This window comes from Chanos chanos, chromosome 4 (genome assembly GCF_902362185.1).
Source record: "Chanos chanos chromosome 4, fChaCha1.1, whole genome shotgun sequence".
Lineage (NCBI taxonomy): Eukaryota > Metazoa > Chordata > Actinopteri > Gonorynchiformes > Chanidae > Chanos > Chanos chanos.
In genome coordinates, this window is record NC_044498.1 from 17,204,812 (window position 1) to 17,266,515 (window position 61,704).

Below are 61,704 nucleotides of genomic sequence, written 5' to 3' on the forward strand. Positions count from 1 at the left end.
TTATTGACTGAAATAGGATATAATCTCAATAGCTCGTGGTTCATATCAAGAAGTTCCGAACAATATTAAGGCTTAACCTAAAACGTTGTATACTAGCGTTCAGTTAATATCGCTTTTGAAAAATCTTCTGGTAATGTTGCCACAATGATGAATAAACATGCAGATCCTGAGGATGTAGACACACTCAAGAGCATGTGAGATTACAAGCGTTGACTGGTGAGAGAGAGTTAGCGTAACATTTCTGGGTCATGTGCGCACGCACACGCACACGCACACGCACACACACACACACACATACACACACACACACACACACACAAAATAAGGAGAGAATGTCACAGATTTTATATTAAATATATTACATTACAAATGTCCAAATAAATAACTGAATAAGACAATAACATTTCTCCACTTCATTTGTGATTCACCTCCATTACTGTCTGATTTGTTCTCTCCATTGTTGACTGAAGCATCAGGAGAGTATAATTAACCGCAGCCATGGTGATAACACAAAACACAATTTCATCTCAGCCAATGAAACAGGAAATGAAGAGGAAAATGAAACGACAAACAAATCGGTGTGAAAACAGAGACATTAAACAAACAATCTGCTGAGATTGTGTAATTTGTAGAATTTGTCAGACCTAATGTGTTGAATGGTGAAAATAGCAAATGATATTGTGGGAACATGTGGGAACACATTTTGTTAAATTTGTTCTTAAATGTACTCTTGATTAAGATAAACAGCAAAGTGCGTACAAAACCCAACGGGGGATTCATGAAACATACCAACAAACCCAACTCTGTCAGTCGCCTGGCCAAGAACATCTAATGATAAATACCACCTGTTCATATACTGAACACATTCTTCTGAATTAGACTATGTAAACACCCGAACAGGCACAAGCAACACACAATAAGATGACATGCCACCAAATGGATCCAAGGGGAAAAGGCAACTATGGACTTGGACCAAAAGAAATAGAATATTTACAATTTCTAAGTTCGAGTATGGCTGTCCGAGGGAATTGCTAGAAAAATGTCAAATGTGAAGTGGTATATATATATATATGTGAACACACACACACACATGCACACATATATATATATATATATATATATATATATATATATATGTATATGTAACATTACGTCTTATCATGTTAAAGAACCTGAGACACTTTTACATATAACATAAGCTGACCATAACTAAGCCATAAGTGTGCCCTTGCTTCGGTTAATAGTGAAATGTTGAATAGGCCTGTGTGGCCAGTTAATCTAATAATATTACTCTTTTGATTCCACACATCACTGGGCGGGGCCTATCTCTGTCACACCTCTATGGCGTTTGCTCTACATTCTAGACGACCAAATAAGATATAGTCATACAACTGAGTATGTCATTTTTCAAATGATGCAGGATTTTTACTCTAACATGTGTACAAAGCGTGCAATAAGCACAGCAATTGCAGACAGGCCTACATATTGTCTTTAGTACTGTCAGATTTAGTTCTTACCAAAGAACAAATGTTGGTTAAGAAAATACAGTTGAATTCGAGTTGTTTCAAATTGCCACTTTACTCCCCACAGTGCCAATGTGCGTGACATACTGCAGACATTTTGTTCCACCTCTCATATTTTTGATGAAGTTGTATGAATAATAAACAACTTCATTTTAAAAAAAAAATGAGAGGATCTTTAATTAAAACTGTTCCTGTGAATGTAATGTGATAAAACACAAAATTTACTCAAACTGAAAACTCCAGCTATTTTGAGCAAATTGCTGTTCTATACTGTCTCAGTGCTGTTCCCGTTTTTACAGGGTTCCTCAGAGAGCTGAAAGCCTTACAGCTTAGAGAAAAAAACACATCTTCCCAAAACAGGTGTGCGGCTGATGATCAAGCATGTCCCGAGGCTCAGAGATGACTTTCTCACTCACTGTTATTTGTGGGCGTCTGAGAATGTTAGGGCATGTTATTTAGACGTCAGCCGCTCTGAATTTGGGAGCGCAGATTTAGTTCCTATATAAAATGGTGGTGACAGCTGTACACCTGTTGCTGACAGACAACTAACAGATCCAATGAGGAAATGGCTCCGGTGTGAAAATCCAACCCACTTCAGGTACCCAAAATAGAGAAGGACAGCTGATTTCAGATCAGCCATCCAAGAGGTTGAAAGCAATATTTAATCTGAGTATACAGAACATGTATGATCAAATCCACAAGACAAACACAGACATCCAGCTTTTCAATCATTTCTTAATCAAAATGTACTCCTCTTTATTTATCATTATAAAGATACATTATGCATCCAATAAAAGAACAACAGTGCCTGGAAATTATTTTTGAACCATACTTTTACATTTATTTTCTTACATCCTTTTTTACAACCCAATACAACACTGACAATCAGACATTACACAGCAAAGCTGCTACCATGGCATCGTCAAATTTCATCATATTATTGCATCATGCCTCTTGAGCAACTGCATAAAGCATTCACAGATCATTCCTTAATGAACTGTGACAGTCAAACCACTCATTACAAAAATCGCCTCGCAACAATCTGCATGAAATATAAACTCTCATGCATGTAATACATATGCTCTATGCTTTATACATACATAATGGGTTAACTTGACATGAGCAAACCGTCCCTGTTCACGCTGCTCTCGCTCAGTCTTCTGCTCTGGAGGTGAACCCTGGCAAATCTGCAAAGCTTTACTTTTAACTTTAAACAGTAGAAAATGTGAAAAGAGGTGCAGCTTACAGGTTTTTTTTTTGAACAAGCTCTGTAAAAGTTTATCCATGAAAAAGTATTAAAAAAAAAAGAGGTTTTGCGTGGCTTCTATAGAGTTGAACTTGGTATACTGGTATTAGACTGGTTTGCTGCCTACAGCCAAGTGAGGCCTGTCTCGTGTTGAGTGAGCACCTGACACTGGGAGTGAGTTGACCTCTGACCTGACCCAACCAGAGCCTTAAAAGGTTGTTGCCATGGCTTCAGCTGTTAGTAAATTCTATAGTGAGACTAACTCTCATCAACAGCATTTGACAATTAAAGACAGAACCTCCTTTTCCAGATTAGACTTTGGTTAAATATTACTCCTGAAAACACTTTCACGAGCACATATTTTTACCAGGTAGTGCTTGAGTCACTCAACGCGTACCAAGGAAGAACAGAAACAGTCATCTGTGAACAAAAAACTCTCCATGCAAGAGTACCTAAGGCCCTTCTTACTCCCCCAACAAAGCCCCCACCCCAGACCTGCGTACAAACATGTGTTACACGTAGTGCATCATGGGAAGACGTCAGTCTGCCAGCAGATTGTCAGAAGCTGCCAGCGGCATGGATGAATAACCCTTATTCATCATTATCTGAGAGAGAGAGAGAGAGAGAGAGAGAGCGAGAAATCAGAAAAGGAAAGAAAAACAGAAGAGAGCACAAGAGAGAGAACTGTGTCAAGAAGCAGCCTTTTAACTTCATTAAGTCAGATGTAATCTAAAGAGAAGTTGCAAAGTGGACTGGGTTAGATTAAGAATGGGGTGCCACCTGGCCGTGAGCCAATGACAGACTATCCTCAACTAAATGAAGACCTGCAATATGATCAGTTGCAGTAATACAACAGCAAAGCTCTGCACAACTTATACTAGTCTAAATTAGCAGAACTATTAATATTAACCCAAATACCAATAAATTCAAAGGACACATTTTTACTAACTCAGAAGACAAAAGTACAGACTGTTTACTTCTGCAACTGATCAACAGAGTATTACACATCACCCAAAGAACCACAGAAACACAGTTAAGTTTTATGACCTGATTTCACTAGTTGACACAAGAACGTGTGTATAATGGGGTGTGTGTGTTTATATGCATTCATTTGGTTATTATATACCTTCCTGGTAAGCTCCATCTGCCATCACAAGGTGAAGGATGTTGGGATAGAGGTGCTGGTGCTCAGTACCCAGAATGCTTCGCACCATCCCAGAGCCCATGTCAATGTTCTCATCCTCATCTTCATGAATAGCCTATTATAGATGACAAACACTACTATTTATAAGCCTAACGGGCAATTACTCAATACTTCGGGCTCAGATGGTCCAAAATTCAACAGAACAAAGATTCTATAGACGGATTTAAAACTCTACTTTAAGTTGATTGAGGAAGAAAACACAATGACAGAGGAAGTAGTTTGTGCTCCGTAATGGTCAGTTATAAAGGGATCACTACAAGAGGGTGAAATGTCTGATGAAAACTGACTTCAGATCAGTTGATATGGAGCTAAACTGGCAGATGTGCTTCAGGGATCTAAAACGTCATGACTCAGACCTTGATCTTATTATAGGCCTCAATGAACTTCTCAAAGCCCATGGCCTGCTCCAGCTGGAAGCGTAACTCTTCCAAACGGCTGAAAATGCTGTCCTGCTGCTCCTCATCGTCCTCCTCCTCATCCTCACCATCATCTTTTCACACAAACGCACATACACAATATATACATAGAACTACATCCAAATACATAAATATGTGCATACAAGAGTCAAGACAAAAAATGTATTACATAGTTGTGTGTTGTGATGAATTGTATTACCAGAATGCCATTCCTCATTGAGGTGGCTCTCATAGCTTCGCTGGTCTTCATCCTCTTCCTCCTCCATTCCATTGGTGAGAGGTCCGCCTGCCTCGTCCTCGGGGCTACCGTCATCATCATCATCATCATCATCCTCACCAGCTATGTCATTCAAGCCCTCAGCTTCCCCGTCTTCGTCCTCTGGGCTGGCCCCACAGGCGGGTCTGTGTTTTTTAATATCGTCCAGTCCGTTCAGATCCCTCGAGTGTTCATCACCAGGGCTGCCATTAGAGTCACCATCATCTTCTTCACTACGCTGCTCCTGCAGGAGTCTCTCCATGGATGCCCTGAGCTCCCGCAGGTCTTCATCCTCATACACACTGAAGGACAGAGGGATGAGCAGGGAGAGAGAGAGGCACATACGGCAGTTCAACTCTACACAGATAAACAGATTTGTGTGTGTTTTCCTATTTGTGTGTGTGTGTGTGTGTGTCTGTATGTGTGTGTGGGTGTATGGATGTATGTGTGTATATGTGTGTGTTTCCTATTTGTGTATGTACGTGTGTGTGTGTGTGTGTTTGTGTGTGTAAAAGCATCTCTTACTCCTCTGCCTCAGACTGCTCATCTCCTTTGCCATCCTCCTCCAGGTCCTCTATGTTCATGTGGTTGTCCGGGGCAACAGCGCTGCTGGCCTCTGTACTGCTGAACAATTTGCTTAGATCCGGCAAAGAGCAGGTGCGCAGCATCTGTTACCAGAGCACCAGAACACAGCCGAAACGTAAATCAGATAACTAAACCAAATCATCCTACCAGTTAGAAAAAAAAACATTGAATCACCTAACTGAACCACATCATCCTACCAATTAGAAAAAAAACATAAATCAGCTGACTGAACCAAATCATCCTACCAGTTAGAAAAAAAAACATAAATCAGCTGACTGAACCAAATCATTCTACCAGTTAGAAAAAAAAAAACATTAAATCAGATAACTAAACCAAATCATTCTACCAGTAAGAAAAAAAAAACAGACAGCTTTCTAAGATAAGTAGTCTTGGTAGGTCTGCATGTTTGATGGCTGAGAAGATTTGCTCTGCTATCTAGGGATGGATGAATGCCTTCAGTGTGTGTGTGCATGCGTGTGTGTGTGAGTGTGTGTGAGAATGGGCTGACCTCTGATATGGCAACACTTAAGGGATGTGGAAGAATCATATAAATAATGCTACAGTCGAGTCCACAATCCTGCACAGCAAAGCCTCTGAGCAAATCAACTCTGTCCACCTTTTTCACTCTCTCTCCCACACGGACTCATAAACACACACACACACACACACGTGGGTCATTTAGGCCCTGGGGCTGTCAGTCAGATATAAATTTCAATTTCAGTTCCCAAAATATTTTTCGGTGCAAACAAGTTTGAATGTTTACTGTTAAATGTGTTAGAGACATGTGAAAGAGAACTACAGACAGCACAACTCCATAGGCACCATGTCCACAATCAGCAAAGCCTGAAGCTGCATGGCAGAATGCAATTTCATTTACATAAAGAACATTATTTCTGCGTTCAGACGCTTCCATGGCATTTGGAATTTCATTTATTTCTCTGCTCTTAGTGACACTAAGATGAAGGACAAAATAAAAGTAATTTGTAGACTTCATGAAGCGAGTCATTTTCATATGGTAACACAAATAGTAACGTGACAGTCATTTCCACGAGATGTTGCCCCAAGTAACTTATCAAAGTAACGTCTATGTATCGACGTTGTCAGGGAGACGACGTTAGAAAGAGTTATGCTGAAATTTACACTGACGTCGCCACTACACATTCACAAACCTCTCTCTCCTTGCTTCAGTGAGCTCTCTCTCTCTTTCTCTAGAAGTTTCCTTTCACTTTCTTCTCATCATGCTGTGCTGACAAGTTCCCCCCCTCTCTCTTTCTCCCTCAGGTAAATATTCGAGCAAAACTCCCATTTGATGAATGCAACTGATTTGCTCATCAGAAAAAAACAAAACAAAACAAACAAAACAACCCCTCCCAAAACTTGAAAACTTGAATCTATAAATACACCAGGACCGCTCATTAATTTAATATTTATGTTAAGTCGTGCTTAATTCACTCATATGAAAGCATCTGTCACTATGCTGCTCTCCACATCGCTAACCGTGCTAGAGCATGCATTTCTAGATTAGCTGTCAGGTAACAGCCTCTGTAATTTATAAGTCAGTCATTCAACCAATCAGCATATTAACTGAGCCTCCAGCACGCCACCCGTTATTACCAATGCCAAAATCTTTCGTCAGTTGTCAGGATGTCAGGATCCCTTCCATATTATTCAAACTTTGATCTTCATGGATAATGAAAGGAAGAAAGTAAATGCACACTGTTTTTGCAAGACATTACTGAGATATAAACTATTCACAGCAATATTCGTTTTTGTTCATTCACACCCTAACGAACGATAGAAAAATCTAAGATTACACCAGACAGTCTTCTCTGTGCCTGTGTAACTCGCTGGCTTTTCTCCTGATTGAATTTACCTTAGGGTTGTTGGCATCAAATAGGCCAGTGGAGAGGCCAATGAGGAGCGTGTTCTGCTGTTTGGATCGGAGCGGTGAGATGGAGCGGGAGCGAGAAGCCACAGAAGATGAGGAGTCCTCCACAGAGGACTGGGCAGAGAGGAGCGACAGAGCCACCGTGCGGCGGTGAGCAGGACTGCAGATTTTAACAAACAGAGGTTCCTCATCCTGACCTGCGGCCAACCGGACAGAGAAATAGAGATCAGCGCATTTGTCTCTGACTAAAGACAGGAGACCGCGTGGCTGCATAAAGGTAATCGTTAGTAAGTCTGTCTAAGCACTGTATTTTTCCCTTTCTTACCTGAGGGTACAGCCTGTTTCTCCTCCCTCTGGGTCTCTTCTCTACTTTCTGATGGTGCTGTACTGCCCTCTGCAGGCCTAAAAGGGAAATAACACAATCACCGTTTCACAGTACTTTAGCCTAAAACGCTAAGTTTATAACAATACAGAGTTACAACGACCTCAGACTGGTCCATATTCCGAAACAAATAACTTAATTAGTCTTGTTCAGCACTACACACAGACTCTGCAGGTTATGTTAATGTCCCTGGAGGCTGTAATTAACCCTGCCATCAGTAATGCAACTGGAGGAGTGCAAACCTAGTTTGTTCAAAATTTACATCCTAATGCTGCCATCACTACAAACGATTAGGAAATGCGCTATGTATCTGAGTTGAAGTGAATAGGGTGCCGTTGTTCAGTGGCCTTCACACATAGTCTTACCCCAGCGGGGGGGCCTCCTGTCCCCACGCCTCCACCACTCCACCCGAGGGTTTTAACATCGGCTGGGGCTTTTCCTCAAGTACTTCAGCCTCCAGGTCCTCTGTTACTGGAGAGAGGAAGGAGAGAGAGAGAGAGAGAGAAGGTAAAAAGAGAGACAGTCAGCAAGAGAGAAAGAGAAAAGGCAAGGGGTTTAATAAAAGTACAGAAATGAAAAAAAAAACAAAAAAGAAACAAGCAAGACAAGATGACAGGAGAGTGGAAATTAAAGACAAGCAGTTCATTACACATACAAGAGTGCTGACAAGCGACGTATGAGGGGCTCTAGGGCATTTATGATTGTTAGCATATTCATAACAGATTGTGTTTTATAAGGTTTGCATAAATGTTGTATTGTGTAGCACACACTGACCATCAATCTGACTCTCCGTGGGCACATGCGTCTTAAGGGTTTCTTCTGCCGAATCTAGTCTGATTTCTTGACTTTTGACCTCTGAATCAATTGACCTCTCCTCTTGACCTTTAGCGCCTTCATTTTGCACGACATCAGGCAGACGTGGCTGTGAATTTGTGACTAATTTGACTCCATCCGCATCATCTGAAGGCCCCACTGAAGATTTAAGGCCATCTGAAAATCCAGTCAGACACATGACTGCTGAGGTATTCACATCTTATCAGTCTGTTTGTAAACACTGAGCTCATTTTCAATAATGAAAGCAATAACGTTGTTGACACAAAAGCTGAGATGAATTTCAAACAAAGATTACTAATGAGTGTATGAATAATGAATAATGGAAATGATGACAAAATAACCATCGCTGCCACTTTGTTGAATGTTACTTCACTACTGGATGTCTCACCAGTGATAGTGTTGTCGCAAATGCTGGTGTTACCCAGGTGCTGGGTGAGTGGCTGGAGCTCTGCCTCCTCCAGAACTTTAAGCACCTCTGAGTCTGGACTCCGCCCCCATGTTCTCCTCAGACCCTGCCCCTGTCCCTGCCACGCCTCCATACGAATAACCTCCCCCGCAGTCTGCTCTACATCATACAAGACACAAAAAAAATAATCCCACGGAAACATATGCACCTGTTTATATTTACACACAAGGACATGTAAGAAATACCTACAGTGACATTCTAGAAACTCAGCTCTTTCATTTAATATAAAAATAGAGCAGAAGTTGTTTTTTTTTCCCCCACTCACCTCCAGTCAGTCAAAACCCTTAATTCTGTTTTTGTATCAATTTCCTCTACGATCTTCTTCAGTAATGTGTTAGTTTTTCCAAAATGACTGTTGGTGTGCAGCATAATCCAAGTCTTCCATAGCCAAATGACAGCGCAATGAGTTTAGAAAATGCCATTGTAACCGTTATTTCTAACCATAAACAATGTATTATGCAATAATGCATTTCTTCATGCTAGACAGGTTCACGTTTAGTGACACACCCCTGCCTTCTTCATTCACTTCTGAGTCTTCACAAAAGGCAGTCAAACGGTCAGTGAGGCTACCATGGCTTAGACTATGCTGTACCAAACATTTGGTCATATTTAATGAACATTTGCATACATTGTAAGTCGATTGTAAGTCGCTTTGGTAAAAGGGGTCTGCCAAATAACTAAATTGTAAATTGTAATTGTAAATCTTATGGTTCCATTTGTGGACATAATCATTCAGTCATTTTGAAGAGGCTTATAAGTTTAAGCAGCAGATTACTCTTTCCAGAAGACATGAATGCTGGAACCAAAATACGGCTTTTCAACAGACATGGGGTGTGAGTAAAAAAACAAACAAACAAAAAAACAAACAAAAAAAATCTTCAACCTCATTTTGAGGCAGCGTATTCCTTTAAAATAGGGAGGTTTCATATGTGGGGAAAAGTACACACTTGTTCCTGATAACTGATTTGATCTTTGATATGTGGCCATAACAAAACCAATCTGAGCATTTCAAAAGGTCCATCAAAATAACATGGAACAACATAAAAAGTCTGTCCAAATGTACCTGGTGTAGTGAAGCCTGTATCCTCCAGAGTCTGCTGAGCTACAGAGAGCACAGGAGGGGCTACAGCTTGCCATTTTCTCCTGTCTCCACCAGAGGGCAGCCTCTCTTCTGGAGACACAGCTAGGGTTCCTTAGAAGGAGCATCAAGACATGAACACATAAAATAAAGATGCTGTAGTCCCACAAGCACCAACTAAATCCTTTGAAGATTTGTGTTTTCATATGTTGCAGTCACACCTGTCTCTCCAAGGGTTTGTTCTTTAACAGAAAGAAGAGGCGGAGCTCCAGCTTCCCATTTCCGCCTATCACCAGCTGGGGGTGGGGCTTCTTCATCCGTGACCGGCTTATTGGGATCAGGGACGGGCTGTAGCTCATTAGACAGGGGTTCCTCTTTCTTCTTCTCCTCCTCAGCAGCCAGAGGTATCAGGTTCTGATTCAGCCTGCGTAAAATATCTTTCTTCTCACTCTGGAAACACAAAGAACGCCACAGTATTAACAGCAATATTTTACCCACATTCTGCCATACATCATCCACATCCTCACCGCCACCAGTGTAAAACACGTATAGAACATCTGAGACAGCTAACACGTTAACCATCACAGATTAAATCAAACGTGAAAATCAGTTAAACTAACCTGAGTAACTGATGTTTCTGTTTTTGGAGATTCTTCTTTCATGGGAGAACTCTGTCCGGATGCCACCTATTGGTGGCAAAGACATACTGCATTATGAAAAAGGCCATGGAAAAAGGAACCTGACTAACTGAACCAAACTTTCAGTCTTTTTTGTGTTTATCCACATGTGAACAATGTCATCTACTGTGTAATATTACAAAATGTGAAAAACGGATAAAGAGTGTTGTCTGAGCTTAGGGCTGTGTTAGTTTTCAACATTACTGCTGAAGCCTCTAAATTATTGACTCCCATGGCAAGGCAGAAGAATAATCCTTGGGGAAAAAAGCAATAAGACAGTCTCCATGAATGTCTGAGGACTGACCGCTCCTACATCCTTTAGTGCAGCTGTCATGGAGATGGCAGGAGTGGTGGGTCTGGACGAGGGCGTGGCCTTAACTGCTGTTTCCTGAGGGGCAGAGTCAGCCTGAGGTGGAGAGCCAGAGAAAGGCGGTGCTGCTCCACCTCCTGCTCCAGCAGAAACCTTCACTCCTCGAGCAACAAGCTAGAAAAGAATGGAACAAAAGAAAAAAAAAATACTTGCCAATATGAGCTGTAACACTTTTGTCTGTCAACGATCAAACATTTCCTACTCTTTGATGTTAACGGTGTATGGTTGATGAGAAGGCAGAGCAGATGGAAAAGGGGAGAGGAAGAGAATAGAAAAGTGAAGGTCTAACTTACATGCTCCTCCCAAGCTTTCTTTTCCCTTTCATAGGCTTCTCTCCTCTTCTTCTCCAGCTGTTCTTTTAGTACAGCAGCACGAGCTTTTGACTGGGCCTGGCCAAAACACACACACACACACACACACACACACACACACACACACACAACTTCCTTATTAATATCAACTGTTCATTTAGTCAACCCAATCAAGTAAAAGAATTCAGAGCCTCTCACTTTCAAGGCTTCAATCTTCTTCCTCCTAAGCTCCGCCTCCTCACAGGACTCCTGACTGTCTGAACCATCACTGTCATACTGACAGAAACAGGCAGAAGATATGTCAAAACACTGAACAAATAAACAAAACTGAACTGATAATGAAACTGACACGCAAAAGAAGTGTACCCCAACCCCCCCCCTCCCCCTCCCCCCCTAAACAACTCATCTGTGTACAATGAGATTAAAGGGATGTGTTACTCCTTTGTCTACCACTGACTGGGGACAATTTTTCGTTTTTTAATCTAGATCTAAGCGTTTCTGGGAGCTTTGTATACCTTCTCTCCTCTGAGACGAGCTTTGATCTGTTGACGCTCATTAAAGTTCTGCAGCCTAATTTGCTTCAGTCTTGCCAAGTACTCCTAAGGCAGACATTATATTGTTTATTAGCATGCAAGCACACATACTATATATTAAAAAAAACCCTCACAGATAAACAGTGACATATATACAAATAATATTAGATGATCGTGTACATTTGACAAATATGATGGGCAGAGGGGTGGGAGGATGGGGGTATTAAAATAGCAAATCCAAAAGCAGACCTGGTATCGCTGAGTTACTCCAGAACAGATTAAAACACATGAAAAGCATTCCAATGCATCTGAACAGTGAATGGTCAGCAACATAAAACACACGAGCAGACTTCAGCTGGGATCAGAGAGAGCATTCGTGATCTGTTCCTTTATCCCAAGGTCTCAAAACAAGATGAAATAAATAAAAAAAAAACCCACAACAACACCACATGGGCAAAACTGGCAAAAAAAAGAGAAATGGAGAGAAAATATCAGCACGTGAGAAATGTTGGACGGTGAATAAAGTAAACCCGGGGAGTGAGTCACAGTTTGCATGACACTCACAGAAACAAATAAGTAGTCACACTGCACACACGTTCACACAGACAAAAAAACGTTTTAATTTTCTGCACCTCATATACTTCGCCTCTGCATTTTTCTTTAAACTTACTGAACATCTCTTTTCACTGTTTCACAACAGTTTACGTTAACTTTACAGAAAGAGGCATTTTAAGATCACACACAGTCAACATTCCACAAACACACAGGCTTCTCCGTAGTGAATCGCACGGGTGAGCAGTTATGGGATGTTGTCTGAAGTGTAGTGCCATGCAGATCATAAAAAAGGAGGGATGTCTGATAAATGGAGGAACAGACGGGGTGAGGAGTGAGACGTCCATGGATCCCTACCTCCTCCTCTTTGTTGACTTTGGGTCTTCTGCTTCTGGACAAATTTGAACGGCTTCCAAAGATGGCAGCCAGGTTCTGCCTCGCCCCCTATTTACCGTCCAATCCGATCGAAATTAAAAAAAAAAAAAAAAAAAAATCCACCACACTAAAGGATTCATTCACGAAACCCAACAATTCACAAGAATGCTCCCAGCACGGCAGGATTTCAGTGGGGTAAACGCGACACGCCGGGTGGTGGCCACTCAGACAATCACCAAAACCCATCAGAATGACTAATGTTTCAAAAAGACAATACATGACTCCCCAGATTCCCAACCCAGTGCCCACAAAACCCTGAACACTGCCATGTACTAAAAACCTGAAGAGATCAATTTTGGTCTTGGGACGCAAGGTTTGTTCAAAGCTGTTCAGTGTTTAGGGAGATAAAAGTGAAAGTAAAAAACAAACAAACAAAAAAAACGTACCAGCTGTCCCTCTGCTCGGACCTTGTTCAACATGGCTTCTTTCTTTCTCTGAAGAAACTCCTCAACTTGCTTCGCCCGTTCTGCTGCTATCTGTGCCCGCTGCCTGGAGACATAAGATCAGCAGACCGTAGGTCATCCGTTTTAGAACGGAGTTTGTGGTCATCTTTTATGTAGGGATTTAATGACCATCGCCCATGCTTCTGAAACCAGTCAGTGGCTAACCTGTTGGCAGTGGCATTTTTGGTGACTTGCTCGATCCTCCGTAGCTCTCTTTTCGCAGTATCCTGGTCTGTGGGACAGGGCTGGCCGTTGGGCAGCTCGGGTTCCACAGCAGATCTGTGACAGGAGAAAAAAAAAAAAAAGACTCCATCCATCCTATATACCTAAATACAAACACTTAAAAAAAAAAAACAATCCTGTATGGAGATAAAAGAAAAAGAAACACTCGCAAAACCACCGGTCCACCAGTCACACGGCTGGACAATCATCTACCACAGACTTGCTCTTCAGCTCACCTTCCAGGGATCTCCCCTCCTGGCACAGCCCCGTCTCTCAGACCCTCTTTGGCCGGAACTTTGGAGAGTTGGTCAAGTTCTGCATGGAAGTGATCATACTGAGCTTTGCTGGGGGCAAGACCAGGGGTGGGACCTGGAGGAGGAGGAGGTACATGGGCAGGGCCAGGCAGAGGTGTGGGTCCTGGTGGAGGTCCAGCAGGTGCTGCTACCATGCCTCCACCACCATAAAACTGAAGAATCAAGAAAGAGAGACAGATTACTAAAAAAGCTGTAGTGCTCAAATAGTTTCCTGGCCTCCGGACACGTTTTAAAAGGAGGCCAAGGGACTCCATTGTGATCAGTAATACCTCCACCTGTAAAACTGAGCAGATCAGTCAAACTGCATATGAGCTTAAATACGGGTAAGGGCAATGAGAAGTGGGAGTAATACCTTCCTCTCTGGACTGCTGCCTCCACTGGAACTCAAAACATGTCTCCATCCCTGTTCTCGAGCACGGTTGATCCTGTTCAGCTGGATTGAAAAATTAAATTTGAGCCTTCTGCAATCCAGTTAAACTCATTTTATTATACTGGAGGGTCAATAGAGAGGGGTTATCAGGAGAACCCTAGGGCTAAACTTCTGTGCGTGATTAAGCGTAAAATGGCTACAATCAAACCTAAAGTTATGGCCAGAAACCTAAACACCAACACGCTCCCTCAACATAACATAACATGAAAAAGAAATGTCGGATCCACCTTTTCTCTCTCAAATCTCTTAATCTGTGCAGCCTTCAACAAGAACATCTGAAAAACAACAACAAAAAAAACATTAAAAAGGACATTTATATATATATATATATATATTACATTACATTCATATATATATATATATACACACACACACATCAGTAGGACATGCACACTGACTGCCAAAATGACTGTCTTGGCTGTTGTGCCTGTGTTAATGAGGAGGAAGCTACAAAGACATTGATGCAGCTATCCTACAGACCAAACAGACTACAAAGCCAGAGAGAGTGAAGTTAATGGAGGAAGCCTGGGGTTGTCTAAGCAGCAGCCAAACTATGATTCACCATAATTAAATCTGAGGACTGTAGCTGTATTAAAGAAGGAAAGTTCCAGTGCTACTGTTATGAGAGTCTCAAATCGGTGAGCTCACCTGCTCTCTCTGTTTCTTCTCTTTTTCCATCTGTTCCAGTCTTTTCTTTCTCATCCCCTCCTAAAAACCAGAGGAGAGGAGACCAAACTGTCATTACAACCAATATCCTTAAAGCGTGAAGAAGATCAGGCCTGACCACGTCTTCTCATATCTTCTAACAGCACTAAAATGCAGGACGTACAATTGGAAACAACGTTTCAGTACATGACTAAAGTTTGTAAAGTATCTCTAACCCCTTTACATTTTTTCAGTATTATTCAACAGGAAACTAAACAATTGTCAGCCAAAGGCAACTAACTTCTGTCCAAAAAGGTTGTGCATCCAAGAGGACCCTTAAAAGAACTAGGCTGTGGAGGCAAGAAAAGAAAATGGGAGGAAAAGAAAGGTCCTACAGGCCTCTGGTGAAAGATGGGAAAACTCTGAACAACAGGCACCAAAAAGGGAGGAACAAGAGGATATGTTTCTGTCCTATAGGAGAAGAGGGTATATGAGCAGGAGGAGTCAGAAGCAGGGCTCTGCTCTGATTGGACAGACAGGCTTTCCACAGGGAGAGGTTATTGAAAAGGACTGCTTCTGATTGGAGGGGACTGGGATGTTGCAGGGAAAAGAAGGGAGAGAGAGGTGTGCTGAGGTGAATGAGTTAACAAGAGGAGTCAGAGGAGGTCAGGGTGTTAATATAGGGGACTGAAGGTAGGGGGCACTCTCTGTTGTACCTCATACTTTCTCCTCTCCTCCTCCACTCGACTCACTCTCCTCTGAGCAGCTGCTGGGAGGGGAGCCTGGACAACATATGACAGTTGGGTACATTGGTCACCCACACACACACACACACACACACACACGCTCACACAATTTACATACACACCCATAACTGAACAGACCCAAATAGACTTAAAACCTGCACAGCTGTACATCAGAAAAGGAGGTACCACTCTACTCTCAATTACCATTATAACAAAAGCATCAACTGGTGTTCAGTGTCACTCACCTGCTTATGTTTGGCCACTGGTTTCCTCTCAACAGGTTTCTTGGCTGGATCAACAACCTTCCTGGGCCCATCAGAGGTCCTTCTGACAGTCAAAGGCACTCCATATTTGGCAGCTGGTTTAGTGATCTTGTGGGCAGGTGCAATGGGGGCAGGAGAAGGGGCGGGCCGCTTTGCTGAAAGGGGAGTGGTAAGAGGAGGTGATCTAAGAGTCAAGTTTTGACAGAAGGCTTATGTTGAAGAGGTTTGGAGTGTTTGACAATGAACACAGGAAAACATTCCATGAAGCTCCAAAGCAGTGTATGTGAGGGTATGTGCTGCAGTGTGTGTCTATGTGTTAGTTTACCTGGTGTTCCCTGTGCTTCAGCCATTTTTGGCTGCTTAAGATGGAGAGAATGGCTGAATTCCTGAGCAATGAGCTGAAAAAGAGTAGATGCCTCTGAACCTGCGGACTCTTACACAGTGTTGTACATCATATCTGTGTGTGCATGTGTGTGTGTGCCAGAAAATGACTCCTTAGCAATGTATGAACTTGCATTCTTTTCATTTCTGAGTGAACAAATACATATATATATATATATACATACATATACATATACATATACATATACATATATATATATACACACACACACACACACACACACATATATATATATATATATATATATACACACATACATATATATATATAGATATAGATATATATATATAGATAGATATAGATAGAGAGAGAGAGAGAGAGAGAGATTTGGAATGTGTGTGTGTGTGTGTCGTATCTAACCTGTGGGGTGAGAAATTTGTGAATCCTGCGGGAGAGGAAAGGTTTGTCCAGAATGGCAGAGACAGAGGGTCTCTCACGGGGACTACGCTTAAACAGCTGACCTAGAAGGGAGCGCAGGTCCTGGGAGTAGTGCACTGATACCGGGGGGTACGACCCACGGATGATCTTCAGAACCAGATTCTTCATGTTCCCTGCCTCAAACTGAGAAAAATAACAACACAGGCACATGGACCCAGCAACACGGACAGGGACACAGGCACACGGACACAGGCACACGACTCAAATGAACAAAGGAAAATACATTTGCTGGGAAAGACAAATGCATATGCAGCATATAACTCCCCAAATCCACAGTCACTATAGTCATATCATAATAAAAAAAAAGCAAACTCAGGTACACAAATAAAACCTGTGTAAGACATAGATTCAACATACAAATCTACCTCTCCATAAAAAACAATAATAGTAATAAAATAAAAAGAAGTTACCATTACAGAACATTTGAAAAAGAAACCAGCAGCAAAAGCTGGATCCACCACTCATTTTAAATTCTGCTTTTTTAGCTTTAAAGCTCTTTCAGTTCAGACACTGTGAGCCTAGGCCATAAATAATTAACATCCCAGGATGTGAGTAAAGAGAATTAGACGTGTAACATCCACAGACAGTGAATGAACTGAGACAACAGAGAATTCTCCTCTGGTAAAGAAGAAAAAGAAAAAGAAACAGAGAGAGAGAAAGAGAGAGAGAGAGACTAATACAGTAGAAAAAAGGTGGGAAAAAAATATATGTTTCACTCTTAAAAGGGAGATATCAGCAAAATTGAAGTCAAACTGGGTACATGCACATACACACACACACACACAATCATACACACACAAGGAGAATAATATGAGGGTTACTTACTGCATGCTTAAGCGTGCACATTTCATATAGGACACATCCCAAGGCCCAAATATCACTACAGGGAGGAAGAGGGGAGACATGAGAGAGAGAGAAGGAGAGGGAGGGAAAGGGAGAGGGAGGGAGAGGGAAAAAGAGGGAGAGAGAGAGAGAGAAGGAGAGAGATGAATTTATTGGGATGAGGAACAAACACACTAAGTAAGGTGCAAGCAGGTCTCCTTTTAAACCGTGATGGGACGACACAGGCTCAGCGAGGTGGGGATCCATGCCAGGAATTACGGGGCTGCTGGTTTGACTCCTAGGGAGGCCAACTGGGGATATTGACTATGCACTGGCCCTGTCCTGCCCCTGGCTGGTGGTATTGCTGTGTGTTTGAGAAAGAAACTTAAGCCTGAGTGCCTACAGTATGGGACCACTGTCTCTCCGACCCTTCACCTCTAGCACTGGTGTCCTTGAAAAACAGCATGGGTGCTTAATGACCTCTCTGTGATTTCAAAAAGTTTTAGTTTCAACAAACTGACACAAGTTATAAAATAAAACAAAATAAAAAAAAACCTTTCCCTCTGCAGGTAGATTTCCACAGTCGATCTAATAACAGTGAGGTAGCTCATGCAAATCAGTTTCTTAAATTGAGGGATTAATTCATTAAAGATTTCAATGGCAGTCAGTGGGGACTGAGAAGCACCAGTAACAACATCATGTTTCATAGATTACCAAAGACCTCTCAAGGGAAATCAATATGTAGTTCCTGCTCTGGACACAGCAGACAGAGTGTCTGAGACACGATATCATTACCTCATCTTACCTCATCTATTCCCTTCACTGCTCAAATGACTCAGCATAACGCTAACAGCCTGTGTGTGTGTGTGTGTGTGTGTGTGTTCCCCATCCATCCCTCCTGTCGAGCGCAATGGAAACATTCAAAAGTGACAAAACAAAAACCCACCCACCCACACACACACATAAACAAATTTCTGTAAACTGAGCAAAATTACAATCAGCTCAACTGCAAGCAGCACAATCTTCTGAGAAACACAGAAACACAAAGCTTATCATTTTCTTGTACAGTGTTAGTCAGGAGCGGGTGATAATGTCTCTATAGGGAAAGTAAGACTGTGAAATCTTTTTCATTCAGTGCAGTCCCTACCTGCAGAGTCTTCAAGACTCATCCTGGATTATGTGTCTGTCCAGCCTTTTCAATACAATACAGATATAAATACACAACACAATTTGTTTCTTCGCATAGAAAAAGAATCCACAGAGTTCTTCCGATGGAAGAGAAGATGAAAATTGTACCTTTTGTTGTTGTATGGTTTATTTTCACAAATCTCTGGTGATAAGTAATAGGGTGTGCCAATACACGTCCTGGCCAGCTCCACAGTGCTGCAAAGACAACGAAATGTCGACTCATCTGAAACTGAACTGTCGGTCAAATTTTCCCAACGGAATTGTTCATTTTTAAGGGTTTGAACGGAATTAACTTCATATCGAATAGCTTCAAAGGAAGCTATTAATTTAACTGTGATGCCAAAATATGATGCCACTGACCAAGGACCTGATAAACTAAGAGTCCTCAGAGTCTGAAAATGTAACACAATGTTCTAAGCAAAAACACTCTGCATGGTTTACTGTTAAAACGATGACTGACAGATCATTGCATTTTCATATATATCTACAATAATATTCAAAGAAATGTAGTGTCTGGGGAAAAAAAATAGCCTTTAAAGCACAGTGTGACGATAACGTACCTGTTAAGAACCCTGGCAATTCCAAAGTCTCCTAACTGTATGGTTCCATCTTTGGTCAGAAATATATTCTACAAAATTATGCATATCACAAAAATCATTGTTATATTCACTTTTCATCCTCATGACAATGTGATACCACATATTAAGGCACAGCAGTCTGGTTTACACTAGTTTAACTGAGCAGTTTCTTTACATTGTGTCTGCAAAATCTTGTAGGCGCTTTCACGGTTTTACAAATGCATGTGTCAGAAAAGATGACTATGTAAACAAGCATTAGATCACTCACAGTAGAAAAACCTCAATGTGCATGTAAAACCCTTACCTGTGATTTTATATCTCTGTGTAGGATCTTACGATCATGTACGTGTTTTAGGGCCAGGCAGATCTGCACAAACCAGTCCAGAATCTAAACAAGAGAGAAAGTAAGAAATCAATACAACTGTTTTGCGGAATCTAGGATTACTGAGCTTGACTATCTTCCATGATCTTACTTTCAGTAGCTCAAAATAAGCACTGAATTATTAAGTAGATTCATGTAGATTACTGTTCAGTGTGATTTGCAAATGTCTGGTTGCATTTCTTAGTGACTTTGCTGATTACCGCTGTTGTGTAGACCAATAATTGCTTATGTGTTGAGCATAATTCTGATGGCTTTGTTCTGCTGAATTTCAAACCAGAACCTAAAAGTTTTACAACCTTTGTAATTTGCTTGAGTCTTTACCTGCTCCTCATGGAAAAGCACTCCTTTCTGATTGTTAATCTTCTTAAACAGGTCCCCTCCCTCACAGTAGTCCATTACTATGTACAGACAACCATTCTCTACAAGAAAAGATAGAAAAAAAGAAAGCGAGAAAGAGAGGAAAGGCAAGAGGTTTACAAACCATCCCAACAGCTCTGTTTCATTTCAAATTAACCATCTTTTGGCATTTGAAGATTCCATCATCTGTAAAAATTAGCACAACGCACTATCAGTACAACTGGCAAACACTGTGTTTCTAAATATGCCCTCTCCACATGTCTCTAATGTAAATGGGCAATTTCCAGCCTTAATGAGAAAGGACAGGGAAAAATTAGTTTATGCTCATCTATCATATAATTGGATTTAAGGGCCTGCAGCTTCTTCAGGGTAACTTACAGTTCCCTCAAATGCCAATTTCAAATGTTATTTCAGGGAAGATTTTCTCCTCTCCATCTAAGGCTGAAGATACAAATGTGAAGACTGTTTTTTTGCCTCTACCCTCCAATAAAATTAGTCTTGGTCAACCTTGGATTGCTGTTTTGATGTTGCTATATTCTATGGAAACTGCAGGCTGACTAGCCAAAACAAAGTCCAGTTTTGAAAGGCTGGATAAGGATTCCAAATGAAAGGTGAAAGAGTGAAAAACAGGAAGTGACACCTTCAAAGGATTCCTTGTACTGGACGATGTTAGGATGGCTCATGTTAGCGAGGACTGCCACCTCTTTACGGGATTCCTGTCGCTCTTTACTGGACATCTGTCAACAAACACATTAACATGCGCTTATGGCCAAGTAATTCTTACCGCTTATGCGTCAGGTCAAGACCAGGACAGAGCATGAGATGGATGTGACATCATTGGCAAAATTACAGTTAGTGGCATGTATATCTGACCAAAAGTCACATGACCGTTGAGAAGCTCTCTCATTGGCTTACCCGGGAGATGCCAATCTCCTTGATGACATATTGTCGACCATCTTCTCTGGACTTCACCAGTATGGCCTTCCCGAAGGATCCCTCCCCAATCTTCTTCAGCTTCTCATATTTCTCCATGTTTTTGCCGCGGCCAATTCCGCATGCTGAGCCTATAAGAATTTAAACCATAAAATAAGCAAGATACAAAAACAACAACAAAAACTACAACAAAACAGTTTATGCCATTAGCTGTTTGTTTCAACCACAGATGAGCAAAAAAAATTGTTCAGACCAGACAGTGAACATGACAGCATGATACAGCTCTACATCAGTCATATGTTTGAATGTCTCTAATGAATCTCTGACCAAATGTCAGATTTGTTTCATCCTTCATGTGGCTTATATGTAGCTTGCAGAGGTACTCATTCGCTAAGCATGCAGTGAGAGTTGATTAAACTGATGGCGACCTCTTGATGGATATGAGATTATAAATAGGCACACAACAGACACCAGCTGCACGCTAGAGTTATAACCATGGCCACCACCTGGACTGGGTACTGTCCCAACTACTTGAATATTCTCTATCATCTCTATCAATTTATCAACAGGACAGATTCCACAAAAGACACCTATCGTAGAGCATTTCAGGCAAAAGAGATAGACTATAGAGACTATTCGGAACGTTGATCCCTGTGTATCTAACCTTGTCAGTCACACATACTAGCTCATGTAAAGTAACAGATGAAAAACTGTGGTCCAAAACGATGTCAAAGATGAAAAGTATAACCGAACACACGGAAATGTCAAAGGAGAGAAAAGAAAGGAGTGCATTTTTTTCATTCAGGACTGCGGATATTCCGACGTGAAAATATTCAATAAACTTTACCGCCTGCAGTTTCTTTCACTTTCGGGGTGGGAAACACTATTTTCACCTCAACCTCAAATAAAGGGGAGCACAGTACGAAAAGACCGATGAATTAAATATGATGGGGACGGATTTGAGCCACCTCTTTATCCTCATTCTAGGAGTGCCCGTGTTTTGGGTGCAATGATTCGCTCCTTCAAACTGAGACAGACAAAATCCGTTTGAGGTTTTAACTGGTTTTAATGGTTTGTCAGATCATTTACTCGCTTTACAAGCTTCATAAGTAACAAATTTGAACCTTCCCAATGCCACTATAGCCTAACTGCTGTCTGGAACATCTTCTTTAAAAAAGCAGCAGTACGAGCAACAGAGATTGGTTAAACGATTACAACTCTTCAGTTAACGATGTTAAATTACATGGTATTAGTTATTTCGTTCACAGAGTTACATGATGCTAAATTACAGGCCCTAACCAGCTAACCAGCTACACCAGTAATGTCTGTTACAAGGTTTTCTGAGTGATACAGTTAGAAATCATAAAGATCTTTTGTGACTCCCATCTGACTTCTTTATCTTTAGAGAATATGAAGTAATCTTTCTCAGCCATACTGTATTACACACACAATATGAGATATAAGAACTGCTGTCAAACTTACCGTTCAGCTGGTCACTCAACCCTTGCACCAAACATAAAGGGGGATTCTAGCTACTCTTTTTTCTGACTTGCACGTTCAACCAAACATAGAGAGAGACTGCTCGAACACCCTTGTGGGATTGGTTGACTCCTCCGGTTCTGTGTCACGATAGGTTTATAGAGTTGTCAGTTACATTTCAGCCGTGCACAGCAGAGTTTGGTGTTTCGATTATTTCCCCTAGCAACCGTCACCGGATGGTACACATATGTGTTTTCATACCGTGTCGCGGGAAGACGAATGCAGTTTAGGGACGACATCAAGATGTCCGTTCGCGAGTCGATAAAGGGCTCCAGTGCAATAACTAGATAATTAATGTGTCTTTTGCGGTAAATTACAGGTTATAGTTTAAGATAAACCCCCTTAGTCTAATTTAATTATCCGCGAAACTCTCATTCGTGGTTTAATTTTTCCTAATCAACGTTTGCACTAATTCTGGGTTATACGCTTTGTACAGCCCGCAGACTGTGACCTTAGAACATGACCGGTATTCCCCGTCCCCATTCCCTGTCCCCCACATGCAAAATTGGCATGGTGTGTGATATGACAATAAACACATCTACTAAATACACTCGTTTGAGGAGAGCGATGCGAAGTGTAAAGTCAGGATCACTTGTATTTCTAATGTTCTTTACGAAGTACTTATTTTCCCTGGCAAAAAGGCTATCGGCTAGTTCTAAGACTAAATATGTTTATCGCCCTCGGCAGTGTTGTAGTACTCGAGATCGGTCCTGGTTTCGAGGCCGGTCTCAAGACCACTTGTCTCCGTCTCAGACACAGAGAATTCGGGATTTTATTTCAAGACCGGTCAAGACCACAACTGCAAGGATATCAACTGCGGTGAAGTTAGCTTGAAATGAGACATTCGCCTGACATTCACCACATAGATTTCTATCTCATTAGAAGTTATATAAACTACTTACACATTATGTTATCCTGCCTTGTATTTAGCTATGAAATTATAGTGTTCGAACACTGCATTAAATGCAAACATATAAGAATTTAAGGCACACTGTCTTGCACGGAGATAGCGTTTCGAAATAAAAGTCCCTTGAAAGTTTATGCATGCTGAAGAGTAATTTGTGTGCTGCAAGTAGAATATCGGTGTATTAGGCCAGGCACGGTCAACAGATTTTGAATATTTATATTTTATGTTCAGTTTCTCTTTAAACAAAAGTAAAGGATTACTCATGATTGCTCCTCTGAATAATAACAATAACTTTTGAAAACACATTTTGAGACCCAAAAGTTCGACCTTCTTCTGGTGAGCACCAAGGCATCTAGACATTCTATTTCAACTTAGATTTCAATAACTTACTAGAATCAATGAAATGACCATAAAAGTATGATTGTGAAATTTCTCAAAAAATTGTGAAATCGGAATATATATCTAAATCGAGTCCAGGTCAACTGAAAAGTTCAGGCCTGGTCCTAGTGACTAACGGATGTAGACATTTCATTTCATCTTAAATATCAATAAAACCCTGGAATTGATTAAATAAACACATAAATACAGTTTTGAAACTTCTTAGAAATTTGTGAAATCACATAACATGAAGAAAACTTTTTGGGGTCAACATCGAGGGTCAGGTCCTATAGTGACCAACCAAAGGATATAGATATTTCCTTTCATCTTATATGTCAATAGCACTCTAGCGATGATCAAATAAACACATAAATACAGTTGTGAGAGTTATCAGAAATTTGTGAAATCAAAAAACGTGAAAAAAGCCAGAGTGTGAATTATACAATGATAACTGGGGGGGTCAACTTTTTCACCTCCTTAGAGTGGTCCAAGTCTTAATTGGGGGGGTCAGGGTCTAGATTTCTGACTGGGGCTGATTTTGTTGGTACCAGTTTGTATCCCTTTCTTTTCTTGTCTCTGCTTCAGGGTAAGGTTCCTGGTGGAGTTCCTGGTTTATGGCTGCACTGACAAGGGTGTATAGTGGTCCCTGTCCTCCATCTTGCATGCTCACATTCACAGCTTGATGTGATAAGCTTAGCACCTCCACTTTTTTCCCACCTCTCTTTGGCAGTGTGTGTACACCTAAGAGCACAGGCATGAACACGCCAGGCAGTGACTAAGTTATTCTCCCCTAAGTTACAGTAAAGCCCCTATAGTCTGTGCTCTGCTTTCCACTGGCCATACTTTTGTTTTGATATTTCCCTAGCTGGTATTGTCATTTTGGAATTTTTATGCTCCTCTTATTTGAATAATGTTGAAAAATGTGATGCTTCTGTATGTGTATACTAAATACTGATGTCACACCCTGGTCATCTCTCTCCCCGTCTTTAGGTCATTTTTATGTTAGGTTTGTGTATTCACTTCCTGGTTTCCCCGAGCTCACCTTGTTAGTCTATCATTAGTTGCATCTTTTTTGTTTAATCTGGTCATGTTCTCAGTTTGCTTAAATACTCTTGGTTTTCCTCTGTTTCATAGCATGGAACTGTCAATACGCAATGTCTGTTAATCTCCAAGTCTGCAAAATCCAAAGAAGTCTTTTGTCGAACGTATGTCTGTTTTTTTCCCTAGATTCTTATGTTCCTCCGGTTATGCCTAGTTCTAAGACTGAGTTTATCTACACATCCATCAGTATCACCTCCAGTTTGTAACAGCTGATTTGCATGCTGATTCTTTACCAATAAAATTAGTTTTATAGGTAAACACTGAATTGCATCTTTGCTCCTTATTCTACCAGCTTACCTGTGTGAGAACCCCCCCCCCCCCCTACTGGTTTGAAATGCTTATAAACTCTTGAGATCAGAGTACACAGGTGGTGTCACAATTTTAAATATTAGTAGAGCCTTGCAGTAGGCTGGTCACATAAGCTACTCCCATTTATTTCTACTGAAATGAAACTCTCACTCAGTCTCTTGCACTAGTTCCTCCTTGTTCTATATCAGCAAAACACTCTCATTTATCTCTACTGAAATGAAGCCTTCACTTGATCTCACACACAAGTCCCCTTCCTGTTCTATACAAGCAAAACAATCCCATTTTTTTCTGCTGAAATGAAACTGTCACTCGATCTCACACACAAGTCCCCTTCCTGCTCTACATAAGCAAAACAATCCCATTTTTTTCTGCTGAAATGAAACCTTCACTTGTTCTCATGCACGAGTCCCCTCCCTGCTCTATATAAACAAAACCCTCCCATTTATTTCTACTGAAATGAAACTTTCAGAGTTTGGTCCAGTGTCACACTGTTTGTTCATTCACAAACATGGAAAATGCCAGCATTTCAGTGGATCGAGACCAGTTTACATGTGCAATTTGTTTGGACCTTCTGAAGGATCCAGTGACTATTTCCTGTGGACACAGTTACTGTATGGTCTGTATTAAAGGTTGCTGGGATGAAGAAGATGAGAATGGGATATACAGATGTCCACAGTGTAGAGAGACCTTCACTTCAAGGCCTGCTTTGGGTAGAAACCCCATTCTGGCTGAAATGGTTGGGAAACTGAAGACAGCAGAAATGCCAGCCATTCCTGCCCCTGATCACTGCTACCCTGAACCTGGAGATGTAGAGTGTGGAATTTGCGTCGGGAGAAAACGCAAAGCTGAAAAGTCCTTTTTAGTGTGTCTAGACTCTTATTGTCAGTCTCACTTTGAACATCATGAAAACCTGCACTCAGCAAAAAAACACAAAGTAGTTGAGGCAACTGGAGCAATCAAAGACAAGGTGTGCCCTGAACACGGGAAACTCTTGGAAGTGTTTTGTCGCACTGACAAGAAATGCATCTGTGTGTCATGTGTGACGGATGAACACAAAAGCCATGATATTGTTTCGGCAGAAACAGGAAGGGCAGAGATCAGGGTAAATAGCTGTAACTCAAACTACAGAATAAACTGTGATAGTGCATACAAATAAATGTTTAAGATCAGAGTACAAAATCCCATTGATGAATGTTGTGAAAATGATATAAGGTGATTTTTGCAGTTGAGTGGTTTGCCTTGTCAACAGAGATTACTGGAGGAGAGATTTACAAAACAAACCCAGGAGAGACAGAGTGAACTGTGCACTCTACAGAGGATCATGGAACCTCTCAAGGTGAGAGATTTGAAAATAAAGTCTGTGGAAGTGCTTATAAACTAGGCTGTATTACAATGAAAATGTATTGAGAATGACATGGTGGAATAACCCCAAATCCCACTGACAGATCATGCTCTGTGGTCAGCATTAATTTTGGCAGGTGATTTTAATTTAGTCTTTTGATTAAAATACATATTCGATTTTGTCATATTTTAGTCATTTGTTCATTATTAGTTTTAGTCTAGTTTTAGTCAACGAAAACTACACAAATTTTAGTCAAATTTTGGTCAGATGAGGTGTGTGGTATTTTTCCCACTGATTTTGCACCCACAATGTTTGCAGTGTGCTTTATTTTCAGCTCTACTATAACTAAAATGTGCTGAATTATAAGGCTTTTGTCTGCCTTGTAACAGATCTCTGCGCAGGAAGCTGTAGCGGACACTGACATGGTCTTTACTGAGCTGATTCAGACCATTGAGGAAAAGCGCTGCGAGGCAACAGAAGTGATCAGAGCCCAGGAGAGGGCAGAGTTGAGTCGGGCTGCAGGTCTAGTGATCAAAATGGAGCAGGAGATTGTTGATCTTGGGAAAAGAGATGCTAAACTTAAACAGCTTTCAAACACAGAGGATCACATTCAGTCTCTTCAGGTAATGTCATGGTCATCTCCTAATCTGTTACTGCATCTCACAGTGTGTTATTTAGTGATATTGTGAAGATCAACTGGATAAATAAGTCAGAAATGACTGGAGTTCTGAAAATGAATATTCCTTAATTCATCTTGGTCATATTTTTCCCCACTGACTTTATTCATACTCTGTAGGATCTCCTTGTGCTATATGAATCTAAAGGGTTCCCAGGTATTACAGTCAATCCACGTCTCACTTTTGATGTATTGAAAACATCTCTTAAAGACCTGAAAGATAAAGTGAAAGAATCTTTTGAGGAACAATTGGCAAAGATGTCAAGAAGTGGTAAGAGTTTAGCATTTGCCTGAGATTGAATCTTTTGATTAAGACAATGTTTTTTTTTTTATAATAGGACAAGCATAATTGTGGCTAAAATACTGTTACACTGTGGCTAAAATAAAAAAAATGTATGTAGGTTCTTCTGTGTTCGCACTTCACTGACTTTGTTTTACTCATGTGTCTCCACAGCTAATGCTGTATTTCTTGAATCCATGATCAGAAATGACTTACTGAAATGTAAGTTTTTAATTGTTAATTAAACAGATATTCTTAAAACAGTGAAAACAATAAAATAAAGTCATGTCGCACAATTAGGATCCAGTATTTTGTGCTTATCAGTACCCACCTATTTAAAAGAAGCAGTAATTGTACCAAATCAGTAAAATTTGCACATGACTTTGTAACTACAGAGAGTATTATGTAGTTAGTCTTTTAGAATTTCCATTACTCTAAAATAAAGGTGAATAGGTGTGTTCTCAGCTTTGAGGTCTTTCAGTATATACTTTTTCACTTGATGCATAATGGATAGACTGTTATAATGAAATACTATACCTAAAGTCATTAAAATGATAACTCTACCATTGGCTGATTGTGGCATGGCAGCTATTCTCATGCTGAGGATTATTGTTCCATCAAGAGGTTAGAACCTCACTGGACTTGAGATGTGAACACTACAAAAAATACAAAAGTGTGTACCTTCAAGTAATAGTTTGAGAGCATTTTGAAGCTCTAAAAAAATGCTAAGGCTGATAATCATTCTATTTATTTTCTCCCCACGCTGTCAGATTCTTGTGCACTCACCCTGGATAAGTTCACTGCATACAGACACCTCAGCCTCGAGGAAGATAACACGGAGGTGAAGTGGAGCCATACAACGCTGTCCTCAAATTATGGCTCTGAAAGATTTAGCGACTGCAGGCAGGTCCTGTGCAATGAGGGGCTAACTAAACGGGCCTACTGGGAAGTTGAATGGACTGGAGGTGGTGGAATTTCGATAGCTGTGGCATACAGTGATATTGACAGGAAAGGTTATAGTCAGAGTGAGTTTGGAAACAACAATGTGTCCTGGGCATTGTACTGCTATGATTCACATTTCATTTTCAAACACGATGCTATATCAAAAACAATCCCTGGCCCTAGCTCCTCCACAATAGGAGTGTATCTAGATCACGACGCTGGACTGCTTGCCTTTTATAATGTTGAATCTGGTGCAGCGGACTGCCTCCATAAAATCCATACAACGTTCACAAAGCCCCTCTTTCCTGGGTTTTATGTTACTTTTGGGTCAACACTGAAGATATGCCAGCCAACAAACAAGAGGTGATAAGAGAGATAATGATAAATCTGTGCTCAAAAACTGTATTTTTTACATATTTCATTTAACTAAGAAATAAGCTTTAAACCATAATATAATTTTTTGTTGTGTTTTGTTTTTGTTTTTTGCTCAGATTTCTTCGTTATTGAGGCTCAATGATGGTGCAAACAAAGGAGGAGAGGAGTAAGGAGGAGAAAAGAGGAGCTGCTCGTTGCACAAGACGTTACTGTGCACCTGATGTTACTGAGATGGCAACTGAATCTTGATGTTGCTGCAACTTCTTGTGCAAAGATATATCCAGGTTCCTGATTCTGACAATGGCAATAGATCAAGAGGTCAATCTTGTGGAGCAATAAGCATCTTAGAATTGCTGTTCCTTGATAAGTACCCCTTATTTTACTCTTACAACCTTACAATAGTGCATCCTCTAGTGTAAATATTGGCAACTATTAATACTGGATTTATGACACTGCTGTTGTAACACAGCCTTCAGATATTGTCAATTTACTTGCTGATAGGATTAAAGCTGTAACATAACTAAAAGAAGTAACCTGAAGTTGTCCTCTCGTCTTCTTAGTAATGAGTGTGTGTGTGTGTGTGTGTTTGTGTGTGTGTGTGTGTGTGTGTGAAAGCATTGTGACTTCAACATGAATTAAAAAGTTTTACCTCAAAGATACATTTTTACAGAGATGCCAACCCTATTTATCAGAGACCTCCTCAGAAACACTATCAGTGTCAGTACTGCCTCAGGAACTTTGTGTTTTGTCTCCCCCTGTCTGCCAGTGTTGACACTGTGTTGTAGCTTTGTTTAGTTTTGTCATGTGCTCCTGACTCCACCCCTCAGTCAATACCCCTTACCTTACACACCTGTTCCATGTTTCCTGATTGCCCTCTGCCTATTTAGGAATGCCAGTTTTTCTCTTGTGTTTGTCAGTTTGTCTCACCGTTTTCTGTGCTGAAGTGTTTTGTAATAAACCTCCGTTGAAAGAGAAATTTGTCTGGATCTGCGTTTGAGTCCCTACCTGTGTCCTGACAATCAGTCCTAATGTCTAATTTGAGAATATGAAGATATCGTGAAACTGACAGAACAGTTGCAAGATTCTTGCAGGGAGTATTTATAAAGTGGACCAGTTAGAGTATAGCATAATAATTTTATGTTTTTAAATGGGATTTACTTTTTGTGTAATTCCTATAAAATGACAAATGTGGCAGTAATGAACAATATATAGAGTAGAGGTGTGTATTTGAATGACAAGGCAGGAACAACTTACACTGCAATTTCATGGCTGACACTGAAAATTCAGTGCCAGATATGTTTGGGCTTCATGATTTTAAACCAAAAAAAAAATGCTGTGAAGCAATTAAATGTTGATGCTACATAAAAGATTTTTATAATGTCAAATGGAGACTGAGGAAAAGACAGTGGCCTGTTTTGATTTTTGTATGTTTACTTCCTGGTTTCTTGGTTCAGTCCTGTTTTGATTGAGTTCTGTTACTTCCTGTTTTTTGGGGGTTTTTTTTAGCCCTATCAGTTCTATCATGGTTCTCGCCTGTCTTTAGTTAGTTAAACCTAATTTAGTTCAGTGTAAGTACTCATTAGTTTGCTCTATTTCTTTGTGTTGCATTGTTTGTGCTGAGCACCATGTCATGTTACTTTGCCTTCTGGTTGCCTGGAAAACCTGAGATCTTCATTCTGTAACTTTTGGGAAGTCTTTGTTGAATTTGAATGAACCAAGAAACTAACCTGCAAATGCATCACATTGTGACAGCACCTATGTCTTTTAAAAACAAAACAGAACATTCAGGTCAAACCTCACAGTGCTAAAATGAATGTGGTATCTGGGTGGTATTCCAGAAAGCAGGTTTAGTGAAAACTCAGAGTTAGTTCATTCAGAGCAAGTAGTAAACCTCCTAATAGAAGGGCCCTCTGGCTTCATCCTCCAAGGAAAACAAAGCCAAGGGGCTCTTCTATTAAGAGGTTTACTACTTGCTCTGAGTTAACTAACTCCGAGTTCTCACTAATCCCGCTATCTGCAACACCCCCCTGATGTAGAAAACAAACAAAATTGTCCCATTTTAAAGAAATAAACATGTGGTGTACAGGTGTATTAGTCCTCTCTCAGGGATGTATTTATTGTATTTATAACTCAAGTATTTATTGTTTTTATGAAGTTCAGTGACAACTGAGAGGCTAGAACTGAGAGGCTGAATGGCTTGTGGATTGTGGAACAAGAGGTTAGAAGACCGTGGAAGCACAGGGAGTTCCCTGCATTAACTGCTTTTTTTTTGTTTTAATAATCTCTGCGAACATAGATGTGAAAATGGTAAAAATTCAAGGTGTCTTTCTCTAAAAATATTTTAATAAAACCATTCAGTTACAATAATTGTGACACTAGAGACAGTGACTGACTAAAATATTTAAGTGATTGGTTTATGCACGTTATAACAATCATGTTAATTAGTGGTCTGTTATCATAACATTGCCTCTATTTCAAGCTAAAATACTTGGTTGGGACTATACTGATACTGCTAAATGTTTTAAGAATATTTACTGTAACTTAAGTTTTTCCATGCTCTTGTAAGTGCCCTATAACCACTGTACCAAAATTACTTTTTAATTGTGTTAAGAGAACCATAATGTTAAAATAATATTCAAAGAAATTTTGATGTAAGGGCCTGTGTGTAATACTAGATATTCAAGTGTGTGTGTGTGTGCATGTATGCCTCAACGAGGAACAGCACAGAGATTATAGGGCTTGGGGCCGAGTGTGACTCCTATTTTGTAGTCCAGTGTGGGCTCGACACCAGGAGGAGCAGAGAATGTGAAGTGTTGAAGCAGGGAGGTGAAAAACAGGAAGAGCTCCATACGAGCCAGCTGCTCCCCTAGACACACTCTCTTTCCTAGAAAAGCACAGACACGTACAATGTATGCTGCTCCATTAAAAATGCATTACCAAATGAAATAGGACAATTTATTTACACAGCTAATCATACTGTTAGGAATTTTCTGGCTCTGTGGCAGTAAAGGTTAGGACAGTAACGTTACACATCAATGCCCAGTCTGGTAGCAAGAGGAGGTGTGTGTGCGTTCAACAGAATTAAGTCATTAATAGGAATACAAGGAGCCCAACATGTTTAATGGAGTAGATACGCAACATACAGCTGTAAAAATATCATTTAAGTTTGCATATTGAGGAAATGATTAATGAGAGTTGTATTGCAAGTTAAGAGCATGCTGGCACATCCTGGATGCATACTGGCATTGTCATGGTCATTTTAAGTGTGGCTCTATAAGTGAACACCTTGTGAATTTAAAAACAAAATTTAACAACGTCTCCTTTTTCAATTCAGATAATTGTGATGCTATGTATGCATATTGATGCCACATTCATCTGACAACCAATGTAACAACATACAGATACAAACACATTCAGTATTCCTACATATAAATGTATGTCAAAAGGATAACTAGGTTTAATAATGAATTGTCAACATTTTACTGAGAGAGCACCAAGTACTCTTTTCTTTAAGTGTTTTTTTTTTGCCATTTTATCTTTTTTTCTCCCAGTTTTGTGGTATTAATCACTACCTGTACAGGGCTTAGACTACCACATTTCTCCTCTAATACATGTGGAGTCGCTGACTGCTTTTTTTCACCAGCGCATCTCAAAAGCTGTAATTGATGCAAATGTACATGCTACGTTCCCCAGATTTGTCAATCAATAATCTGGTACTTGGACCAACCAGTGGAGGTCACTGTTGCACCAATGGGGAGACTATCCTCCGTCAGCTTCTCAATTCTGAACACTGCCAATTGGGTCCATGTGGACAACAAGCCAAGCCATAAGCGCTGCTACCGGAATACCAGCGCGGGCATGTATGGTGGTAGGCTGGTGTCTTTTCTGCTATGCCATCTGAGAACCCAAATGTTTCTGAAAGCATTCAGAACAAGCCATTTGTATGAGAAACGTTGCATCACTGTACCAGTTGAAAATGGCAGGAAGGCATCCCTCCTCCGGAAGTTACCCTCGGCATCCAGGAAGTGACCTGGGTTGAAAGTGTGTGGTGTCTCCCACTCCGTCTCATCAAACAAAACTGATGTGAGATTCCCAGTCAACAGTGTACCCTGCAGAACATTTGCATTTGTAGTTGTCATATTCTGAAGAATAACTTTGTACATTGTCAACTGATAATTATTGTTGGGATTAGTCACAGGCTAGTTCATTCCTAACTTCACTTCAGAGTCCTAGCGACATTGTTAAAATGTGTTAACAATGAAGATGCAACAATGTGGCTATCCTTGAGTTAAACCAGATGCTACTAAAAGCACCTGCAATCATTGCTTCTATCACTCTACCAATGACTATACGTATGCTTGGATCGACCTGGGTAAGAGTATAGTTACATTTTCCACTTCCATCTTCTTTTTCATTCTGTACTTACTTTTGTTGAAAGAATCTAAGGTAAACTACCCTTGAACAAACTAAGCTTCGGGTGTCCACAAAATGGAACATTCAAAGTGAACTCTTTGAGGGCTTACTTTGAGTAAAAGAGGTACCATTGCACATGTTTACAAATGGGCGTTTCTTGCATCGTATTTTCTAGTTCACAACATTTCAAAGCCATGCTGGATTTCAGTCTTGGGGTCTTTTTGTTGGTCTGGGTAAAATTTCATGATTAAATCGACCCAGTTCCCCAACAAACCATCTTTATACCAATAAATATGTGCGTGAGCAAGTTCTGGAAGGAGTTTCAAAGACAATTCTCTATCTAAGCTAAGAGCAAAAAGACAACCAGATCACAACCCACCTTAGGAATATTGTAACCCCCGATGTAAGTATCTTTTGTGGTACTTCGGCCTACATTCAGCGGGACAATATTTCCAAACCTCTGTATCTCATGAATGACAGCATCAGTGTAGGGCAGGTTCTCTCTGTCTGCCACTGATGGTTGTCGTGACGACCCTACCACACGGTCTATCTCTGCCTGTACCTTTGCTGAACAAATGAAAGGGTTAAGTTTAGAGTAGAAACAGAAAAAAAGGAAAATATCTCACTAGGTACATGTGTATTTTCTTTGTGAGCTTCAACGTGAATCACTTGTCTGTGGCTGCTGACTGTTGGCAAAGCGTTGGCACTGACCTTGTATTTCTGGGTATTTGATCATATAAAGGAGACCCCAGTACAGGGTGGTAGAGGTGGTCTCAGTCCCTGCTGTAAACAGATCCAGTGTGCAGAAGCACAAGTTCTCAATGTTGAATCCTGCTGCTTCATCTTCTTTCCACTGCAAAGAGGAAAGTTCTACATTTCGAAATGTGTACTTGTGTAATCACAGCGATATTCCAGTACAGAATCCTGAACATGGACAATACACGCTCTTAGTGCACCACAAGGATATGTTTCACACAGATGCAAGTTTGTCTTTTCTTTAGACTGTTCATCATTCCTGAATGCCCTTGTCACTTGTTATTGACAAAGTTAATCTGTCAGTGGGACAGGAGATCCCAGTGCAAGATACATCACTGAGAACATCATTACTTTCAAAATGACAGCATCAGTGTTAAAAACTTCCTACCTTTTCCATCTCCCCCAGGAAGCAGTCGATGTAATCTCGTGGGGATGAGGGGTCAAGGTCAATGTGATGCTCTTTGATTTTAGTCTTGACAAAGTCAATCAATTTGTTCCAATGTGCAAATAGTTTCCTGTGTGGGCCTGGCACTCTGCGCATTATCCACGGAAACATATTATAGATCTAGTGACACAAAACACAGATCTATGCTTTAAAAACTATATGAAAAAGAACACTGGCAGTGTCTATAATCAAGTAGTCATAAAATGAAACTATGGTGATTATGAGTTCAAGCACAAGACAAGTAGTCAGTTGCACTGACATTTTAGTTTCTGTATATCAGGTGCCTTTCATTTAAAAATTGATACCTGAAATGTTAAATGGAAGGTGGTCTAAAGTGTTCAGGTTTTGTACCCAAATATTTGAGCGTGTCTTTACTGTTCCCAAGTGACTAAACTGGGCATAACAACTACAAGGTGCAGCCGAATTAAAAAAAATAAGACACAAAATATTGTGTCAGGTATCTGAGGAAGTGGATAAGCTCCATCCCAGAAAGACAGATGAGTATATATTCACTATTGAGTAACTTCACATCAAAAATAAATCTGATATCTCTGGCACAGTTACCTTTTAAAAAAGCACATAATAATGAGGAGTTCAGATGACTATTCATGAAAAAAAAAAAACACATTTTTTTTTAAATGTGATGCTTCTATGATGATGAAATGCTTCAGTTTAATAAAATAAATCACTCCTTCTATACAAACATCACAAAAGATGAACCTGAGCTATTGGAAATTTAACATTGAAAAAAAGTGCAGAAATGAGAAGTATGACACTAGTTTGATCTAGCAGGTGATAAGTATTTATCCTGACTTCAGTGGTCAAGTACCTGTGCCCAAATGCTACCCTGCAGTTCCACAGTATCACTCATCATCTTCAGTAGGGCCTGGAAATTACTGTCACTGTACTCAAACCGATCACCAAACACCAGAACACAGATCACATTGGAGACAGCATTGTTGATCTGCATCCAAGGATTAAATACTCGCCCTGGAAACCAGTAGTGGTATACAGTCAACGGTGGAGCAAATCACGCTGGTTTCATTACAGCTGTCTATGGCTGTATAAAACATACAGTGAATTAGGCTTCAAATATGAAGTCATCAATATTCCTGCGAGTTTGAGCCTCTCTAAAAATACAGCTTTAGCCAAGTTCTTTGTTAATAAGCTGCTCCGTTGTTATTCCTCACTTGATTTTAGGACTCCATTTCTCAGTTTTGACTTAAACAGAGCAAGTCTGATTTTTATCCAGTCCTGTACTGTCATATCAAAAAACACTTTTGTTCACGCGTCTCTTCCACTCTTACCTTGCTCATTTGAAAAGGCCTCCTTGAGAATATTGGCTTCCTGCTGAATAGATGTCTCTAGGCTCTTCTTACCCAGTCCAAAATTTCTCAGTGTCATCAGTGCAAATCTTCTCTGCTGTTTCCACTGATATCCATTAGAAAAAATAATACCTATTAGCAAAAAAAAAAAAAAAAATACAATATTACATATATGAATGTAATATACGAACATGTGTGTTACTCTTCTTCTCTCTATCCTTGTCAACATGTCTCTCATAACATATAGAGAAAAAGGCAATTCGTACTAGTGTTAAACAAACATTATCTGAATTAAGACATTTTATATTAGTATCTCTGCTGTAGCTAAATGTTGTCTGAAAAGGTGTGTAACTCTGAGATGAGACTTGGTTGTAATTCGTAGTTCTAAGGCTATTCAGTTCTAGAGCTTTTTGAGCATCAAATTAATTCAGTATGATGAATCTTTGTCTTAAGAATTTCAATACCTCTGTTGTTCACAATGTCAGCAAATAGGGGCAAAGATGGACGATCAACTAAGACTTCTCCTTGTTGAATATATACCTCCTTCACCAACTTGTATCCATTCAAGACAACTATCCTTGGTCCAAAAAATCGAACACTGAAAACATTGCCATATTCTTCAGCAAACTATATGAAAGAAAACAGCAGCAGAATCACCACCACATCATCATCGCCATCATCATCATCCTCATCCTCCTCCTCCTCATCATCATCATCAGAAAATTATATAGAAGTCTTTAGGAATTATTAGTTCCCCGAGAAATACTATCTTAATTTAACTTCTAACGCCGATTTTTGTGAGATGCAGCATAGACAATAATATCAAGGAAAATACGCACTCTGTTTCAGTTAAATACTCAAGCATTACATAGCCTAATTAGAGTCTGCTCTTGGGTTACTCCGTTGGAAAAATTCTGGAGGACGTACTCAGGAAGTGCTCGTGATGGAATTTTAAATAACAAATAAACTATACATGTGCACGGTAAATGAAAAATATAGCATCACTTCTGGTTTGTAGTGGGTCGTAATGTGAGTCGGCTGTAAGAGAGAAATCCGAGTGTCTTAATTTGGTCAGAAAAAAGCATGAAACGGACACAGTTTGTACAAGTTTCAAGAGCGCGTGAAGGAACTGCAAATCAAATCAATAGTTTCACATCATATAAGCTGAAATTTCAGAATGTATGTCACTGACGGTTCAGAATGGTGTTAGCGCGGGCATTTCCCACGGTTGCCTACCTTTGTGAGCTGAATGTGAACCTTTCTTGGATCGATACGGTGAAGGTCCCCTATAAAAGGCAGTGACCGTGGTCCGGGAGGAAAGTTCTTTGGAGGTTTGTTTCTTAAATAGTCAGCGAGCAAAAGGAAAACAGCCGAGAACATTAATATGCTCTTAATGTCAATCCAGTCAAAAAGTTGTACAAAATTTAAAACAGTCATATTGAATTAATTTATAACAAAACACGACCCTCTAATCTGTGTTGGCCGGTACACAAGCAGAAGTCACCAGATATATATACCGAATTTCATCTATGATATCTAACTGGGCTGACTCTTTCACCCAATAGGGGAAGAACTACCTCTAGAAACCTATTTTGGGTAGCGACGGAGTTACTGTGGACAAAGATCTTTCAGTTTTATCGGCGGATCAAGAAATACTGCGTCATAGCAGACTTGTACTCTAATGACCCCGAATTACTTTTGCTCTATTTCTTTCCAACAGATAGCGCTGTTCTGAGGGATCTTTCTCCTCAGTCAGAGGCACTTTTTGCCCCGGTAACTTGATCAATATTACCTTATTTGGCTAAATTAAAAAGAACCAGAAAACGCATTTAAAAGAGCCAATCTTCCTTTAAATTTTTCGAGTTGTTTGTGGTTTGACAACTCTGAGATAACCGAATAATACACGGACTAATTTCTCGTTTGTTACTACTTATGCGTTTTCATATCGCAGAGGTAAAAAAAAAAAAAATATTCGGAACTTTGTAGAAGTGTGCGTGACTATATCATGAATTATGAATATATCATAATCAACCCCAGAGATTACAGCCAGTTTTCTCCATTTCAACTCTTATAAATGACACTCGGGACTAAAACAGGTAAGGGGCAGAAACCAGCTGTTTGAAGTAAGGTCCCATATCATTCTTACTGCACTGTAAAGCAGTCCATGTCCACATTGTTAAAAACATTACAGCCACATTTAGTTATGCCCACTTATTTCTTCTCTTTAAGTCAAAGCGCTATGACGAGTTTTGGATATTGAACTCAACTGTATGAGTTTTCAAAAATTAATGAAACCATTTTGTTTAATAATATGATCATTTTGTTCTTAAGGAATCTACATGAAGCACATATACACATATACAGTAGGTGATCAGCAAAATGATCAAAATGCATCTGCTTTGTTAACATGCCATCTGCCTGTATACTCTATAGAATAGTGTCAATGACCATTGGGCCATCCCCCTTGTTAAAAGGTAACAAATCACCTACTGCATGCGTACACTGTCAAACATTTTATGATTTCAAACCAAAAAAAAAAATGCTGTGAAGCAATTAAATGTTGATGCTACATAAAAGATTTTTATAATGTCAAATGGAGACTGAGGAAAAGACAGTGGCCTGTTTTGATTTTTGTATGCTTACTTCCTGGTTTCTTGGTTCAGTCCTGTTTTGATTGAGTTCTGTTACTTCCTGTTTTTTGGGGGTTTTCTTTAGCCCTATCAGTTCTACCATGGTTCTCACCTGTCTTTAGTTAGTTAAACCTAATTTAGTTCTGTGTAAGTACTCATTAGTTTGCTCTATTTCTTTGTGTTGCATTGTTTGTGCTGAGCACCATGTCATGTTACTTTGCCTTCTGGTTGCCTGGAAAACCTGAGATCTTCATTCTGTAACTTTTGGGAAGTCTTTGTTGAATTTGAATGAACCAAGAAACTAACCTGCAAATGCATCACATTGTGACAGCACCTATGTCTTTTAAAAACAAAACAGAACATTCAGGTCAAACCTCACAGTGCTAAAATGAATGTGGTATCTGGGTGGCATTCCAGAAAGCAGGTTTAGTGAAAACTCAGAGTTAGTTCATTCAGAGCAAGTAGTAAACCTCCTAATGGAAGGGCCCTCTGGCTTCATCCTCCAAGGAAAACAAAGCCAAGGGGCTCTTCTATTAAGAGGTTTACTACTTGCTCTGAGTTAACTAACTCTGAGTTCTCACTAGTCCCACTATCTGCAACACCCCCCTGATGTAGAAAACAAACAAAATTGTCCCATTTTAAAGAAATAAACATGTGGTGTACAGGTGTATTAGTCCTCTCTCAGGGATGTATTTATTGTATTTATAACTCAAGTATTTATTGTTTTTATGAAGTTCAGTGACAACTGAGAGGCTAGAACTGAGAGGCTGAATGGCTTGTGGATTGTGGAACAAGAGGTTAGAAGACTGTGGAAGCACAGGGAGTTCCCTGCATTAACTGCTTTTTTTTTTTTGTTTTAATAATCTCTGCGAACATAGATGTGGAAATAGTAAAAATTCAAGGTGTCTTTCTCTAAAAATATTTTAATAAAACCATTCAGTTACAATAATTGTGACACTAGAGACAGTGACTGACTAAAATATTCAAGTGATTGGTTTATGCACGTTATAACAATCATGTTAATTAGTGGTCTGTTATCATAACATTGCCTCTATTTCAAGCTAAAATACTTGGTTGGGACTATACTGATACTGCTAAATGTTTTAAGAATATTTACTGTAACTTATGAGTTTTTCCATGCTCTTATAAGTGCTCTATAACCACTGTACCAAAATTACTTTATTTTAATTGTGTTAAGAGAACCATAATCTCAAAATAATATTCAAAGAAGTTTTGATGTAAAGGCCTGTAATACTAGATATTCAAGTGTGTGTGTGTGTGTGTGTGTGTGTGTGTGTGTGTGCATGTATGCCTCAACGAGGAACAGCACAGAGTTTATAGGGCTTGGGGCCGAATGTGATTCCTATTTTGTAGTCCAGTGTGGGCTCGACACCAGGAGGAGCAGAGAACGTGAAGTGTTGAAGCAGGGAGGTGAAGAACAGGAAGAGCTCCATACGAGCCAGCTGCTCCCCTAGACACACTCTCTTTCCTAGAAAAGCACAGACACGTACAATTTATGCTGCTCCATTAAAAATGCATTACCAAATGAAATAGGACAATTTATTTACACAGCTAATCATACTGTTAGGAATTTTCTGGCTCTGTGGCAGTAAAGGTTAGGACAGTAACGTTACACATCAATGCCCAGTCTGGTAGCAAGAGGAGGTGTGTGTGCGTTCAACAGAATTAAGTCATTAATAGGAGTACAAGGAGCCCAACATGTTTAATGGAGTAGATACGCAACATACAGCTGTAAAAATATCATTTAAGTTTGCATATTGAAGAAATGATTAATGAGAGTTGTATTGCAAGTTAAGAGCATGCTGGCACATCCTGGATGCATACTGGCATTGTCATGGTCATTTTAAGTGTGGCTCTATAAGTAAACACCTTGTGAATTTAAAAACAAAATTTAACAACGTCTCCTTTTTCAATTCAGATCATTGTGATGCTATGTATGCATATTGATGCCACATTCATCTGACAACCAATGTAACAACATACAGATACAAACACATTCAGTATTCCTACATATAAATGTATGTCAAAAGGATAACTAGGTTTAATAATGAATTGTCAACATTTTACTGAGAGAGCACCAAGTACTCTTTTCTTTAAGTGTTTTTTTTGCCATTTTATCTTTTTTTCTCCCAGTTTTGTGGTATTAATCACTACCTGTACAGGGCTTAGACTACCACATTTCTCCTCTAATACATGTGGAGTCGCTGACTGCTTTTTTTCCCCAGCGCATCTCAGAAGCTGTAACGGATGCAAATGTACATGCTACGTTCCCCAGATTTGTCAATCACTAATCTGGCACTTGGACGAACCAGTGGAGGTCACTGTTGCACCAATGGGGAGACTATCCTCCGTCAGCTTCTCAATTCTGAACACTGCCAATTGGGTCCATGTGGACAACAAGCCAAGCCATAAGCGCTGCTACCGGAATACCAGTGCGGGCATGTATGGTGGTAGGCTGGTGTCTTTTCTGCTATGCCATCTGAGAACCCAAATGTTTCTGAAAGCATTCAGAACAAGCCATTTGTATGAGAAACGTTGCATCACTGTACCAGTTGAAAATGGCAGGAAGGCATCCCTCCTCCGGAAGTTACCCTCGGCATCCAGGAAGTGACCTGGGTTGAAAGTGTGTGGTGTCTCCCACTCCGTCTCATCAAACAAAACTGATGTGAGATTCCCAGTCAACAGTGTACCCTGCAGAACATTTGCATTTGTAGTTGTCATATTCTGAAGAATAACTTTGTACATTGTCAACTGATAATTATTGCTGGGATTAGTCACAGGCTAGTCCGTTCCTAACTTCACTTCAGAGTCCTAGCGACATTGTTAAAATGTGTTAACAATGAAGATGCAACAATGTGGCTATCCTTGAGTTAAACCAGATGCTACTAAAAGCACCTGCAATCATTGCTTCTATCACTCTACCAATGACTATACGTATGCTTGGATCGACCTGGGTAAGAGTATAGTTACATTTTCCACTTCCATCTTCTTTTTCATTCTGTACTTACTTTTGTTGAAAGAATCTCAGGTAAACTACCCTTGAACAAACTAAGCTTCGGGTGTCCATAAAATGGAACATTCAAAGTGAACTCTTTGAGGGCTTACTTTGAGTAAAAGAGGTACCATTACACATGTTTACAAATGGGCATTTCTTGCATTGTATTTTCTAGTTTACAACATTTCAAAGCCATGCTGGATTTCAGTCTTGGGGTCTTTTTGTTGGTCTAGGTAAAATTTCGTGATTAAATCGACCCAGTTACCCAACAAACCATCTTTATACCAATAAATATGTGCATGAGCAAGTTCTGGAAGGAGTTTCAAAGACAATTCTCTATCTAAGCTAAGAGCAAAAAGACAACCAGATCACAACCCACCTTAGGAATATTGTAACCCCCGATGTAAGTATCTTTTGTGGTACTTCGGCCTACATTCAGCGGAAGAATATTTCCAAACCTCTGTATCTCATGAATGACAGCATCAGTGTAGGGCAGGTTCTCTCTGTCTGCCACTGATGGTTGTCGTGATGACCCTACCACACGGTCTATCTCTGCCTGTACCTTTGCTGAACAAATGAAAGGGTCAAGTTTAGAGTAGAAACAGAAAAAAAGGAAAATATCTCACTAGGTACATGTGTATTTTCTTTGTGAGCTTCAACGTGAATCACTTGTCTGTGGCTGCTGACTGTTGGCAAAGCGTTGGCACTGACCTTGTATTTCTGGGTATTTGATCATATAAAGGAGACCCCAGTACAGGGTGGTAGAGGTGGTCTCAGTCCCTGCTGTAAACAGATCCAGTGTGCAGAAACACAAGTTCTCAATGTTGAATCCAGCTGCTTCATCTTCTTTCCACTGCAAAGAGGAAAGTTCTACATTTCGAAATGTGTACTTGTGTAATCACAGCGATATTCCAGTACAGAATCCTGAACATGGACAATACACGCTCTTAGTGCACCACAAGGATATGTTTCACACAGATGCAAGTTTGTCTTTTCTTTAGACTGTTCATCATTCCTGAATGCCCTTGTCACTTGTTATTGACAAAGTTAATCTGTCAGTGGGACAGGAGATCCCAGTGCAAGATACATCACTGAGAACATCATTACTTTCAAAATGACAGCATCAGTGTTAAAAACTTCCTACCTTTTCCATCTCCCCCAGGAAGCAGTCGATGTAATCTCGTGGGGATGAGGGGTCAAGGTCAATGTGATGCTCTTTGATTTTAGTCTTGACAAAGTCAATCAATTTGTTCCAATGTGCAAATAGTTTCCTGTGTGGGCCTGGCACTCTGCGCATTATCCACGGAAACATATTATAGATCTAGTGACACAAAACACAGATCTATGCTTTAAAAACTATATGAAAAAGAACACTGGCAGTGTCTATAATCAAGTAGTCATAAAATGAAACTGTGGTGATTATGAGTTCAAGCAAAAGACAAGTAGTCAGTTGCACTGACATTTTAGTCTCTGTATATCAGGTGCCTTTCATTTAAAAATTGATACCTGAAATGTTAAATGGAAGGTGGTCTAAAGTGTTCAGGTTTTGTACCCAAATATTTGAGCGTGTCTTTACTGTTCCCAAGTGACTAAACTGGGCATAACAACTACAAGGTGCAGCCAAATTAAAAAAAATAAGACACAAAATATTGTGTCAGGTATCTGAGGAAGTGGATAAGCTCCATCCCAGAAAGACAGATGAGTATATATTCACTATTGAGTAACTTCACATCAAAAATAAATCTGATATCTCTGGCACAGTTAACTTTTTAAAAAGCACATAATAATAAGGAGTTCAGATGACTATTCATGAAAAAAAAAAAACCCACATTTTTTTTAAATGTGATGCTTCTATGATGATGAAATGCTTCAGTTTAATAAAATAAATCACTTCTTCTATACAAACCTCACAAAAGATGAACCTGAGCTATTGGAAATTTAACATTGAAAAAAAGTGCAGAAATGAGAAGTATGACACTAGTTTGATCTAGCAGGTGATAAGTATTTATCCTGACTTCAGTGGTCAAGTACCTGTGCCCAAATGCTACCCTGCAGTTCCACAGTATCACTCATCATCTTCAGTAGGGCCTGGAAATTACTGTCACTGTACTCAAACCGATCACCAAACACCAGAACACAGATCACATTGGAGACAGCATTGTTGATCTGCATCCGAGGATTAAATACTCGTCCTGGAAACCAGTAGTGGTATACAGTCAACGGTGGAGCAAATCACACTGGTTTCATTACAGCTGTCTATGGCTGTATAAAACATACAGTGAATTAGGCTTCAAATATGAAGTCATCAATATTCCTGCGAGTTTGAGCCTCTCTAAAAATACAGCTTTAGCCAAGTTCTTTGTTAATAAGCTGCTCCGTTGTTATTCCTCACTTGATTTTAGGACTCCATTTCTCAGTTTTGACTTAAACAGAGCAAGTCTGATTTTTATCCAGTCCTGTACTGTCATATCAAAAAACACTTTTGTTCACGCGTCTCTTCCACTCTTACCTTGCTCATTTGAAAAGGCCTCCTTGAGAATACTGGCTTCCTGCTGAATAGATGGCTCTAGGCTCTTCTTACCCAGGCCAAAATTTCTCAGTGTCATCAGTGCAAATCTTCTCTGCTGTTTCCACTGATATCCATTAGAAAAAATAATACCTATTAGCAAAAAAAAAAAAAAAATACAATATTACATATATGAATGTAATATACGAACATGTGTGTTACTCTTCTTCTCTCTATCCTTGTCAACATGTCTCTCATAACATATAGAGAAAAAGGCAATTCACACTAGTGTTAAACAAACATTATCTGAATTAAGACATTTTATATTAGTATCTCTGCTGTAGCTAAATGTCATCTGAAAAGGTGTGTAACTCTGAGATGACACTTGGTTGTAATTCATAGTTGTAAGGCTATTCAGTCCTAGAGCTTTTTGAGCATCAAATTAATTCAGTATGATGAATCTTTGTCTTATGAATTTCATTACCTTTGTTGCTCACAATGTCAGCAAATAGGGGCAAAGATGGACGATCAACTAAGACTTCTCCTTGTTGAATATATACCTCCTTCACCAACTTGTATCCATTCAAGATAACTACCCTTGGTCCAAAAAATCGAACACTGAAAACATTGCCATATTCTTCAGCAAACTATATGAAAGAAAACAGCAGCAGAATCACCACCACATCATCATCGTCATCCTCCTCCTCCTCCTCCTCATCATCACCATCAGAAAATTATATAGAAGTCTTTAGGAATTATTAGTTCCCCGAGAAATACTATCTTAATTTAACTTCTAACGCCGATTTTTTTATGAGATGCAGCATAGACAATAATATCAAGGAAAATACGCACTCTGTTTCAGTTAAATACTCATGCAATACATAGCCTAATTAGAGTCTGCTCTTGGGTTGCTCCGTTGGAGAAATTCTGGAATAGGTACTCAGGAAGTGCTCGTGATGGAATTTTAAATAACAAATAAATAATACATGTGCACGGTAAATGAAAAATATATAGTGTATTATATCCCTTCATAGCATCACGTCTGGTTTGTAGTGGGTCGTAATGTGAGTCGTCTGTAGGAGAGAAATCCGAGTGTCTTAATTTGGTCAGAAAAAAGCATAAAACGGACACAGTTTGTTTCAAGGGCGCGTGAAGGAACTGCAAATGAAATCAATAGTTTTCATCATATAAGCTGAAATTTCAGAATGTATGTCACTGACGTTTCAGAATGGTGTTAGTGCGGGAATTTCCCACGGTTGCCTACCTTTGTGAGCTGAATGTGAAACCTTCTTGGATCGATATGGTGAAGGTCCCCTATAAAAGGCAGTGACCGTGGTCCGGGAGGAAAGTTCTTCGGAGGTTTGTTTCTAAAATAGTCAGCGAGCAAAAGAAAAACAGCCGAGAACATTAATATGCTCTTAATGTCAATCCAGTCAAAAAGTTGTACAACATTTAAAAGAGTCATATTGAATTAATTTATAACAAAACACGACCCTCTTATCAGTGTTGACTGATACACAAACGGAAGAAACTTAGTTACTGTGGACAAAGATCTTTCAGTTTTATTGGCTGATCAAGAAATACTGCGTCATGCTAGTCTTGTACTCTAATGGCCCCGAATTACTTGTGCTCCATTTCTTTCCAACAGATAGCGCTGTTCTGAAGGATCTTTCTCCTCAGTCAGAGGCACTTTTTGCCCCGGTAACTTGATCAATATGACCCTATTTGGCTAAATTTAAAAGAACCAGACAGCCAGTTTTCCTTCAATTTTTCGAGTTGTTTATGGTTTGACAACTCTGTGATAACCGAAAAAGCACACGGACTAATTTGTCGTTTGTTACTACTTATGCGTTTTCATATCGCAGAAGTAAAAAAAAAAAATATTCGGAACTTTGTAGAAGTGTGCGTGACTATATCATGAATTATGAATATATCGTAATCAACCACAGAGATTACAGCCAGTTTTTTCCATTTCAACTCTTATAAATGACACTCGGGACTAAAACAGGTGAGGGGCAGAAACCAGCTGTTTGAGTTAAGGTCCCATTTCATTCTTACTGCACTGTAAAGCAGTTCATGTCCACACTGTTAAAAACATACATTACAGCCCCATTTAGTTATGCCCACTTATTTCTTCTCTTTAAGTCAAAGCGCTATGACGAGTTTTGGATATTGAACTCAACTGTATGAGTTTTCAAAAATTAATGAAACCATTTTGTTTAATAATATGATCATTTTGTTCTTAAGGAATCTACATGAAGCACATATACACATATACAGTAGGTGATCAGCAAAATGATCAAAATGCATCTGCCTTGTTAACATGCCATCTGCCTGTATACTCTATAGAATAGTGTCAATGACCATTGGGCCATCCTCCTTGTTAAAAGGTAACAAATCACCTACTGCATGCGTACACTGTCAAACATTTTATGTTGGCTAAACTTATAAACAAGAGTTCACGTGCTGCCTTGAAAACGTGAGTAAAGTCAACTTGAAAAATACCATTGTTTCAGTTTGAAACTAAACTTGAAAAACTTCATTTAACTACAAAGCATTTGTTGTCTTGGCAATGTTTTTTAAGTTCTCAAAGTTCATTTAACTTTTGGTCACTTGTTGTTTCAACTTAATATTGTGAGTTCAAACAATTTATTATTTTTCGTTATCTATGAAAGAGAACTTTCCTTATCTTGTCAAAGAAACACACATTTTTGCACTATTTTAACTCAGTTTCAAATTTGAGTAACCTAACTGCATTTATAATACTTAACATTTCAAGTTCAGAGGATTTTAACTTGACTAGAAAATGACATCTTTTGTAAGTTATCTGTTTAAAAGTGGCATAGCAGTAAGCATGTAGAATAAATAATAAGACATCACACATCTCTGAAAGTCTTCCCCCTGCCTAGCTTCCTACCAATCCTCCCTCCCTGCTCAGCATAACATAAACTCACTGCTACAGCACATTTATTTGAACATTACACATGAACATTGCTATGTGTTTACCAAACACTCTCACACTCTGTATGTATGTACGTATGTATGTATGTATGTGATTCATATTAGTCAGAGGACTGAATATTCAGTGAAAGCAGAGATTGTCTATAGTCACACTAATTTACCCACCTTTTGCAAAAGGAACATTGCTGAGTTTAGTGTTCTTTTTGAGTGTGGTAAAGTCAGAGATATCTTTAACCACTACATTTTCCTTCAAGGTCCTTCAGATCCTTTTAGTTGTGTTCTGCCCTTCACCTCAAACTATATTATTTCAGCTGTATTCAGATATGGAGATACATGGCAAATTAGTAGTTGTGGCCAACAATTTTTTTAAAGATAGGGCTGTATGATTATCCAGATTTCTTAATGGTGATGGCTTAGTTACCAGACTGTTCTCTTTAAAGGTAATTATCTGGAAATTCAAGATTGAAACCCGCCCAAAATTCTTACGATCAGCTCCTTTCTAAATGTGATTCCACAAGCAAGCAAAGTCATACACCTGCAATATGCAGACAACTAAGACACATTCAGAGGTAGGTTCAGGGGCATGTGAATTAACAAATGGACCCAGCTACTCTGTATCCACATAATCACCACCTGCACACTTGACGGCAAGCTGCATTCTTCACAATGGTTAAGTTTGTTCCTGTTTGTTCCTGTTTGTTCAGTCAACTGCAAAGAGCACTCCTGTATGTGTTTGTGGCTCATAGGGTAATTGCAGCGAAGACTGAAGGTCATTTATGCGTCATAGATTTTAATGAATAAAATAAATCATCATTTACAAAAATAAATTTATTCGGAAACTTAATGTAATGGGAAGAATAAAATGAACGTGGACTCTGAACCAAAGACTGGCCACTTTGTTTTAAACGAGACAAAGAAATAAACACAAAACCTAGTAAGGACTGTTATTGGCCACGAAATGTTCAGTTTTATTCTAAAAGGATGCATAAATGTGAATGTGACAGCAATGTAAATGCGACCAATTTTACAATATTCTTAACATATGAAATGCTGAGTGGTGCTAAGTGATAATTTGTCCCTAGTGTGTAGGTGCTGGATAAAAGAGAGAGAGAGAGAGAGAGAGAGAGAGAGAGAGAGAAAAGAAAAACACAAAAACGTTCTGTGTGATTTTTGAAAATTTTCAAATAAGACCATAAAATATGATATAATATGATCACGATAATCTTTTAATTCAGCATATTGTGTCTTATGCATAATAAACTTGGCATTACGAATAGGCTATGGTTTCTCACATCATGACTCATAATCACACAAATATATGAAAAGTTACTTGAAGATGAAAAATGTTTTAATCAAAAAATAAGAGTAAATGTTGGATGATTTTATAAGGTTATTTCAATACGAGTTATTTCTATTATGTCAGATGTGTGCCAATGAGGAAAATAATTTTAAGAATGAAACAATATTATAATTCTTCAGCAGAACATCAATCGGATAAATACATCTGAATTATGTTCTTTTCGACATAATACATCTACTGTACAGACCTACATTTCAAACTGGAGCATACATTTAATAACGATTTACTGTTGTATTAAAGATACCTCAGCGAGGAACAGCACAGAGTTTATAAGGCTTGGGGCTGTGTGTGGCTCCCATTTTGTAGTCCAGTGTGGGCTCGACACCAGGAGGAGCAGAGAACGTGAAGTGTTGAAGCAGGGAGGTGAAGAACAGGAAGAGCTCCATACGAGCCAACTGCTCCCCTAGACACACTCTCTTTCCTAGGGCGAAAAAAAGAAGAAAAAACCCATGGCAACTGTGATGTGTCGATATCTCATTTGTAGAACATTTGTAATAAATTACATCCCCCTTTCCAAAACCGCTTTGCTGGAGGACGAAGGACTAAGATTACCTGAGCATTAGTTTAAAAGCTAGCATTTGGGAGAAGAAACTATACGAGCACTTTCTCAAAACAAATGTAAGTCCTTACATTTCATACTGCTTTCAAATTATGCAGAATGCACATACAAAGGAGGACAGGAGTACTACTGTACCAGTTGAAAATGGAAGGAAGGCGTCTCTCCTCCGGAAGTTACCCTCAGCATCCAGGAAGTGTTCTGGATTGAAAGTGTGTGGTGTCTCCCACTCTGTCTCATCAAACAAAACTGATGTGAGGTTCCCAGTAACCATTGTGCCCTGTAGGACAATCAATCACATTTGCATTTTTAGTTTAAATGTGATTATTATAAATTTTAATAAAAATATGATATTTAATATAATGTCTGACTCATCAAATCAATCAGTATTCAATCAAACCAGTCAATCAATTATCCATATAACCACAAATATGTGATTGCCAAGTTCTGGTAAGGGCCTTGAGTAGCAATCCTGTAGTCACAATCAGCCAGAACAACAGCCCACCTTGGGAATGTTGTAACCTCCAATGTAGGTATCCTTGGTAGTAGATCGGACCACGTTCAGTGGGATGATATTTCCAATCCTCTGTATCTCATGAATGACAGCATCAGTGTAGGGCAGGTTCTCTCTGTCTGCCACTGATGGTTGTCGTGACGACCCTACCACACGGTCTATCTCTGCCTGTACCTTTGCTGAACAAAGGAAAATGTTATGTTTAGAGTGGTATAGAAACAAAACCAAGAAAACATCTCTCTTCCTATATGTTGTGATGGTTGCTCCTCTGGGAAAAGAACATGGTGAACCCAAACAACAACATAGGCACTAATGGAGAACACCGAGGAGCCATAACTAGCAGCTCGTCGACCAGCACACCTGCACCTTGCGGAAGACCATCAGACGCCAGATTAAAGAACAAGCGTGGAGAGAGGCAAGAGGGGAATAAGGAATTGAAGCAAGAATGTGTATCTCCCGAACACTCCAGCTGAACAACTCCCTCGGCCAACCACTGCTGCTGCCTACATCATTTGGGCACCATAAGACATCTCAAGGCCGAATGGCACCTTGATCTGCAGCCACGGAGCAGAAGGACTGAGCAGCTTCTGTGGAGCTCTGCAGAGGCTCTGTATAGGGTCCATGCTGCCCTTTGTGCACCAGCCCAATATCAAAACTTTGGATGACGGAAGCTGATATTTGTTGGAAATTTTGAAACTGGCAAAAATTGGTGCCTTTGCAAGATAACTGCTTTTAACCCCACAATGACTATCAATATATGGGTTCTGTGAAAGATATGTTCATATCATAAACCGGGCAGATGCCACAGTGCACACCGACTTCACTCTTACCTTTGCTCTCCTGACTACTGAAGGGATAAAAAAAAAACATTCAGTATGTCTTTGTAACTGACATGGTGATGTGAACTAGCACAAACTGATTACTTCAGATGAATGCTACAAAACAGTGTAAAGGATTACACTGGTATAAGTCCCAAAGTGTTGACACTGACCTTGTACTTCTGGGTATTTGATCATATAAAGGAGACCCCAGTACAGGGTGGTAGAGGTGGTCTCAGTCCCTGCTGCGAACAGATCCAGTGTGCAGAAACACAAGTTCTCAATGTTGAATCCAGCTGCTTCATCTTCTTTCCACTGCAGAGAGAGAAGATGTAACATCCAAGAAATTACCTCTACATTCACAACACTCTCACAGTGCACCATAAGGATGAGTTTCAAGTGCAGAGAATTTGTGTTTAAATAAGATGACTACTGATTCATGATTTCCACCATCACTTGTAATTTACACAGTCAGTCTCTCACTGGTGTAACAGGATCCCAGTGCAAGATGCTCATTTGAGAACATCAACTCTATGAACATGGCATCATCAGCATTACAGATATCCCTACCTTTTCCATCTCCCCCAAGAAGCAGTCGATATAATCCCGTGGAGAGGAGGGGTCATAGTCAATGCGGTGCTCTTTGATTTTAGTCCTGATAAAGTCAATGACTGTATTCCAAAGGGCAAATATTTTCCTGTGTGGGCCTGGCACTCTGCGCATTAACCACGGCAACAAATTATAGATCTAGTGACAAAAGAGTGAGAGCATCAAAGCTGGGTTTTAAGAAGTATAGGCAGTGTCTGTAGGTAAGTAACAAAACATTACAGAAATCACTTGTGTTTTGTCAATTCCATCGCAACAACTGTGCAAAAAAATAGAAGTAAAGAGAGAGAATAATTGACAAACATTAGAGTTCCTATACATCGGACAGATTTGATTGAAGGGTGGATACTTAAAATCCAAAGGAAGGTGGACAAGAAAGTTAAGGTTATGCACACAAAGATTTGAAAGTGCCCCCATTGAATGTCTGGTTCTGGATGACAGAAAAACTGGATACAAAAATTTCTGTTCTTCTATCAAGTATCTGACAGATATCAAATATAGGAAATCAGAACAAGTAGCTATATTCCGTCCCAGTAAAACATATTCAGTGTAGCCGAGTACTTTCACGTAAAGAAAGAAAAACTGGTGACTTAGGTGGTTGTTTTTCATAAAGAACAGAACAAATATAAAAACAGACCTCCTCCAAATTATGCATTCAGGATTTACAATAGATGAGTGACATTGTGTAAAGGCAATCAGATGCCTCCATCAGTAGAATAAATCACCTCTCATTCATATACGCTATTATATGGTGACAAGTTCAAAAATTTCCAAAGTGACAACCGTGTGATCCACACTGTAAGTGTTCGGTATCCGCCTAGCTTTACCTGAGCCCAAATTCCACCCTCCAGATAAACAGCTTCATTGATCATCTTCAGGAGGGCTTGAAATTTACTGTCACTGTATTCAAACCGATCACCAAACACCAGAACACAGATGACATTGGAGACAGCATTATTCATAAGGATCTGAGGGTCAAATGCTCTACCTGGAAGCCACAAACATTTCCACAAGACATCAGAGATATACAATCAATGTGGAGCAACTCTCACAGAAATCCTGCTGGTTCCATTACAGATGGTTACACCTAGGCTATAAATAGTAAAACATCAATCTTTACAGAAGTTTTGAATTTGTCTTACAATACCATTTTGATAATACACTGTACTGTTGCAATTACACTTGTTTGTTTTAAGACTTAATCTAAGGATTCTGATTTACTTTTTCTCAAAAGTTTTTCTTAACAGGCAAAATCTAGCTTTGATTTATCCAGCCTTGCAGCGTCAAATCAAAAACACTTTCATTCACGCGTCTCTTCCACTCTTACCTTGCTCGTTTGAAAAGGCCTCTTTGAGAATACTGGCTTCCTGCTGAATAGATGGCTCTAGGCTCTTCTTACCCAGGCCAAAATTTCTCAGTGTCATCAGTGCAAATCTTCTCTGCTGTTTCCACTGATATCCATTGGAAGCAACAATACCTAACATCAAAAAATACAGTATTATATTTTTGAAAATATGTGTTAATGCAATTCTCTCTCTGTCAGTATGACTGTCTTTCACTGGAGGTCCATGGATATGAGTCTGTTTATCTTACATATATTCACAATTTTTATACAATCAACAAATACAGTTGACCTACTTAGGACAAATATGAAATAAAGGGAGTGCAGTGTGTGTGTGTGTGTGTGTGTGTGTAGGAGAGAAGTTTACTTGTTAAAGTACTTTTTAAAATGGAATTAATAATTTGAATTAACCCATGTTCACATCTAAATATAATGTATTATGTTTTCTTCAGTCTTTAAGTATAAAGGTATAAAGGTTAATATATAAAAGGTAACTAAAAGTAATTCAAGTGCCAGTGTTTTGTTAAACGGTCATCATCTACATTAAGATATTTTATACTATTACTTGTGCTGTAGCTCACTGTTGTCTGGAAAGCTATGTAAGTCTGAGCTGGCAGCTGACATACATTTCAAATTATATTTGTTGGGCTATTGACATTCAGAGGAGATCAAATATAAAACCAATCCAGTCTCATTAGAACTTTGCTATATAAATTTCATTACCTTTGTCGCCAACTATGTCAGCAAACAAGGGCAAAGACGGACGATCGACTAAGGTTTCTCCTTGATGAATATATGCCTCTTTCACCAGCTTGTATCCATTCAAGACAACCATCCGTGGACCAAACAGGCGGAGGCTGAAAACGTTTCCATATTTTCCTGCAAACTGTAAAGGAAAACTGAAGTAGAAACCCTACCTCCAAAAAAGATTTGGAATTTGATCGGCTCTATCTAGCAGCGAAATAGAAGTTTAATCTAACTTGAAAACATGCATTTTTGATTGAAATGTTTACTCAGTATTGCTCTTGTGTTGTGGAGAAAATTTCGACGGAAGAACTAATATTAGGATTTATTAGGATTATCGAGAAAACCAAAACATTTCCTTAAAATACATCCCTGTGGTGCATTATAATTCCAGAAAAGTCCTGTAGATCCGCATTAGAACTCCGAAAGACAATGTGTTTCTTGTTTTTCCTTTAATCTGAGCCACTGATAAAAACAGGACAGTAATCATGCTATTTGTGCAAGAGGTCACATGTGAGTAAAGTCAAAATACGCTTCATTTAGTTTAAACAGACGCACCAAAGGATTACTGCCTAGATTAAAAGTAGAAACAAACATAGCAAATAGTGCGGTGACAGCGCCTGTGACAGCACTGACAAGTCAAAATAAGGTTTTCCGCTTGTGACAATGAGAGGAATGTTAGTGGATTCACTGTAACATTTGAAGTCAAATCCGTATTAACATTACCCCTATCATTTTTTCAATGCTCATCGACTCCATGGACCAAATATAATCAAAAACATTGAAAAGGTGCGAACTATTGTGGACAAGAGCGGAAGAACTAAGGCATCGAACGAGTGGTTCGATGAAAACCTAACAGGTACGGAAAGGGAAAGGGTTAGGGTTGTTATGAAAAACTTGTTTTTTCCAACTGTTGTGTTTGTCCAAGTGTCCACATATTTAATAAAAAAAAAGAAATCTGTGCTCCCTAAGTGCGTAGCTCATGGTCTTAACAACAAAACACAAAATATACAAATTTTAAAATCATACATTTGAAATATTCTACACTTCATATTTTTTATGTAAACGTCATCATTACAGACAGCACACCTTGGGGTCTGCTATAACAGAACATCGAAGGAACACAAATCAAAGGAATAAATAGTCACTGAAAGTGAGCCATTGCTATTATGACCTACTACGGCAGAGTACCTCTGAGAGCTGAGTGTGAAGCCTTTTTGGATCGATGTGGTGCAGATCCCCTATGAAAGGCAGAGACCGTGGTCCGGGAGGAAAGTTTTTGGGTGGTTTGTTCTTGAAGTAGTCAGTGAGCAGTAGGAAGACAACTGAGAACATCAAAATACTCTTGATGTCAATCCAGCCCAAAAGCTGTATAAAATCGAAAACCGTCATACTGAGCAAACTCCGGAGAAACACATAGGCTACTAATCGCTGTTGAATATGACTAGCGGCAAGGCGACGATATCTACCTGATATCGTCGAGCACTAAGAAGGGGCGGTCTCTCGTGGACTAAAGCGGAAGAACTACGGCAAGGGTGCAGCCGAATAGTCAAAAAATTACGCCCTAAGTCCTTTCCTAACCCCTTTTCCTTGACCTCAATGGACAGCGTCATGAGGTCAAAGACAGGCGGGATAGAGCCTTGAAATTGATTTCGACAGAAGGCTAAATTACCTGATCATAGGTAAGGCTATTTCTTGCGCCTTCAAATGCCTCTTGAGTTTTGTAGTATTTTTTCCCACTGATTTTCTACGCATTGTTTGCAGTGCGTATTATTCAGTTGCACTACAGCTAATTCGCTTAATTCGCCATACCCATTCATAATATCATTTTAACCTACAAATATACTTACTTATACTTATACTTACTACAGCTAAAAGAATTTTCGTCACAGTTGAAATTCACACTGTAGCGTAAACGGTGCTCAGTTTGCATTTTTTCTTCATTTTGAGCATTCTTGTATTGCCAGCCTTTAGGAATATCATTACCTCAATTCACCTCAGTCACAGATGCTGAAACCCTTGCCGATGAAACTGGAGCATCTCTTCACTGGGAAGAGAAACGCAGCCAAATCAGGCTGGGAGTAAGTATATTTGTGGGTTAAAATGTTATTATGAATGGGTATGGCGAATTAAACTAATTCAGACCTACAGGCTGGTGGTGAAGGAAATGGGGGTGGAGGGACAGGTGACTTAAAAACCAAATACAAGGTAAAGCAGATCATATGTCTGGGCACTGTGGTGGGCTTTTTTTTTTTTTTTTTTACAATTAAAACAGACTTACACTGGCTACCCCAGCCTTCTGTATGGAAATGTAATGTGCCTATTAATTAGTTATCTTCACATTTGATTAACTTTTCAACATTTGAGGCAACAGCAATTATGAGTAGCCACAAAGTTGAATGGCTAGCAACAGACTATTCCATTATTGGTCACTGCACATTCTGCCCCAACTGCCCTTTCAGTAACATTCTGTTATTCATGGTGTTAATAGGTGTTGAGGAATCCCCCCACCAGGACAGGCACGGACAGTGGTGAGGCAACAGCAGCTACTTGGCCCTGGTTTGATGCCATGCATGAGGCACTTGGGGAAAGGCCATCCATTCAGCCTAACACCCTCGTTGCCTCATGCTCGGTGCGACGCCACGACCAGACTGCTGCTGAAGCCTCATCCTCTGGTTGTGAGGGGCCCGCACATACGTCCCTCCAGCCTGGTTCAGATGGTGAGGAGGAGTCCATGCCCTCCACCTGTTCCCAGCCACCTACTAAAAGGCCAAAAAGGGGTGGGGTCATGTTTGCCTTCCTGAAAGGGCAGGTTAAGAAGGACGAAGCAAGGGATGCTGCTCTGTACGAGCTAAATGAGCAATTCCTTGACCTTTTTGCTGAACTTGTAAAAAAAATTTATATATATATATATATATATATATATATATAGTGTCCTGTTGTGTTCATTCAAAGAAGTCAAATACAAAGCTCTTCAGCTGCTGAATGAATGCAATAGTATTGAGCAACACATTGCTTCAATCCACAAACAAAAACCTATCCCACCTGTCAGAGCTGTCCCTGACCATTGCTCTTACTACTGCCTAACTGACTGTGCTGTGCAAGTCCCTTCCTCCCACAAGATGGCCAATAGCAATAGACATCAGGAGCCCCTTTTTCAGAACTGTCTCAGACACATGAGATTTCTGCTGTACATGCAACATAAGAACATTTCAATGCAGTGTATTATGAACATACATTAACACTAAGGCGTACCTGTTGAGTAAAGGTAGAAGTAACTGAATGTAAAGTGACCGGCCTACTCCTGTGAAATGTACGAGCTAAACATAATGACCTCACAGATGAAAAAGAGGAGTCGAGCAGTAGCGGAACACATGTAGGCTATAAATGCAGCTACCATGTTGTCCTATTTACTAAATACTTCTATTTACATTCAGACACTCTACATTTATTATTTGGAACAGTTTGACTAGTTGGAAGCCCCTTTACCACTGGTTTTACAAGTTCATGATTTTACTGTTTCTTAGGCAGCCCATGGTCTTTGCCTCTCACAGAAAGATCCAATGTAATAAATATGACAAACCCTGTGTGAAAGAAAAATTCTTCATTTATTAATGAGCACACAAAAATGTTGAAGAAAAGTTCTTGAATCATTGACTGAAATCAAAATGTAACAGGAAAGCCATTTATTCACTTTCCAAAATGAAACAGTCATGATCTAGCCAAGGTTAGGCACACTGGTTTGGTGCTGCCAGTCTGTCCCTGTAATGCTGGTGGGTAACAGACTATTTCTTAGCACCCTGGTGTTGTGGACTGAACCAGGGTAACCAACAAATATGTCCAGAAATTTGCCAGTGCTGTCACAGATTGCCTGAAGCTGGACAGAGTGGAAGAGTTTCCTGTTCAGGTAATCTTGTGCATGTGGACCATGGGGAGCCTTGATGCGAACGTGGCATCCATCAATGGCTCCCACACAGTGGCTGAAGGCTGGGCTGTTTGCAAGGTGTTGGAAGCCATGGCCAGCTTTAGCACACTGTGCAGGTGTGGGGAAGTGGACCACTTTGTGCAGGAGAGATAGGATTGCGTCACACATCCGATGCACAATGTCAGACACGGTTGCCTTTGGCACATCGAAGACCCAGGAGACAACCATGTAACACAATCCATGGGCCAGCCAGTAGACCACCAAAAGGACCTCCATATAGTGATCCCAGCCATGGGTCTTCTCTCCCCTGAGAAGGGCCGACAGTGCCTCAATAGATGGTCTGGACAGGCGGTAGTCAAACTGCATGTCTTTAGATGGATCTAAATAGATCTGTACAAGAGAGACATGGGTGTTGGGGGTGGCATATATTTTGTTCCTTTCCTGTAAAAAAGAAAAATAAAGTTTAAATAGAATGAAGTGTAAATACATAACTAGTGTGCTGTTGTTTCCTGTCTTGTTTTCATTTTTAAACCTAATGATGCATTATCGTATGTGAGGCAAAACATAACGTAATTAGGACATACATTTTTTTTACTATTTTTTGACCCTTCGAACAGCTCTTATCATGGCTGCCATTTAGACACTTCTGGGTCACTTCAGTCAGTTAGGAACCTTCCTAAGCAAAAAAGACTATTCTGATGCAGACCCCAAGAGTCTGTAGATAAACGAAAACTTTAGGGGGTTTTGCTGAGACATTGGGTGCAGACGTCCTTAGTCCTCTCCTAACCACTTCTCCTTGACCTCGATGGAACATGTCATGAGGTTAAGGAAAGATGGGAGGGAGAATTCATAAGGACTTAGGAAAAGACAAGAGAATCCGACTGCACTTAGGCTACGTAGTCATGTGACGGCGGAAATTACTGCCGTAGATCTGCCGTGGTGAATCTACAGTGTTCCGAAGATGGACTACTAAAAGCACGCCTTAGATACTTCGCCCCTTTCGTTCTTACCGTGTTTTTCATGCAGCCTATATGGACATGGACAACCCGGTGAAAAATGCTACTTCATTACCAAGGTTGAATTTGAAATAAAAAAGGCTGCCAGTCACAAAAGTGAAACGAATGGTTGCTAAACCTCCTGTCCACTCACATTTATCGACATGAATCCCAGTATGATTGTACAAAAATAATTGTTACATTGATGAAAGATAGGCATAACATGTTAAACCTACAAATTTACTATTATACATATCATTCTTAAGTTTCAAACATGCTGAATTAAAAACATCATCTGGCCATAAACGTCTCACATCCCTTGTCAGATCGTGTTGATCTGATCCATTTTTAGAAAACAGAATTTAATTTGTGTTGCAATTACTAATACTTGTGCCTCAGTACCAATACTTACATTTAATCAGAAATAGTTAGAAAATTGTTAGTAAATTATTCAAGCTCAAATTGTGAATTTTAACTGTTTTCTGTTAAGATTTTAAGTAAAAATGCATGAGCATGACGCGGTTTGCACGAGAAGCCCTTTTATAGTCAAAAATCATTGGAAACTGTTTAGAAACAGTTATCTTTTGGAAAGCATATATGTCTTATGACTGACACCATCACTTTGTCATGTCACTTTTATTTTTTTTATTTTACACGTGTACGATCAGCAAATCATTGAATGAGAAAACTGCAGCCAGAAACACTTGACACTGTTTAGTTTAAGAGTTTATTTGTCATATGTAGGTTAACACAGGGTCAACGGCACAATGAAATGTATGAGACAAGAGAAACAGGTCAACTCAGCAATAAGAGCACACTACTCGTAAGAATAAGAGTACAATAAGGGATTTAAATAAATAAAGAGTAAGACAATAAGGAGTAAGAATAAGAGTAAAATAAGGGATTAAAAAATAAAGAGTAGGAGAATAAGGAGTTAACTAAGAAAAATAATGGAAAAGAGAGGTATGAGCAATAGAACAATTAAAATACAAGGAGGGCATGCAATAAATATAACAGAATATGAAATATAACACTATACACATGTGAAGGAGGCTTAAAATTAAAATTTAAAGTGGCGAGTGTGAACAACGGTATTGCACATAGGGGGATGCACAGCTTTATGTACCAGTGTAGTGTCAGTGCAATATCACGTAAACATTGTGAGTCAGTGGAGTAATCAATGTGCAGCAGTGCATTGAAACTGCAGTACACAGTGAACAGTGCAGTAGGGAGTAACCTGTGTAGGTAATCAGTGGCAGTGCAAGTTAAGTAAGTTAAGTAAACAGTGCACTTAAGCAGTGGACAGTGCAACAAGCAGGTAGTCCAGTCTCCAATGGGGGATGTTTAGATGTGTGAGTTGAGAAGCCTGATGACCTGGTGGTAAAAACTATCCTTAAGTCTGGTGTTACACTGCTGGTGGAAGATGTCCTGAATGGCAGGGAGTCTGTTGCCTGTGATGTGCTGTGCCGCATCCACCACTCTCTGTAGTGATTTGCGGCTGTGGGCAGAGCAGTTCCCATACCAGATAATGATGCAGCCCATCAGCAAGCTCTCGATGGTGCACCTGTAGAAAGTTGGTGAGGATGCTGGCGTTCATGCCAAACTTCCTCAGTCTTCTCAAGAAATAGAGCCGCTGGCCAGCCTTCTTAACCATGGTGTCTGTGTGTAGCGACCAGGAGAGGTCCTCAGTGATGTCTACACAGAGGAACTTGACGTTGCTGGCCCTCTCAACCTCAGCATCACCAATGTGGATGGGGAGGTGCCCACCCCCCTGCTGTCTCCTGAGGTCTGCGATCATCTCTTCGGTTTTACTGATGTTGAGAGAGAGGTTGTTGTCTTGGCACCAGCTGGTTAGGGCCCTCACCTCCTCTCTGTAAGCCGTCTCAACATTGTCTGTGATGAGGCCCAGGATGATTGTGTCGTCAGCAAATTTGATGATGACATTTGAGCTGTACTTGGCAGTCCAGTCGTAGGTGAACAGGGAGTACAGTAGGGGGCTGAGCACACAGCCCAGTGGTGTGCCTGTGTTGAGGATCAGCGAGGATGAGGTGTGGCTGCCGATTCTCACCACCTGGGGCCTGCCTGTCAGGAAGTTTAATATCCAGCTGCAGGTGGAGGGCGCTAGACCGAGTTCAGTGATCTGTCCGGTTAGTGTTACATTCACATAATCGTCTGTTTTTGTGGACGGCCAAATGGTGTGTCGCTTCAAATGTTGCTGCCGCAAAGAATTGTGGTATGTAATTATCTCCTTTCCTTTAGTAAAGGATGGTCCAGTGTACCCTATGCTAAAGGAGACAGGAAGGGAAGCATTGAAGGACCTTTCATTTCAGAGAATTTGAACAGCTCTCATCATGGCTGCCATTTAGGTACTTCCGGGTCATTTCAGTCAGCTGAACCTTGCTAAGCAAAAAAGACTATTCGGATACACCCTTAGAGTTTAAAACTAGCAAGACACACAGTTTCTTAAACTCGATGGAAGTGTCTTTGGAACCCGCCGTTTAAAACGCACCTGCATTTTAAATGAAAGCCAGTTGGTGTGTTATTTAGCAATCACCAGTGCCACTAGAGGTAATTTTTTTCTGAGGTTTATCTTAAACCTGCCGTACGCTACATGTGGTTTAGCTGCTGTTTAACTGAAGGCTCCTACTCAGATATTTTAATATTAAAACTTTAATATCTTTGACTGTTTCTAGTGTTATGTAGGCTACTCTGACTCTTCTAAGCTTGAGCCACAGAAAATATTAGGGCCAAACAAAGAGCAAAAATATCTATTATATTTCTATTTTAATTCAAAATTTCACTTTTATTGTGGAAATTTTGAGTTGAATCTCGCTATAAAAATTTCCACCTTATTCTCCAATTTTCGAGTTTATACAAAATAGAAATGCAGTCGTTATATTGTCTCTTTATTAGAGGTAATAGCGTAATAATAACAATAAAGACATAAAAACACTTGCCTTAATTTTTAAGGCCAGAGAGAGAGTTGTATTGCGTTTTTTTTAATCATCTCGAGAGCAGTGCTCTGAAAACTGAGTAGGCATACACACATCAACCGCGTGAATCATTTGCCAAAGCTTCTTTAAGTGTAGCTCACAGAGATGGCACGAAAACAAACGACACAGCTGGAGAAAAAACTTTATTTATCTGTATGTGGGCTCTGTCAGTTGAAACACGAACTCTCAGCTGTGGCCAAGATTCTTTGCAGGACAGGATTCGAACTGTTTTAGTCAAATTTCCTGATGCATATGGATTAATTACTAGACTGTTAATTACTAGACTGATGCATATGGATTAATTACTAGACTACACTTTAGAGGTAATCATGGAGATTTCAAGGTACAAAAAGACACCAAATGTCTTATACTCAGCTCCTTTCGAAATGTGATTCCACAAGCAAGCAAAGTCATACACTTGGAATTTGTAGACAACTGAGACACATTTAGAGGTAGGTTCAGGGGCATGTGAATTATCAAATGGATCAAGCTACTCTGTATACACATAATCACCACCTGCACACTTGACGGCAAGCTGCCATCTTCACAATTTTCAGTTCTTCTAATTGTGGAAGAAACAACAAGTGAACAACTGCATCACACACTGCTGGAGCCTGTCCATCAGTCGAGGGTGAAAATGAGTGATGTCCACATGAACAGAGGCTCTGGGATAAATGGATTCAAATGTTTGCGCACAGTCTCATTAAAAATGTATTCCTCTCTGTCGAATGAATATTAATGTTATTAAAAAGCATAATGCAGATGTATATTTGTACTACTATATTAACAAGTTCTGTTAATTTTGAGGTTCTTAGGTTAGATGCCTGCCTGTGCAGCCAACTGCAAAGAGTACTCCTGTATGTGTGTGGCTCATAGGGTAATTACAACAAAGATACAAGGTCATTTATACTTCAGAGTCACAGATTTTGATGAATAAATCATCATTTACCAAAATAAATTCATTTGGAAATTAAATGACAAGATACTGTAATAGAGGAATAACTTCATTTTCCTCAAAAGGAATATGGAA

At 39.8% G+C, this 61,704-nt stretch overlaps 5 protein-coding genes across 6 annotated transcripts in view; 1 reads left to right on the forward strand and 4 right to left on the reverse strand.

Annotated features, from left to right (window-relative positions):
• nek1 (NIMA-related kinase 1) overlaps window positions 1–21,019 on the reverse strand; it is a 27,630-nt gene extending 6,611 nt beyond the window's left edge. The window contains exons 1-33 of the mRNA XM_030772132.1: window positions 20,903–21,019; window positions 20,628–20,724; window positions 19,952–20,049; window positions 19,553–19,636; window positions 19,231–19,298; window positions 18,779–18,865; window positions 17,486–17,540; window positions 16,583–16,783; window positions 16,145–16,217; window positions 15,802–15,974; window positions 15,527–15,592; window positions 14,814–14,873; window positions 14,393–14,440; window positions 14,088–14,168; window positions 13,658–13,887; window positions 13,365–13,478; window positions 13,143–13,245; window positions 11,752–11,835; window positions 11,435–11,512; window positions 11,219–11,314; window positions 10,860–11,039; window positions 10,499–10,564; window positions 10,100–10,328; window positions 9,864–9,992; window positions 8,723–8,899; window positions 8,275–8,490; window positions 7,866–7,971; window positions 7,444–7,520; window positions 7,104–7,315; window positions 5,171–5,313; window positions 4,589–4,947; window positions 4,330–4,463; window positions 3,896–4,028 (exon numbers count right to left, since the gene is read on the reverse strand). Of these exons, the coding sequence (XP_030627992.1) occupies window positions 3,896–4,028; window positions 4,330–4,463; window positions 4,589–4,947; window positions 5,171–5,313; window positions 7,104–7,315; window positions 7,444–7,520; window positions 7,866–7,971; window positions 8,275–8,490; window positions 8,723–8,899; window positions 9,864–9,992; window positions 10,100–10,328; window positions 10,499–10,564; window positions 10,860–11,039; window positions 11,219–11,314; window positions 11,435–11,512; window positions 11,752–11,835; window positions 13,143–13,245; window positions 13,365–13,478; window positions 13,658–13,887; window positions 14,088–14,168; window positions 14,393–14,440; window positions 14,814–14,873; window positions 15,527–15,592; window positions 15,802–15,974; window positions 16,145–16,217; window positions 16,583–16,783; window positions 17,486–17,540; window positions 18,779–18,865; window positions 19,231–19,298; window positions 19,553–19,636; window positions 19,952–20,049; window positions 20,628–20,724; window positions 20,903–21,019 (4,174 nt within the window). The remainder of the gene's footprint in view (window positions 1–3,895; window positions 4,029–4,329; window positions 4,464–4,588; window positions 4,948–5,170; window positions 5,314–7,103; window positions 7,316–7,443; window positions 7,521–7,865; window positions 7,972–8,274; window positions 8,491–8,722; window positions 8,900–9,863; window positions 9,993–10,099; window positions 10,329–10,498; window positions 10,565–10,859; window positions 11,040–11,218; window positions 11,315–11,434; window positions 11,513–11,751; window positions 11,836–13,142; window positions 13,246–13,364; window positions 13,479–13,657; window positions 13,888–14,087; window positions 14,169–14,392; window positions 14,441–14,813; window positions 14,874–15,526; window positions 15,593–15,801; window positions 15,975–16,144; window positions 16,218–16,582; window positions 16,784–17,485; window positions 17,541–18,778; window positions 18,866–19,230; window positions 19,299–19,552; window positions 19,637–19,951; window positions 20,050–20,627; window positions 20,725–20,902) is intronic.
• A 4,643-nt stretch (window positions 21,020–25,662) lies between these two features.
• On the forward strand, window positions 25,663–28,939 carry LOC115810206 (E3 ubiquitin-protein ligase TRIM47-like). Its single transcript, XM_030772133.1, has 4 exons — window positions 25,663–26,256; window positions 26,404–26,490; window positions 26,886–27,119; window positions 28,886–28,939. The coding sequence occupies exons 1-4, from the start codon at window positions 25,663–25,665 to the stop codon at window positions 28,937–28,939; spliced, it is 969 nt and encodes a 322-aa protein (XP_030627993.1).
• Window positions 28,940–30,971: 2,032 nt separating this feature from the next.
• LOC115809143 (cytochrome P450 2J3) lies at window positions 30,972–37,317 on the reverse strand. Its single transcript, XM_030770692.1, has 9 exons — window positions 36,945–37,317; window positions 36,173–36,335; window positions 35,691–35,840; window positions 35,213–35,373; window positions 34,327–34,503; window positions 33,894–34,035; window positions 33,562–33,749; window positions 32,737–32,878; window positions 30,972–31,653 (listed from the first exon to the last, which is right to left on the reverse strand). Exons 1-9 carry the CDS (start codon window positions 37,143–37,145, stop codon window positions 31,478–31,480), a joined length of 1,500 nt encoding a protein of 499 aa, XP_030626552.1. The 5' UTR covers window positions 37,146–37,317; the 3' UTR covers window positions 30,972–31,477.
• Window positions 37,318–39,241: 1,924 nt separating this feature from the next.
• On the reverse strand, window positions 39,242–45,392 carry LOC115809144 (cytochrome P450 2J6). The gene is made up of 9 exons (XM_030770693.1): window positions 45,125–45,392; window positions 44,345–44,507; window positions 43,864–44,013; window positions 43,386–43,546; window positions 42,499–42,675; window positions 42,066–42,207; window positions 41,734–41,921; window positions 40,909–41,050; window positions 39,242–39,827 (listed from the first exon to the last, which is right to left on the reverse strand). The coding sequence occupies exons 1-9, from the start codon at window positions 45,323–45,325 to the stop codon at window positions 39,652–39,654; spliced, it is 1,500 nt and encodes a 499-aa protein (XP_030626553.1). The 5' UTR covers window positions 45,326–45,392; the 3' UTR covers window positions 39,242–39,651.
• A 2,389-nt stretch (window positions 45,393–47,781) lies between these two features.
• On the reverse strand, window positions 47,782–54,215 carry LOC115809141 (cytochrome P450 2J6). Of its 2 annotated transcripts, XM_030770690.1 has the most exons (10): window positions 53,953–54,215; window positions 52,741–52,903; window positions 52,003–52,152; window positions 51,503–51,663; window positions 50,640–50,816; window positions 50,243–50,384; window positions 49,243–49,430; window positions 48,876–49,017; window positions 48,426–48,602; window positions 47,782–47,913 (listed from the first exon to the last, which is right to left on the reverse strand). In XM_030770690.1, the coding sequence occupies exons 1-9, from the start codon at window positions 54,151–54,153 to the stop codon at window positions 48,427–48,429; spliced, it is 1,500 nt and encodes a 499-aa protein (XP_030626550.1). In that variant the 5' UTR covers window positions 54,154–54,215; the 3' UTR covers window positions 47,782–47,913; window position 48,426. The 2 variants fall into 2 exon arrangements, with proteins under 2 accessions (XP_030626550.1, XP_030626549.1); XM_030770689.1 differs by lacking the exon at window positions 47,782–47,913 and having other exon boundaries at window positions 48,030–48,602.
• Window positions 54,216–61,704: the final 7,489 nt, after the last annotated feature.

What these genes read in the sequence shown, in the direction of transcription:
- LOC115810206 (XM_030772133.1), top strand. Translation starts at nt 25,663, where the DNA reads ATGGAAAATGCCAGCATTTCAGTGGATCGAGACCAGTTTACATGTGCA. An exon ending in CAGGAAGGGCAGAGATCAGG is followed by an intron (nt 26,257 to 26,403) that starts GTAAATAGCTGT and finishes CCTTGTCAACAG; the next exon opens with AGATTACTGGAGGAGAGATT. An exon ending in GGATCATGGAACCTCTCAAG is followed by an intron (nt 26,491 to 26,885) that starts GTGAGAGATTTG and finishes GCCTTGTAACAG; the next exon opens with ATCTCTGCGCAGGAAGCTGT.
- LOC115809143 (XM_030770692.1), bottom strand. Translation starts at nt 37,145, where the DNA reads ATGACTGTTTTAAATTTTGTACAACTTTTTGACTGGATTGACATTAAG. An exon ending in TTCACATTCAGCTCACAAAG is followed by an intron (nt 36,336 to 36,944) that starts GTAGGCAACCGT and finishes TCTTTCATATAG; the next exon opens with TTTGCTGAAGAATATGGCAA. An exon ending in GGCCTTTTCAAATGAGCAAG is followed by an intron (nt 35,374 to 35,690) that starts GTAAGAGTGGAA and finishes ACTGGTTTCCAG; the next exon opens with GGCGAGTATTTAATCCTTGG.
- LOC115809144 (XM_030770693.1), bottom strand. Translation starts at nt 45,325, where the DNA reads ATGACTCTTTTAAATGTTGTACAACTTTTTGACTGGATTGACATTAAG. An exon ending in GGCCTTTTCAAATGAGCAAG is followed by an intron (nt 43,547 to 43,863) that starts GTAAGAGTGGAA and finishes ACTGGTTTCCAG; the next exon opens with GACGAGTATTTAATCCTCGG. An exon ending in TCCTGGGGGAGATGGAAAAG is followed by an intron (nt 42,208 to 42,498) that starts GTAGGAAGTTTT and finishes TCCTCTTTGCAG; the next exon opens with TGGAAAGAAGATGAAGCAGC.
- LOC115809141 (XM_030770690.1), bottom strand. Translation starts at nt 54,153, where the DNA reads ATGACGGTTTTCGATTTTATACAGCTTTTGGGCTGGATTGACATCAAG. An exon ending in AGGGTGGAATTTGGGCTCAG is followed by an intron (nt 50,817 to 51,502) that starts GTAAAGCTAGGC and finishes TTTTGTCACTAG; the next exon opens with ATCTATAATTTGTTGCCGTG. An exon ending in CAAATACCCAGAAGTACAAG is followed by an intron (nt 49,431 to 50,242) that starts GTCAGTGTCAAC and finishes TCCTTTGTTCAG; the next exon opens with CAAAGGTACAGGCAGAGATA.